This window comes from Stenella coeruleoalba (genome assembly GCF_951394435.1).
Source record: "Stenella coeruleoalba genome assembly, chromosome: 20".
In the NCBI taxonomy this organism is placed as follows: domain Eukaryota; kingdom Metazoa; phylum Chordata; class Mammalia; order Artiodactyla; family Delphinidae; genus Stenella; species Stenella coeruleoalba.
The window spans coordinates 52,768,562-52,837,926 of record NC_137166.1 but is presented as its reverse complement, the minus strand read 5'-3'; the positions used below and the strand labels follow the sequence as shown (position 1 = coordinate 52,837,926).

The window sequence follows — 69,365 nt, the reverse complement described above, 5'->3', positions numbered from 1 at the left end:
GTACACAAAGTCAGTCAGCCTGCACATAGCTAAGACCCAATAAAAGGGAGCTATCATTGTTTTCTTTCCAACCTCTGCAATGGGTAATAGGTAGTTCATCGAGACCTGAGCAGGTCAGTACAGTAGCCACTAACCATACATGGCTATTTAAATTAAAACTGCCTAAAGTCAGAAATGTAATTCTTCATCTAGAGGGGTGGGATAGGGAGGGTGGGAGGGAGACGCAAGAGGGAATGGCTATGGGGATATATGTATACGTATAGCCGATTCACTTTGTTATATAGTAGAAACTAACACACCATTGTAAAGTAACTAAACTCCAATAACGATGTTAAAAAAATTTTTTTTAAATTTTTAATTAAAAAAATAAATGTAATTCCTCAGTTGCACTCGCCACATATCAAAAGCTCTCTAGACACGTGTGGCTGGTGGCTACCGCGTTGCATAGCACAAACGGAGCACTTCCATCACGGCGGAAAGTTCAACTGAACGGCGCTGTGCTGGACAACCTCTAGAGTTAACTGACTTCTCGCTGGAGAAGATGCTTCACAAATAGTCCAGAACTCGGGGTCTCTTCTGCTGTTCTGCTCACCTTGCAGGGGAGGCAGTGGGCATGAGCAGTTAAGAGCCCAGAGCTGGAACTGGGCGTCTGGGTTGTTAAATGGACTTGCTGTGTGACCTCCTGTGAGTCACTGCCCTCTCTGAGCCTCCCATTCCTCACCTGAAATGAGGGAGCTGGCTGAAGTGACACTGATGCCCCTTGTAGCTTTTGGCCTCCTGTGATTCACGGGCCTGTGTGTCACCTGGAGACATGAAAAGGGCAGGAAGTATGTGAAGTGACCACACATGGGCTAGTTGCTGGGACACACGACGCTGCTCTGGCCGTGGATGAGGGCTCAAGCACAGAGCGTCCCTCTGGGTCTGCATCTTCCTCTTCCCTCTCTGTGTTTTCTTTCCCTCGTTTGTGTGCATCTCTTGTTCCTACTCTTTCCTTCGATCTATCTTATCTCTCTGCCTCCCTCTTTCAGGGTCAGCATTCTGGCTTTTCTCATTATGCCACTCTAGGTATGCACGTCCCTGTTTATTTATTTTCCTCTCTCTCGCTTACAATCATCGGTCTCCGACACTATCCCCGCGACCCCCACGGCCCCTGGGGATGTGGCACCCTCTTTCCCCATCTGCGAAGACTTCTTGGAACAGGGACCTGGGGAACCTCCATGAAATCCACCTCTAAAAAGGGTGTTTCGGGCACTGGGAGAAGCCTGTATTCCCGGGCCCCTCCCAGAGCAGGAATCTGGGGCCCAGGTTGGGTGCCAGCCTCACCCAGGGTGTAATTAGGGAGAGGGAAAGGGAGGAGGTAAATCCCTGGGGGGAGGGTGGGGAAAACGGCTCTTCGGGGTTAAAAGGGAGGGCCTGAAAGGGGTCCCTGGGCAGAGGATTACCGGCGGCCCACACGGCAGGACTGAGGCACTTCCCCTCCACGACTCCCAGGTGAGCGGCATGCACCTCACCTTGGTTGGGGTGGGTCGCGAGAGCACAGGTGGGGACCCTCGGGTAGCGGGCAGGAGACTTGTTCCAGCCTTAGTTTCCTTATCTACGGGACGCACTTCGGAGCCTCGAATCCCCAGCCCACCTGTGAAGGTAGGCGAACCCCGAAGCGCTGAGAGGCTGGCAGCCGGGACAGCCCCGGCCAGGAGAGCGCTCCCCTCGGGCGTAGGGAGAGCAGGACGCCAGAGCGGCGTCATTAGGGTATTTGCGCCCATTACGCCTGTTCAGGTCCCGATCGCCCGTCTGCCCAGCCCTGCGTTTGTCGGCCGCAAGTTAAACGGGTCCCCGCGGGCTGGGGTGGCCCAGGACGGGCGGACGGGCGTGGCAGGCGGGGGTGTCTGACCCGGCAAGTGTTTTGAACCGTCCCCCGCCCACCCGCACCCCCCCAGCCTAGGTCCTGGCCATGAGACCCTCACACCTCCACCTCTCCGCCGCCTCCGGCCCTTGGGGCCTCGAGAACCTTCTGCTGCCGCTACTGATGGCGCAACTCTGGGGTGAGGCTGGGGACAGGGCTCGGCGGGAGGTGCCGGACACCGGGGGCGATGGCAGAGTGGGCTCTTATCACCAAGCCCCGCACACTTCTCCTCCCCTTGGGACCCCAGCACTCACCCACAGATCCGGAGAAGTCCCGCCCCAAGTCAGACCCGCCCCTCTTCTAGCTCCGCCCTAGGTATCCCGCCCCCTTCACTCTTCCGAGATCCGTACTCCCCCTTTCTCCTCGCCGCGTCCTTTCCCCGCCCCTTCTTACTTCGCCCGATTTTACCCCAAGTCTTGCCTTAAGAGCCCTCTGCCCTCACCCCTTCTTCCGGCGAGTTGCGTTATTCCCACCACTACTTTCACCCACCAGGACCTGCTTTCTATCCCCGCCCCTTTCCGCCCCGCCCACCTTAGCCCCGCCCCTTCTGCCCCGCCTTGTTGCATTCCTGACCTCTTCAAGCTCGCTGCAGCGTCCCTGCTCCTCCAGACCCAACCTGTTAGGTCGCCTTACTCCATTCTTAACCCCGCCTCCTTGCCCTTTCACGCCGTTCTTCTCCGCCCACTTCCATTCAGTTCCTTCAGGATCCCCAATTTCCACGTACACTCTCGGGTTCAGGCTGTGCCCCCCCCGAAGCCCCGTCCCATGGCCCCACTCGGATCCCGCACCCAGTGCTTGCCCTGCTGTCCTGCCTGCTCTGATCTCCACCTCCTTTCTTTCTCCAGTCGCGGAGGCTCTGCAGCTCCCCGGAAACGACACGCACTCGCTCTCCGTGGCCTCCAGCGCCCCTTGCCCTTATAGGTCGCAGCCCTGGCAGGTGTCCCTCTTCAATGGCTTCTGGTTCCACTGCGCCGGCGTCTTGGTGGACAGGAGTTGGGTGCTCACGGCTGCGCACTGCGGGAAAAATAAGTAGGGAGAGCTGCTTAGGGACGCTACGGAGGGGCTGTGGAGGCAGGTCCCGGGGAGGGGGCGGGAAGGGCTGGGGTACTTGAGGGTATGGAACTAACAGCTCGATGTGGGGTCGGCCCTGGAGGGCTTCCTGTAGGAGGAGAGGTGGGCTTGTGCTGTGGCCACGAGGGGGCAGTGTGGTCTTTCTCAGAGTTTCTGGGCCCATCCAGAGCCACTGACCAGCTGATTCTGCTAGGGTTCCATTTAGGTGTAGATAGTTGTTTGCAGCAGACAGAAGCCAGGATCTGGTGTGGTTAGGACTTCAGAACTAAAAGAAATTGTTCATCTCATGAGTCCCCACTGAGGGAGGAAGAAAAGGGTAGGTTTACCAAGGTAGACTCTCTGCCCTCAATTCCTGCAGAACTCAGGGACCCAAACACCTGATCGTGTTTCCCCATGTCCCCCCAGATCAGGTCTCCAGCTCCCTTCTCCCCTACCCACTCCTCCCTCAGACCCAGGAGTCCCAGCCCCCAGGCCCCTCCCCTGCCAGGACCCAAGTGTCTATCCCCACCCCACTGCCTGTACCCTCCTTCCCAGGGACTCAGCCTTCAGTCTCAGTCCCCGAGAAGGCTTTGCATCCATGAGACTCTTCCCTCCCCAGGCCTCTGTGGGCTCGAGTTGGGGATGACCACCTGCTGCTTCCCCAGGGAGAGCAGATCCGCAGGACCTCTCTTCCTATTATCCACCCCAAGTACAAGAGCTCGGGCCCCATCCTGCCCAGGCGAACAGATGAGCATGACCTCATGCTGCTGCATCTGGCCATACCCGTTGTGCTGGGGCCTCGAATCCAACCTCTACGCCTGCCCTATCGCTGTGCCCAGCCCGGAGACCAGTGCCAGGTCGCCGGCTGGGGCACCACGGCCTCCCGAAGAGGCAAGAGCTGGGGGCCCTGGGGCCTGTATCTTGGGGAAGAAGGACGAGGGGCCTGGACTCCTGGGCCTGAGGGAGGGCCATTTGGGGGCCTGAAGCCTGTGTTGGGAACAGTCTGGGTATCTGGGCTCCTGGATCCTGGAGGATTGGGGGCCGGACCCCAGGATTACCTGATGTTTTCTCCCATCAGTGAAGTACAAGCGCCTGAGTTGCTCCCGTGTCTCTATCCTGAGCCCTGAGGAGTGTGACGTCTTCTATCCTGGCGTGGTCACCAACAACATGATATGTGCAGGACTCAGCAAGGGTCAGGACCCCTGCCTGGTAGGAACTGGCCAGAGAGGGTCTCTGACTCATGGGAGCAGCATAGGGAGGTTATGGGAAAACAGACATCCCCAACCCCATAGCCACTCCCAGCCCAATTTCATCCCCACGTCCAGCACTATCCCATTCCTACGCCAACATCAACCCCATGTCCAACTCTACCTCCTTGGGTCCACCTTCTCATGCCCAACCCTGTCCCCAAGTCTACTCTCAAGCCAATCCCTAGCCCTAACCCCCTTCCCACCCCATCCTCAACCACATTCCCATCCTCAAGCCATGCCTAAGCCCCTACCTCAGCCCTATCTCTAGATCCAGCTCCATCCCTCACCTACCAAGAACTACAGTCCCAGCTCCATCGACTCTCCATTCTCATCCCCCACCCAATGCCCCCAAACCCCAAGTCCAACTCCATCACAACCCCACCCCACCCCCAACCCCAACCCAGCTCCAACCCTACCCAACACCTCCCTTCCCCATCACTACCCCAGCCCCCAAGTGGCAGCCTTTCCACTGGTGTATTTATTTGATCTCTCCTTCCTCCCACCCCCAGAGTGACTCAGGTGGCCCTCTGGTCTGTGATGAGACCCTTCAGGGCATCCTTTCATGGGGAGTTTACCCCTGCGGCTCTGCTCAGCGTCCAGCTGTCTACACTGAGATCTGCAAATACCGCAACTGGATAGAGAAAACCATCGGCTCCAAGTGACCCAAAGGCCCTGCAACTGCTTCGCTATCTGCCCTCTTCCTCCTTCCTCCCCTCCTTCCCCCGCAGACAGCTGGACTCTCCCCCTGCCCCACTCAAACTTCTGTCACCCATCCACACCTATTAACATCTCTCGTCTTCCCTCATGCCTCCTGCCCACTGCTGTTCTCTGCCCGCGTTGAAGCCAAGATGCAGAACGTGGTGGCAAAGTTTTGTTCATGAGAAACGAGGAAGCCGGTGGTCACTAGTCTCTGAGAGAAGTTATCAATCACCCAACCTGGCTTCCTCCACCACTCCCTGATGTGTGACCTTGGGCAAGCCAAGCGTCTTCTCTGAGCCTCAGTTTCCTCACCTGGAAAATGGGAACAATGAAGTGTTTACCTCATAAACGTGTTATGAAGAGACTATAACGTGTGTAGATTGTTATGGTCATTGTCATGCAAAGTACTAACACGGTGGGTAGTGAGTTCTGATTAAATGGCAACAGGTCCTGGTGGGAATGTGTGGATTTTGTGTCCTGGGGAGAAAAGCACAGGGGTACCCTACCATCCCAACCCCCCATACCATCCCCATCCCCATCCCTCAGGGCTGATGGGAGAATTACATTCCTCACCCTCCTGTCAAGTTCCATGAAGCACCTCTTAACCACTTCCTTCTTCCCTCCCACTGTTTCCCATGTCTGGGTCTACCCAACACCTGTTCCTCCTGTCCCAGGAGGAACTGGGCTGTCTCTGAGTCATCTGGTACCTTCTGTGCCTTCCTGGGGCCACTGGAACTCAAGGGACCTCACCCTGCATCCGTCTCAGCCTCTAAGACCAGAGGACCTCACCCCACTTCAGTTGCTAAGTTTATGCAAAGAAGCCCTCGGAAATTTAGAGGAAATTTTTTGCTTTCTTTGTTAGATCCGTCCCCATCCCCTCACCTACTACCGGCTCCAATTCCAGCTCTACCACGTCTCCATTCTCATTCCCTGATCCAACACCCAGACACCCTAAGTCCAGCTCCATCCCCACCCCCATCCCAAATTGGCTTTGAAATTTTGTCCTGAAAATTGATCCAACACCCAGACACCCTAAGTCCAGCTCCATCCCCACCCCCATCCCAAATTGGCTTTGAAATTTTGTCCTGAAAATTGGGAGGAGGGCTTCTTGTCCTGTCCCTGAAACTGTCCCTGTGTAAATATTCCCATGCTGGGGGCTATTATACACAAAATCCAGGCAAAGCTAACAGAAGTTTCAGTGTCTCCACTTAGCCCAGACTTTGGAGTGGTAACGTAAGCAGAACACATGCACAGTAGAAATTTTCCATCCAGCACAGGTTGTTTTGTCCACTTGCACACCCCTCCCCCCCTTTTTTTTTGGCGAGGCTTGTGGGATTTTAGTTCCCCGACCAGGGATCAAACCCGGGCCCTTGGCAGTGAGAGCACGGAGCCCTAACTACTTCCCTGTTTCCCCTTTCAAACACCAATTTATTTATTTTAAAATATACTATTTCAGTTTCATTTTATTTATTTTATTTTTAAATATTTAAATATTTCTTTCTTTATTTATGGCTGCGTTGGGTCTTCATTGCTGTGTGTGGGCTTTTTTCAGTTGCTGTGAGCAGGGGGTACTCTTCGTTGCGCAGCCTTCCCATTCCAGTGGCTTCTCTTGTTGCGGAGCACGGGCTCTAGGCGCGTGGGCTTTAGTAGTTGTGGCTCGTGGGCTCAGTGGTTGTGGCACGTAGGCTTTAGAGTGCAGGCTCAGTAGTTGTGGCACACGGGCGTAGTTGCTCTGTGGCATGTGGGATCTTCCCAGACCAAGGCTCAAACCCATGTCCCCTGCACTGGCAGGTGGATTCTTAACCATTGGGCCACCAGGGAAGCCCACACCAATTTATTGAGCACCTGTTGTATGGCAGGCCCGGTGCTGGGCGCTGGGAACACAGTGGTGACCACAAGGTCCCTGCCCCACAGAGCCCACAGGAGATCGGGGCACAGGGTTTGAGCAGAGACTACACAGCTCTCTTCCGCTGACTGTCCCCCCACTCCTATTAGCACACCCAGGAAACATCAGTCAGGCTTATCAGCTGAGTTCATTACGCAAGAATCAGAAGCGAAGTAGGTAGGAACTCAAAAACTCGATTCATTTTTAAAGGTAATTCACCCATTCCTTTAGTCACATCATAAATGTTTACTGAGCCATGTCCTATGCCAGGTCTTAGAGATGAATCAGAGTGAGCCCTACCTTCAGGAAGCTGCTAGTCAGGTCAGGAAGCCTTGCGTTCTTGTCATTTGGGTCTCCATTTAAAGGTCACTTCTTCAAGGAGGCCTTCCAGGATTGCCCTGGCTAAAGGGGTCTCCCCCTGTACTCCTCCTCCCTGGCCACTAATCCATTGCTCTGTTTATTTCTTTTGCAGCACTTGTTATAGCAAAAATGATCTCATTTATCTGTTTACTCCATAATGGTCTGTCCCCTACTTCCCCTCACCCAGTCAATGTGGGCAGGGACTCTGATTAATTCACTGTGGTTTTCTAAGCACCTGGTCTGATGCTTGACACACAGAAGGCATTTAACACATTGTTGAATTAACAAATAACACAAATTGATCAGTGCTCTAACAGAAGGAGGCATAGGGTGCCCCAAGAGGGCCTAAGGACTCCTCCTGAAGGAATCGGGGAAGGCTTCTCAGGTGAGGGGATATATGCATGGGGTTTTAAAGGATCAGTAGGAGTTCACCAGGAAGCAAATATATTTCTGTAACTCACTGTGTGACTTGAGCAAAAAACTTGAATGCTCTCTTTACCACAGTTATCCCCACTATGAAATAGAGATTGGTTAGACCCTTGTGAGAATTAAATGAGAAAGCATACATGAAATGTTTAGCCAACTGCCTGGCACAGAGTAAACAGTCAATAAAGTTAGCAATCAAAATGTTCTATAGGGCTTCCCTGGTGGCGCAGTGGTGGAGAGTCCGCCTGCCGATGCAGGGGACGCGGGGTCGTGCCCCGGTCCAGGAGGATCCCACATGCCGCGGAGCGGCTAGGCCCGTGAGCCATGGCCGCTGAGCCTGCGCGTCCGGAGCCTGTTGCTCCGCAAGGGGAGAGGCCAAAACAGTGAGAGGCCCGCGTACCGCAAAAAAAAAAAAAAAAAAAAAGTTCTATAAAGCGGTTAGTATGACACTTAGCACATAGTGCGTGTTCAGTCCCTGGCCTCGAGGACTTCTCAGTCTGCAGAGGGTATAAGGCAACTGCAGCCATGGATAAAATGTATTATGACGGTGGCAGCGCAGGGCTCTATAGGTGAGGGACAAACATATTTATTGAATGCCTACCACAGTTGTAAGCGCTTCATATGTGTTAACTCACATAATCCTCCCACAACCCCAGTTATTATTGCTACTTAAGAGATGGAGCAACTGAGAGAGGTCCAGTGACTTGCCCAAGGTCACACACTTAATAATTACCAGCACTGAGGTTTGGACCCACATGGTCCAGCTCCACAGTCCATGCTCCAAACCACTAAATCATGGTGAGTTGTACACATTCAAGGGGAGCCCAGACCCAGCCTGATAACCAGGCTTACAGCAACAGAAAGTGGAAGAAGCCTGGAAGTGCCCAGGCTGGAAAAGGTGGACTCTGCCTGGAGAAATCAGAGAAGGCTTCCTGGAGGAAGGGGCATTTAGGTTGGATCTTGAAGAATGAGTTGGAGTTCACTGGAAAAAGAAAGATGTGGAGAAAGACATTCACTCATTCAATTAACATCTCCTGAGACCCCCCCCCCCACCATGATCCCAGCCCTGAACAGGATGATGTGAGGGACACAGAGATGAGTCAGATCTGGGCTTGGCCCTCCAAGGGCTGCCCATCTGGTGAGAAGGAGGGATGGGGGGAGAGGCAGGAAAGATGAGGTGATGGGAAGGACAGTGGAGGGGAGGAGATGGGTGGAAAAAAACAAGACCATGTTCTCAGGACTTAGCCAAGATATGGTGGCATTAAGAGAATGGGAAAAGTGCTTAGTTCCACCTAGGTTGGGCACCTGGATCCTTGGAGTGGTGAGGATGTGAAAAAGGAAGTAGGTTATCACAAGAATGAGTTAACCCAGCTGGAACCATGCCAGGAGAGGCCTCTGTCCTCGCGGAAAGGGGCCCAAACCCCCAGTGCAGGGAGGGTTCTGTGGGTGTGTACACATGTGCAGCTCTCTTTGTAGTCTCTGCCACTCCAGACAGTGTTTCTGTCTCTCTTTCCTTACCTCCTGCTGCATCCTTCAATGTCTTCGTCCCTCTGTTTTGTTTTGTTTTTCTTTCTCCCTCTTTCCCTGCCTCCCCCCATCCTGCCTTCTTGCTTGTCTTTTTGCTCTGAGTCCTGACTCTTTCTCCCACTCCTTGCCTGATTTCTGGGAGGTCCTTCTATGTAAACCTCCAGCCTGCCCAGTGCCCTGGTCCCAGCCCACTGCAGCTACATTCAAGATAAACTTGCTTCCACCCCAGGACTCCACTTGAGGGATCTTCCTCCTTTCCCTCTTCCTCCTCCAGGCCACAGAATATCCTGTATGTAGATGCTGTAACCAGAAGTCAGGGTTACTCTGGGCTCCTCCCTCTGGTGAACGCCAGAAGGACTATACAACCCAGAGCCCCTCCCCCATTTAGCAGGATCCCTGAGCCCCTCCCCCACTTAGCGGGATTCCCTGATGCTGCAGGCCACCAGCTCATCCTGACAAGTGGTCTCTCTCTGTGCTGTCTTCCTTCCCAAGGCCCCCGGGGAGGAGGCTTCCCCCTCCCCCTGGAGTATTTCCCAGCCCAGATTAATCACCGGGGCGGCCCCAGGGAGGAGGAATATAGTTTGATTTACCGTAAAGAAGCACGGACTTGGAGAGCAGGCTCGAGGACCAAAGCACCCTGGAGGTCATGAGGCTGGGATTCATCTGTGCTCTGCTTTCTCTCCTGGAAGGTGAGGTTCCTGCCGTCCTGCCATCATGCTGCGCCTCCATGGCCCCCCGGCGCCCCTCTATCGTGCTCTTTGCCGCCCAGGCGCCCACTCCTGCCCTCTAGGCATCCCAGCATCTGTCCCCAGCCCGCCCAACCTGGCTCTTCACCAACCCTTCTGCCTCCCACCCCCACCCCAGGGCAAAGCTGGGCAGACACCCGAGCCATCGGGGGCAAGGAATGCCGCCCCAACTCGCAGCCCTGGCAGGTCGGGCTCTTCTTCCTCACCCGACTCTTCTGCGGGGCGACCCTCATCAGTGACCGCTGGTTGCTGACAGCTGCCCACTGCCGCAAGCCGTGAGTGACCTGCGCGGGCCACCCTGGTGGGGGGCTGGAGGTCAGGAAAGGGAGAGAGCGCAAGGAGCCTCGTAGAGGAGGGAGGGAGCTGTGGGCAGGAAGAGCCGAGCCTCCATTTCTGTTCCCCAAAGTTCAACTCTTCAGAATGACAAAATGCCCACTCTCCAAATTCTGGCGTCCAGAAGAATCTGTTGCTAAGAGTGTAAGATTTGCAACGTAGACTCTTAGAAGCCTAGACTCTGACCCAGAAAAATCCAGAGTTGTAGAATCCTAAAATCTTGGATCCAGGAGCTGTTACATTAGCTTCACTAAATTGTAGAATCCTAGATTCAGAGACTGGTCGACTCTGAGAAGCCTGGAGCAGCGCTGTCCAATGGAAATATAGCCCCAATCACAGAGGAAAGTTTTAAGTTTTCTAGTAGACACATTAAAAAAGGTAAAAAAGAAATGAGTGCAATTAATTTTAATAATAGATTTAACTTGCCATCTCAAAATATTATTTCAACATGTAATTATCAATTTTTAAATATTTATGAATGACATAGTTTAGTCTTTTTTCTTTTTATACTAAGCCTTCGAAATCAGACATGTATTTTACAAGTACGGCATAGCTCAATTTGGACTAGCCACATTTCAAGTGCTCAATAGTTGTGCTGGATAGCGCAACCCTAGAATCTTAGATTCAAACTGTTCTAGCTAGGTTCACTGAGCACAGAAGCTCACAGTCTTAGCATCTCTGAATTACAGTACCCTAGAATACTGTGATCCGTAGAATTCTAGAATCTTGAACCAAGAGAATTCTAGAAGCTTATATTCATACACGTCTAGAATCTGGTGGATTTAGTATCCCAGCATGCTCTCATTCAAGATTTCTAAAATCCCCAAAGTTTTAACCAAGAGAATTCAAGAGTTTCAAACTATTCGAATCCTAATCCTTACATTTCTAAAATCAAAGATTTCTAGCATTCTAGAATGATGAAATTCTTGCCTTATTATCTCAGAATATTAGAATTCTAGGTTCTTTGTTTCCTCGATTTCATTCAGATAATTTAAAAATCCTAGACATTTACTTATTTCATTGTGGCTGAGCCAGGTCTCAGTTGAGGTATGCGGGATCTTCGTTGCACCATGAGGGATCTTTTTTTTTTTTTAGTTGCAGCATGCAAACTCTTAGCTGTGGCATGCACGTGGGATCTAGTTCCCTGACCAGGGATTAAACCTGGGACCCCTGCACTGTGAGCGTGGAGTCTTAGCCACTGGACCATCAGGGAAGTCCCCCACATCCTAGACTTTTTGATCCAGAGAAATCAAAAACATCAGAATCTCGAATTCATAAGATTCTAGAACTTGAGCCTCCTAGAATTCTAAAATCGTGGATTTCTAAGGTGTTAGAATCTTAGAATTCTAGAATCTTAGATTCTGGGCATTCTAACAGAATTCTAGAATCTACCTGATGCAGAAATCCTTTTTATATTCTCTGGGGAAAGGAGCCATCCCTCCTGTTTGAAGTTCTTCCCTCTAGGAACGAAGCACAGAGGCTATACAGGATGCTGTGTGAGAATTTCCCATCATGCATCACTCTAGGCTGGAGCCTCTTTTAGCTCAGGCCTGGACATCAGGCTAGGAAAACAATGTTCAGATTTCAGCCCCAAAGACAAAGAAAGGGAGAAGCAGAAATATGGAGGTACAAGAGATTCAGGAACAGGGACAAGTTGGGGCTGGGAGGTGGGGTTGGGACTGGTCTCCCAGACACAGAACCAAGGCAACAAGGTGACAGAGAGGGGAAAGGTAGAAATAACACCTCATACTCCTCAAACCCTGAGTTCTCAGTCATTAGTCTCACCCCTAATGTCAGAGTCAGAGTCTGGGGGATGGACATATAGACCCCTTGAGGGTCCCCAGCTATCCAGGGCATGAACCCAGAGCAGAACAAGTGGAGTTGGACTGGGACTGCAGTGAGAGGGCTTGAGGCCAGACCTCAGGAAGCATTGAGAGATGAGGGATTTGGCAGACAGGAAAAGCCTGAGCCTACAGATGACCCCAACTTGGGGATTTTCCATATCCCACCCCTTCCATACACACACACCGAAACACAGAGAGCCACTCCCTACGGAAACCACCAGATCTGTGAGGGCGGGGGGGGGGGGGGGTCTGTGTTTGGGTGGTAGGTGGAGCCTTCACCTGTCTCCATGGTTCCAGGGGACTCAGGTTACCACTAAGGCTCCAGGTGGGGCAGAGAGGAAGGTGGTTTACTTGACATGGGGCTAGGAAGAGGTGTGAGCTTTTGGGGAGAGGTACAAAGTTAGAGGCAGACAAAGAGATGGAGTAGGAAGCAGGGGCCCAGAGAGGGTGTGTGGCTTGTGGAGAGTCACATAGCATCCTGGTGGACAGAAGAAAGAGGACAGGGGCTGAGAAGGCACCTCACCTTATCCCACCTTGACCTCTGGGACCTGTCCAACAGGTTTCTGTGGGTCCGACTCGGGGAGCACCACCTCTGGAAATGGGAGGGTACAGAGCAGCTGTTCTGGGCCACAGACTTCTTCCCTCATCCTGGGTTCAACAAGGACCTCAGTGCCCACGACCACAATGATGACATCATGCTGATTCGTCTGCCCAGGAAGGCATTACTGGGACCTGCCGTGCAGCCCCTCAAACTCAGCCGGACCTGCGTCTCCCCAGGCACCCAGTGCCTAATCTCAGGCTGGGGGGCCACATCCAGTCCTAAGGGTACAGCCTTGTCCACCACACACACCCTATGTTTCATGCCAGGGCTCTGAATCCCCTCTCTTTTTCTGTCTCTGCTTTTTCATCTCTATGTTCTATCTATCCATATATTTCATCAGATCTAAATGCTATAAATTACAAGATGCATCATTATTCTACTACCCGCTAAAAACGAGAAAAGGAAAAAAGGTCCCATCTATCCTTGTATGACATCGTTTACGGGAAGGCACATCCTGATTTCAGAGATGTTCAAATGTGAAAATATATGCATCTTAGAATTGACATAAGGTCCACGCCACTCAGGATCACAAATCAGCAAATCCGTCAGTCAAATTTGGCCTCCCACAGCAGTACTGGTTTTCAAAATGTCTTGAAAAAAAAAAAACCCTCAGTTTGCTGCTGCCAACATTTAAAACCTGAGAGAGTTTACATCAAAGCCAAGTTTCTGGATTCGCTTAAAAAATTCAAGACTGGCAATGCTGGGTTCATATTTCTAAAATAATGACCATGGTTGGGCAGAACCAGTGGAGGCTGCCCCCTTCAAACAAGATACAGGTTCTGTGGTCCACTGCAGTTCCCCCCAAGGGCTGCTGTTTCCCTACAAGGCCCCCTCCCCCCACTTTCCCTCTATTTCTATCTAGTCTCTCTACATCTGTATCTCTGTCTCTGTCAGTGACCATCTCCCTATAAATGTCTCCTCTCCTTTCTCTCGCTGCTTTCTCCCTGGATATCTCTGGGTCTGTTTCTCCCTATTTCTTCACTTCCTCCTCTGAGAATCTCTTTCCCCTTAAGAGGTCTCTATCTCCTGCCAAGGTCCCTCTTTTTCTCTGGGCGAGTTATATCCGTCTCTCTCCTTGTCTCTTGACTCTCTGCGTCTCTCTCTCTCTCTCTGGCCCTCTCCCCATCGTGTCCATCTGTTTCTCTTCCATGCTGTGGTTCTGTCGCTTTGTCACTTTCTCTTGTTTTTGTCTTGGGAGTCTTACGCTGTGGCCCCGTGGGTCCCTCTTAGGGAAGGGGGGGGGGAGGTGCTGAGTGTGATGGAAACAGCTGTTGATCCTTTATGCACCTCCTTCCCCAACAGTGCAGTACCCACTCACCCTGCAGTGTGCGACCATTAGCATCCTGGAGCCCAAGCTCTGCCAACGGGCATATCCAGGCCACATCTTGTACCGCATGCTCTGTGCCGGCCTTTGGGAGGGCGGCCGGGGCCCCTGCCAGGTGAGACCTCCTCTGGGAAGGAGAGGGATGGGTATCCTGCGGGGATTCCAGGGTCCTGGGGGAGAAGGGAGTTGGGGCCCCAGACTTCCTGAATCAGAGCAAGGAAGGAGCTGGGAAACCTGGGTCGTGGGAGGGGGTGGGACCAGGGCCAGGATTCCTGGATCTAAAGGAGGAGGGGACTGGGGGTTGGACTCTATGTCCTGGGGAAGGAGCTGTCCACAATGCTAGGTCTTAGGGGGAGGTGGGGGCTATGAGCCTTTACTCCTGGGTCTGAGGGAGGAGGGACTGGAGACCTGGACTCCTGAGTGTTGTAGGAGGAGGGAAGTGGGAGCTTCCTGAGAGGGAGAAAGCGCCTTGTGTCATGTCCTGAGTAGACTGGCCTAACAGTTTCTCTGCTCTTCTTCTGCGCACAGGGTGACTCTGGGGGCCCCCTGGTTTGCAATGGGGCCCTGGCGGGTGTGGTGTCTGGGGGCTCGGAGCCCTGCTCCAGACCCCAGCGCCCTGCTGTCTATACTAGTGTGTGCCGCTACCTGGACTGGATTCGAAAAACCATGGAGGACAACTGAGACCGCGCATCTTAGAGGAAAGGAGGGTGGACGCAGGGTAGGAGGGTTTGCAAGACTCCAGCCTCAACGGTCTCCGCCTTTGGCTTCGGCTGGTCTGGAGACGCCTTCTGGGTATTCAAGTTCCCAGCTTCCGGATATTCAGACCCCGGCCCCCGCGAACTATAGAGCCGCGCCCCCTTGAGAGGAGAGACACCTTCGCCCCTCTTGGCCCCGTATCTATGACGTCACCAGAACTGCCACAGCCCCCATGGAATGCCATCACCTTCGGCTCTACCGCAGTAAAGACATCCACTGAATAGCTCCTCCCTTCCGAGCTTTGGCCAATGAGATTTCCCCTCTGGACGCTACCCCCTGTGGCCACGCCTCCTTCGTCATAGATCCAGCCTTGTGACTTCACGGGAGGGTAGCTTCCCCCACGTGGAACTCAGGCAGTGTGTCTCTGCCCAGCTCTGGCCCGTTCTAGGCGTGTCCAGGGTTTGAATCCTGGCGGGGGCCTGACCGGGCGAAGTTGGGAGAGATTCTCTGTCCCCTCCGATCCAAGGGACAGAGAATTTTACGTTAAACGTGAGGAGGCGTGCCTTCCTACCGCCTGTTTTGTGAGCTAAAGGATGGGGAACGGCTGGGCGGCGGAGGGCAGAGAGGGAACCACCACCGCGTTGCAATTCCCCATAAGCCCCGAGTAGGTCCTGCCTAAGTCTGTCTCCATCAGCCCTATTGCAGCAAGGCTCCTGGGTTCTGCTTGGGCTGGTCCCATCGCCCCCAGGGGAAACCAGGTCACAGCGCCTCCCAAACCTGCCTTTCCGGAATCTGCCAATCCGCCCTCAGAAGTCAGGACCAAGAAGACTGGCTTGTCTTCCATTCCAGGTTACTGACAGCCCCCTTCTCCCACAAAAACCCAGGCTCCAAATTACTCCTTCCAAAAAGACTTAAGAATACAGCTGCCAGCCCCTCCTCCCTCAGACCTCAAATCCGGGCCTCCATCCCCCTCCTCCCTCAGACCCAGCAGTCCCGGGCCCCAGCCCCCTCCCCGCTCAGAGCCAGGAGTCCAGGACCCCAGTCCCATCCTCCCTCAGCTCCAGGAGTCAGGGGCCCTCACCCCCTCTTTGCTCTGACCAGGATATCTGGGCCCCCCAGCCATTTCTGTTTCGCTCCCAGCCCTCAAGAGTTAGCGATTCCATAGTGGCTGTTATCAATTTACAAGCATGGGCGCCAAGGGGGAAGAGGGGAGGGTGGTGGGATGAACTGGAAGATTGGGATTGACATATATATGCTAATCTGTATAAAACAGATAACCAATGAGACCCTGCTGTAGAAATGAACACAATATTGTAAAACAACTATACCCCAATTAAAAAAGAAAAAGTTAGAGATTCCAGCCCCTCCTCCCTCAAGAGTCTCCGCTCAGCCCCTGAGCCTCTCCTCGCTCATAACCAGGGATCCAGTTCCCTGCTGCTCCACCGGCCCCCGAGTGGGAGGAGCTGGGTTAGGGGGCTGGTGGTCCCAGTTAAGAGGCTCCAGAGTCTGTACAGGCAGGCAGAGCTGAAGTTCAGGGTGCTCTTCCTCCAGATCCGAATCAGTAGGTAACCCCGCCCCCCGAGTTCTGTAAGGTGAGAGGCCAGAGTTCTCAGACACAGGCATCAGGGCCCTGAGGTCTCTCCTCCAGGGCCCAGGACCTCAGCCTCAGATCCCTTCCTCCTTCGAGGCCCAGGAATCCGCACCCCAGCCCCTGCTCTCCAAGACTGAGGAGTCCCAGCTCCCAGTTCCCTTTCCCTTCAGACCCGGGCGTCTGGGATCCTAACTCCCTCCTTCCTCGGAATGTAGGAATCCAGCCCCTGAGCTCCCAGCCCCTCACATTCAGGAATCTGGGGCCCCATTCCATCCTTCAGAGCCAGGGATCTGGGTCCCCAGCCCCTTCCTCCAGCGGGACCCAGAAGCACTACTCCAGAAGCTCTGCTTCCTCTGCAATCCCAAGACCCCTGGGGTCTCAGCCCTGTCCTGTCTGTCTCCCGGACCCCACCATGGGACATCCCACAGCTGCTGCAGAGTCTGGATCTAGATGTTCCCGCTCTTGCCGTTGGAATCCCGGGCAGGTGGGGGGCGGAGGGGGGGCCCGGAAGTCATCCGTGGAGCACCTGAGCCTGTGGGAATTCCATGGTGGTGGCTAAGAGGGTGCATGTGGTGGCGTGTGGGGAGATGGGAAGCACGCAATTACGTGTGGGAGCTTCTGCGGCATGGCTGGAGGCACGGGGCACGCGGCAGCAGGTAGGAATGTGTTGAGTTCTGCTGGTATCGCGTGAGTGCACTGAGCCGGCAGGATACAGGAGTATACGGGGCCTGTGGACACATGCTCAGCTGTGTGACTCTGTGTGTGATGACGCATGGGCTTCCGTGAGTGTACCTATGCATCTGTGGAGCAGCAAGTGCAAGCTGGGAGGCAAACACCGGAGGGGGGGTGTGTGTGTGTACCTGTTTGAAACCACAGTGGTTTTCCTGGCCCCTGCACTGACCCAGTGGGTGGTGATCCAACCCTCTCTCTCCTGCTGCAGGACACTTGAGAGCACAGGAGACCGAGGTGCTGGAGGGCCAGGAGCGCAGGCCCCGTTACCAGCCCTGGCAGACGGCCTTTCTCCAGGGTGTCCAGCTAATATGTGGGGATGTTCTCATAGATGACCACTGTATCCTCACAGCAGCCCACTGTAAAAAGCTGTGAGTGGATTCCGGGGGCAGAGGTGGGCTGGAGCCTGGGGCAAAAGGGCGCTGGGGCTTTGCCTCAGGAGGCAAGAGCTGGGGACTGGGTCTCCAAGAATGGAGGTCTGAGAGAAGAGGGGAACTGGACTCCTGGGTCTTAGAGAGGAGGGGGCTGGGAGCGCTTATCCCTGCCTGGCTCCCGAACTACCCCCATCATTACAGGAAATACACAGTCCGCCTGGGAGATCACGGTCTGCAGAATAAGGATGGGTCAGAACAAGAAACGGCTGTGGCTCAGTCCATCCCACACCCCTGCTACAACAGCAGCAACAAGGACCACAACCATGATCTGATGCTCATTTGACCGTGTGAACGGGCATCCCTGGGGCCCAAAGTGAAGCCCATCAACCTGGCAGATCACGGCCCTCAAGTTGGCCAGAAGTGCACCATCTCAAGCTGGAGCTCTGTCACCAGCCCCCAAGGTAGTGGGAGGGAGAGGAGAAGCTGGTTGGCCCAGTGGACCCCAAGCCATTGGCAAAGCTTTGCCTGTAGAGTAGATAAAGAAAGGGAAGTGATTGTGATGTTGAAGTTCACGAGTGGTCCATGTTAGAAACCTTAAAGACCAGAATATTAACAGGAGTGGTGGGAGAAAGGAAACAAATGAACAGGTTGCTAACAGGGCTCAAAAGAGTGGATGGATGAATGAATGAGTGGATGGATGAATGCATCCCTCCCTTAAGGTGGAGAGTTATGAGACCTTTTATGGGTACAGGATTTTACGTAGTCTTCACAACAGACCTAGGATACGTGGGCTCCTCGGTGGCCCAGGAAAACAGGCTCCCTCTTCTCCCTCCTGAACCCAAGATTCCTCGCCCCAGATCCCCTCACACCCAGGAGTCCAGGCCTTTCCTCCTCCAGGACTCACAGTCTAGGTCCCCAGCTCCCTCCTCGCTCTGGACCCACAGGTCTGGACCTCCATGGAGGTCCTCCCTCTGGGGCTTCAGGGCTCAGGTAGACCCTTGCTCTGCTTCACAGTGAAAAAACCGGGGCTCAGCTCCGAGAGGTGATGTGGTTCGTCAGGAAAGCAAAGTCAAGATTCAGGTCCCTGCCTGTCTGACTCCTAAGAAGACAATGGGATGCTGTGGAAACCTAGCTGCTCACGAATCAGGCAGGTCATTTCAAACCATGGCTCTGCCCCTTTTCTCTGGGCAAGTCCCTTCCCACCTCTTGTCCTCACTTTCCTCCTCTACAAAACTGGGATAATTATCCAAGAGACTTTTAAGCTCCATGAGGGCTCAGGTTATATCTATTCGCTTCACTGTGTGTTCCTAGTGCCCAGGGTGGTGACTGGTGTACGGTATGTGTTCAATAAACATTTGTTGAAAGCATGCATGGATGAAAGAATGAAAGCATTCCTCCTTCAAAGAGCTGTTGTGAGGGTTAAATGAGATTGTGGGCCTATACCTTCTGGCACATAGAGGCACCAGATAGAATTTTTTCCCTCTCAAGTCTATTCTTCAAAGGTTAATAAGAAAGATTAACAATTCAGCACTTATTTTGTGAGCATCTGATAGGCCCCCAGGTACTGTAGTGTACAAAGCCATGTGGAGTTGCATGCTAGGTGGGGAAATAGACAATAAACAAATACATGTAAAATGAAATATTAGGTACAGTCAAGTGCTATAATGGAATATCATGGGGGGAAGAGAATAGGGAGTGATGGAGATGTGGTGTTTTGGGGTTTTTTTAAGATTTTTTTTTTGATATGGACCATTTTTTGGAAAGTCTTTATTGAAGTTGTTACTTTATGTTTTGGTTTTTTTTGGCCCTGAGGCATGTGGGATCTTAGCTCCCCGACCAGGGATCAAACCCACACCCTCTGCATTGGAAGAAGTCTTAACTACCGGACTGCCAGGGAAGTCCCGAGATGTGCTGTGTTCATTAGAATAGTCAGGGAAGGCTTCTAGGAAGAGGTGATATTTGGAAGAAGTAGGATTTAGCTGAGATTGAAGACCTGGTGGTCTGGGAATGGAAAGATTAGAAAGGGTCAGAGGTGTCCCAAGGGGACACCGTAATTTGAAAATAACTCAGGGCAAGAAACGAAAGGTAGGGTCCAAAGGTCCTGCTTTAGGTGGAGAAAAAGAAACAGCAGGGGCCATGGCTTTGTTTCATGTGGTGAGAAGTGATGTGCCCTGTGAAATGTGTCAGAAAACCTTGTGCAGCTGTGGATACACAGAAGGGAGGTTAGCTACAGACAGGGATGGAGGGGAAAGGGTTGCTGTCTCTGGGAACTTGCAACCTCTGCCCCCTCAGAGAATTTTCCTGACACCCTCAACTGCACAGAAGTAGAAATTATTCCTCAGAAGCAGTGTGAAGATGCCTACCCTGGGCAAGTCACAGATAGTATGGTCTGTGCAAATGAAAGCAGTGGGGCTGATACATGCCAGGTGAGTGACTTCTGAAACCCTCTTCTTCCCTCATTCGCCCTGTAGAGACTGGAGGCTTGGCAGTGGGGTGATCCCCAAGAGTCAGCACCCCTAACTCTACAGAGGGGGAAGCAGGTTCAGAGAAGGCACACTCTCCCTGCAGGTGACACAGCACAGGAATCAGAATAATTGAATTGTCCTTGTTGTTTTCTTGGGAACGCTTGTCTGCAGGGTGGGGTGCAGGGACAAGGTGGGGATTAAAGGGAGTGAGAGGATAAGTCCGTGAAGGAAAGAGTCTGCGTCTAGAGGGTGCGCAAGCTCCCTGCCCTATTTCTCAGTGTCAGTGCCTGGAATCTGTGCTGACTTTACCGATGATCAGGTAGTCAGCTGTTTTTCTTCGAGTCCTGACTGGGTTCCCTAGCATGATTGCTTTCTCCTATGATTGGTTCCTTGGGGAGCAGTGCTGTCTTCCCAGCTGGCCACGGAACGGCGCCACTGACTTCAATGCTCCCTCAGTGAGCTCCCCAACCCCAAGGTGACACATCTTGAGATTTGCCGTAGATATAACACTCTCTTTCCTATTGGCTGCAACTTCAGTCCTCACGGCTCCCCTTGGATTTGTCCCCTTCATGGAAGCCCCGCCCCCTTTGCTTATGATTGGTCCCTTAGAGTCAGGGACAGCTGCTGCAGCACAGCAAGATACCAGTTCTCAGGTGTGATCATGAGCTGGAAGATGAGTCATCTGGCAAAGGATCAGGACATAAGTCTGTGTGCAAAGGAAGTATGAAGCTGGGTGTCTGGGTGGGACCAAACCCAAAGGGCACGAGAGGACTGGGGATTTGGGGCTCTCGTCAACGTGGGGGCATGCATCATTAATAACAAGGCTATGGGGTTCCGAGTTCATTTTTAACCAAAAGAGATTCTGAGCATATGTGACAGTGTCCCAGGGAAACGTCCTTCTCAGATTGTGGGTTTGTACAATGGTTAGACTATGGGCAATCCTCAGCATTCGAATTCTGACCCTTCTGCCTCCTGAGCCGTTGATTTTGCACGAGGGTTCTACCTTCTTTTAAACTTCCCTTTTTTCATCTGTAAAATGGGGAAGACAGTCCTCGCTTGGTCCCATGAGACGCATAGACAGGTGGTTTGCAGAGCATCCGACACATCACATGGTAGATGCGTAAGGAATGGAAGCTGCCTCGTTCCTGGTAGGATGAGGTAAGGCAGCCCATATTATTTCATTCTTTCACTTGCCTTGAGAAGTAGATTTTGCTTTCCTCCACTTTAGAGAGGGGCAAAGTGAGGCTGGGAAAAATTAAATCACTTACCTGAGATCACGAGGAGGGCACCTAGGGTTGGTGAAACCTGGGTTTGTTTGACTTGTGAAGTCAAGTTCTTCCTATCACGCCCTGTGGCTGAATGGCTCAGGGAACAAGGAATGACGGGGCTGTTGACTGATCTGTGGATGACAGCGCTTTGCCAACCAGTATTTATTTAAGTACCTCCTACACTCCCTGGTTTGGGCTGGGTGCTTATAAAAACACCTTTGAACACCAGACACATTCCCTCTGCTTGTGAAGACCAGTGTTTAGCAATAAAGTCAGATTAAATAGTCAAGAACACGGAAGGACAGGGACTTCCCTGGTGGTGCAATGGTTAAGACTCCACACTCCCAATGCAGGGGGCCCAGGCTTGATCCCTGGCCCGGGAACTAGATCCCACATGCACGGCACAACTAAGGAGCCTGCCTGCTGCAACTAAGACCCAACACGACCAAAAATCCCCACAACAACAGAAAGACAGACTTCCCTGGTGGCACAGTGGATAAGAATCCGCCTGCCAACGCAGGGGACATGGGTTCTATCCCTGGTCCGGGAAGATCCCACATGCTGCAGAGTAACTAAGCCTGTACGCCAAAACTACTGAGCCCACGCTCCTAGAGTCCGTGCTCCACAACAAAGAGAAGCCACTGCAACGAGAAGCCTGAGCACCGCAATAAAGAGTAGCCCCTTCTCGCCACAACTAGAGAAAGTCTGTGCGCAGCAACAAAAACCCAACGCGGCCAAAATAAATAAAAAATTAAATCTTAGGGCTTCCCTGGTGGCGCAGCGGTTGAGAATCTGCCTGCCAATGCAGGGGACACGGGTTCGAGCCCTGGTCTGGGAAGATCCCACATGCCGCGGAGCAACTAGGCCCGTGCGCCACAACTACTGAGCCTGCACGTCTGGAGCTTGTGCTCCGCAACAAGAGAGGCCGCGATAGGGAGAGGTCTGTGCACTGCGATGAAGAGTGGCCCCCCACTTGCCTCAACTAGAGAAAGCCCTCGCACAGAAAGGAAGACCCAACACAATAAGTAAATTAATTAATTAATTAATTAATTTTAAAAAATTAAATCTTAAAAAAAAAAAGACATATATGCCAAGCACACCAGAAGAGACATTCTGATGATTGAGGAGTGGACAGCAGGGCTCCAGAGTAGTGTCTGCTTTCCTCTTCTTAACAGTATGCCGAGGAGGCAGAGGGCTGAAGAGAGAATCCAGGAATGAAGATTTGGACAACAGATAACAGATTGGAAGTCTCGCCAAAGTTCCTCTCTTTGGGAAGCCAGGAGGGAAAGATACAGCTTGCTGGCTCATGGCGCTGTGAGGTCGAGTGGCCTAGCATCTGCCCCTCCTTGATTTGGGAGCCCAAGTCGAGAGGATTGACACACCTCATGCCCGGGGTCCCACAGTGGAATTAGTGGGGTCGGGGATCCGAATTCTGGGGTCTGATTTGGGATTTGATGAGAGTAAGTGTCTCAGAAGTTTTGGGGACTTCACTTGAGTTTAGTCAGTGTGGGATCCACTGTATGGTGTTAAGTGGTGAACTTTATTTTAGTGTGTGAAAGGAAGTATGGAGTCGGGTGGGGTATGGAGTTGGAAAGGTGAAGGTGGGGTGAGGGAAAGAGTTTGGCATGGAAATGGGATGGGATTTCATGCAGAAATTGGGCTGTAGATGAGAGTAGGGCCGGGACTGGAGTCAGAGTGTTGGGATTGGTGTGACTGGTGCATGTGGTCAGGTTTGGGACAGAGGCTATGGTGACATTCAGTGTTTGGGTCAAGGTTGAGTTTGGGTTAGGGTTAGGGATCCAGGGTTTGAGTCACGAGTCAGGGTTAAGGTTGATTGAGGGGTGGAATCTAGCCTGAGTTGATATTTGGAGGCAGGAACTTGGTAGGAACTAGATTCCAAGTTGACATAAAAGTTTAGAATTGGTCAAGGATATAGCAGAATTGAGGGTTAGGATTGGGTACGACTTAAGGTTTCGGGTTAAGACTCATGCTTGCATCAATATCGGTGTTGAGCCTTAGTATATGCGTCTTCTACCGTCAGATACCAAGCTTGGTCAGAATTCAAAGTGAAACCTATGTGTTACCTTTTTACATTTCTATAATTTGACTGTATCCTTTACCAGCGTTAGTGGTGGATGAGAAGATAGACTACCATCTTTCAATATGCTTATTTATTCTGTTTCCCATACAACATTGTTCAGTTTTGGAATATGTGTCATGTGATATTCAGGCTTATAATAAAATAATTGTATTATTAAAAAAAAAGATTGGTGTTGAGAATTGTGTCAAAGTAAGGATTGGAGTTAGAATTATGCATCAAGTCCCTGGATTCTCTCTTCAGCCCCTGCCTCCTCAGCATTCTGTTAAAAAAGAGTGAGGTCTTGTTCACTCTCTCATAGGCGCTTGGTCATATCCAGCCGTGTCTTCTCAATGAATGGTACCACCGTCCACCAAGCAAGAGACCTTGAAGCCTTAACACCTGTCTCCTTCACCACAACTTCCATTCAACCCATCACCAAACCCTGTTGATTATCCTAAATGCCATCTTGAATCCATCCACTATTACCATCTCCACCTCCCCAATGGCTTTATCCAAGTCATCATCTCTCATCTGAACAATAACAATAGTTTCCTCATGTCTCCACATCCCCTTAAAATCCCCTTCGTATAGCAGCTAGAAAACACAAATCTCGTTATGTCACTCCATCTCTCTGCTTGACCATCTGCGGTGTTTTTGCTTGGTCCACCGGCCACTTCTCTCCCCAGTCCCAGGAAGGCTTCTACCACTCCAGAGTTAACATCCAGAAGGGGCACCATCTTGAAGAAGAAGAAAAGAGAATTCTTCTGGCGTCTCTTTTTGGAAATAAGAAAGTCTTTCCGAGAGTGCCCCAGTGGTCTTCCCCTCATTCCTCATTGGACAGAACTGCATCACACGTTCATTTCTAAACCAATCGCTGGCAGGCAGAAATGGCTCTTCTGCTTGGTGCAGTGAAGGTTACAATCACGATGAGGATAAAAGATTATCCAAACAAAATTGGGGCTCTGAAAGAAAGACAGAAGGAATGAATGTTTGAGTAGGCAGCAATAATGTCTATTATGGGCCAAACTATGGGACAAAAATAGAGTTGGGGTAGGGGTCAGGACTGAGGTAAGATTTGGGCTCAGGGCTGAGGAACAAATCACATTTTGGGGGTCTGATGTAGAAGTTGGGGTCAATTCCACTTTTAGGAACTTGCCTTCAGGTATAATGGTTCCCATCTCACTCAAGGTAAACACCAAAGTCCTACACTGATCTTTAAGGTCCTATGTCATCCTGGTCCTATTATCTCCCCGACCTCATGACCTGTCCTTGTCCCCCTGCTCATTCAGCTCCAGTCAAAAGGGCTCCCCTGCTAGAACATTCTACGCATGCCCCTTGCCTAACTTACCTGCCCATTTGCTCTGCCTAGGACTCACTACCTCCAAGGAGCTACATGGATCAATCCACCATCTCCTTTGAGATTTTGTTCAAATGTCACGTTCATGTGGAATCTTCCTAATATTATAACCCCAGGGGTCCCTGTGAGTGGAGGAAACCAATAACTCCCTATCCCTCTTCCCTGCTCTTTTTTAAAATTTTATTTAAATCTTTTTATAAATTTTATTTATAAATTTTATTTATTTTTTATTTAAATTTTATTTATTTTTAAAATTTTATTTTATTTATTTTAAATATTTATTTTATTTGAAGGTGCACTGTGACTCAGACAGTCCCCACGATATTCTTCCTTGTTCCCAGGTTCTCCACGTGACGTTTCTGCTTTTTTCCTTTTCAATGTACATTTCTCTCGGTCTTGTATTTTTTTTTTTTTTTTTGGCGGTACGCAGGCCTCTCACTGTTGTGGCCTCTCCCGTTGCGGAGCACAGGCTCCGGACGCGCAGGCTCAGCAGCCATGGCTCACGGGCCCAGCCGCTCCGCGGCATGTGGGATCTTCCCGGACCGGGGCACGAACCCGCGTCCCCTGCATCGGCAGGCGGACTCTGAACCACTGCGCCACCAGGGAAGCCCCTCGGTGTTGTATTTTTAATGCAGAGCTTTTGCTTTGAAAAAGCACAAACTGCAACAAAGCAAGGCGATACTGCCTCAAATATTAGACGTGAAAAATAATCACGGGTGACCGCTTGGTTGACCTTGAAAATATACTGAGAATAGAGCTCTACTTCCTGTTCATTATTAGTTGCAAGGTGACTCTGAAATAAATACAGGTCTGTTGCTTTCTCATACAGTCTGGTGGCATAACAAAGATGTTTTTTGACCTTCTGATGCATAATAGTAAGTTGCAGGCACATAGGAATTATAAAATATATTTATTAAATGATTGTTAAATGGCTGAATGGTGGCATTGATTTAAATACCCTCTTCCCTGCTTTTATTTTTCTCTGTAGTACTTACCAACATCTAACAAACTATTTATTTTATATATTTACTTTTGTATTCACAGTCTCCACCCACTAGAACAAGAGGCTGTATGAAGAAATTTTTTTTTTTAGATGAAGAAATTTTTGTTTACTTTGCTGACCACAGTGTCCCCAGGAACCAGAATAACTGCCGGCACAGAGTATAAGCTTAGTAAATATTGCTTGAGTGAACACAATCAGCGAGGATGAATGTACAAGGAAGCTCAACCCAGCATTATTATAATTAAAACTATCCCAAAATACTCCAATTTGAAACAGACTACATAAGTCAGGGTACAACTATAGTATGGGATGTTATGCAACCATTAAGAAGGAAGGAGACCCATTTAAACACACTAAGAGGAGGGACTTCCCTGGTGGCTACTCTGAGCTTCCAATGTAGGGGGCCCGGGTTTGATCCCTGGTCAGGGAACTAGATCCCACACGCATGCCACAACTAAAAGTTCACATGCCACAACTAAGGAGCCTGCCTGCCGCAACTAAGACCCAGCACAACCAAATAAATACATATTTCCAAAATTTTTTTAAATAGATAAATATACTAGGAGGAAAAATTTTTCAAGGTAATTTATAAAGAAAAAGGTTATATTAGACAATGTTTAGTACAGACCTTTTTGTTATAAATACGTAATATGTATAGAAATCTCTGTATCACAGGAGAACAGAGACTATATTGATAAACGTAAGCATTTATCAGGGTGGAGTTAGAGAAAGCGTTTTCTTTTTCATTCATACCCTATATTACGTTCAAAAGACATGACTGGGTTCCAGCCTGAACAAATTATCACAAGCTCGTCAGAATTACGGTATGGGCTCTAGGTCATCCCTGAGAGGGGATTGGGGCAAGAAAGTGGCCCCAAAGGAGGACCCAAGTCACAGCGCATTTCCTGAGCTCAGCCACTCCTTGAATCTGCCCCTCGAAGCCAGAGCACCTGCGGCTCCCGCCTCCGTAGTGGCCACCGGGGATGCTGGGCCCAGAGGGTGCTGCGGGAGGGTGGAAGAAGTAGAGTGCTGCCAAGTGAATTAGCTGCCTCGGGGCTTCGAGATAACCAGATGCACAGGAAGAGTGTCTCAGAGCCTTTCCCACCTGCATCCCGGGGCGCTGAGGGCGGGGGCGGGGGCGGGGGCTGGACGTGATATAAGGCTGCCGCCCTCGGCAGGTCTGGAGACACTTGACTCCCAACCGAGTCTGCGCCCCACGTCAGATCAGGCCCTCCGGAGGTGAGAAGGGGCCTCATTGGGGGGGGGGGGGCGATGAGGCTGGCTGGACAGCTGACTCCTGTTCCTGAGGGGAGGGGGCAGTGGGAAGCCTGGACGCCCGCACCCGGCTCTGCCAGATGAGGGGCTGGAGGTCTGCAATTTCTGGTCTCTTAGGGGAAAAGGAACTAGGGATACAGACTTATGGATGGCGAGAGATGGGAGACCAGATTCCTGGGTCCCAAGGGGAAAGACTCCTGGGTCTGAAGGAGGAGGGGGCTGGGGGCCAGGACTCCTGCTTCCTGAACTCTGTCCTTCTCCCCAGCAAAAGAGACCCCTCCTCTACCTGGCAGCCCCTGAGAGACTCAGAGAAGCCACCATGGCAGGATTCCTTCTTCCAGCCCTGCTGACCCTACTGCTGTCCTTAGCCCTGGGATCTGCTGCACAGGAAGGTGAGGGCCGGTCTGGGAGGGCTGCCCTAACCCTTGGACCTCCCATCATCCCCAGTGACCCTCTTCAAGGGCCCCTCTCTCCAAGGGGTCCCTGAGTCAGGACCTCCCTCTGCTCCAGCAGCTTTCTCCCTCAGAAGACAAGACTCTTCTGCCACTTTTCTTCCTGCTTCCTTCTGACTCCTGGGGTCTCTGTGTCCCCCGGGCCCTGTCTTCTGCACTCAGGGTCTCTCCTATGAGCTTCTGTCGTCAGCCCCAGACAGACAAGATGCTCCTCCTGGGTTTCTGAGTGGGCTGCCTCTGTCTCTCTCCATCTCCATCTCCTGCTTTCTCTGCACTGTTCTCCATTTCTGCCTCTGCATTTCTCCCTGTCTCTCTGTCTGTCTCCATCTCTGTCTCCAAATCCCTCCGCTGCTGACTCAGCCTTCCTCTGAGGCTTACTACCCATGTTTTTCTCCATGTCTCTCTCCAGCCCAGGTTAAGAAGAGCGAGAAGATTATTGATGGGATGCCGTGTCTAACAGGCGCCCAGCCCTGGCAGGTGGCCCTGCTCAGAGGCAATCAGCTCTACTGTGGAGGCGTGCTGGTCAACGAGCACTGGGTGCTTACTGCTGCCCACTGCCTGATGAAGTACGTGGGCACGGGTGCTCTGAGCACTTCCAGCTCTCCCTCTGGGTCCCTGCCCACCCCCCAGTCTCTGTTCCACCGACCCCCGTCTCTGCCCTCCCCCCTCTCTGGGTCTCTGTCTTTCCCCCCCACCCCCGCCCAGGATCTCTGTTTTTCTCTCTCTGGGTCTCTGTCCCACTCTCTCACTCCCAGTGACGCTATGAATGTTGCTCCGTTCTCCCAGTTCGTACAACGTGCATATGGGCAGTGAAGACCTGAGCAGAGGCCAGAAGATCAGGGCCACAATGTCATTCCGCCACCCTGACTACTCCACGCAGAGCCAGGCTAATGACATCATGCTGGTGAAGCTAAGGACGCCGGCCAAGCTGTCATCCACCGTGAAGAAGGTCAACCTGCCTTCCCGCTGTGAACCCCCTGGGACCACGTGTACCGTTTCTGGCTGGGGCACCACCACCAGCCCTACTGGTGAGGCTCCCTCAGTGACCCAGGAGCCCCAGATCCTGAACCCCTCCTCCCTCAGACCCCGGAGACCAGGAATCAGGTCCTTTTTCAACATCCTAATGTTGAGCACCCCAGCCCCCTCCTCCTTCAAGGTCTAGGATCCTGGACCCCCATCCTCTCCCCATCAGGACCCACGGGTCCACAGTCCCAGGCCTCTGACTAACAAGCCCCCCCACCCTCATCTTGCAGCGACCTTTCCAGAGAAACTCATGTGCACAGACGTCGACATCATCTCCTCTGAAGACTGCAGGAAGGTTTACAGGGACTTGCTGGGAGATTCCATGCTGTGTGCTGGGATCCCCAACTCCAGCACCAATGCCTGCAACGTGAGCCCTCCTTCCTCCCCCGCCCTGGGTCCCTGGCTGCTTCATCTCAGCACAGAGCCCCATCTCCCCCCTCTATCCAGAATCTTTGCACCTGACCTTGGCGCTGAGCATTCCATCATCACCCCCCGCCCCACCCTAGCCCAGCTTTCCTAGCTTTCTCTATCCCATTCTCTGCTCAGGTCAGTAGTGGCAGCCCAGTGGGGGCTGGTATGGCCCTGAGGATGAGGCAGAAAGATGAATGGGAGGGGCTGGGGATGGGCAACATGCGGCCAGGATCAGGGGAAGGCGAGTGAAGCCTTGGCTTCAAACCCAAACCTTAAAGGGGAGGGTGTGCCCAGAAAACTCAGTAATCAAGATAAATCACATTCTTATGCAATATTTTTTTAAAAAAATCTATGCAAAAGTCCACGATGAACAAAATGTCAGAATTTTCAATAAAGAGGCATCAGTCTTACTGAATTTCCCACTTACCTCAGGCTTCAGTAAGTCTCAGCACAGCCCTGTACCGACCCTTTATCTAAAATTGGGATACTGTGTTTATCATGGACTTTTTCATATTAAATTCAATTTTAAGGTATTGCAGGAAAATACTGTTTATTGCAATTACCGAAGTTAATGTCTCACTCACCTCACTTGGGTCCTGGTCCCGGGCAAAGAACTGTCTCTCCCCTCCTCTTTGTAACCCCCTCCCTGTCTCTGAACAGTATCTTCCCACATCTCCCTTTACACCTAATTTCATTTCATCCTTTCCATCAGTGTTGCCACCCACCCCCGCCCCCATTGGCTGTCTGCTTCTGTCACTCTTTTTTTTTTTTTTTTTTTTTGGTGGTACGCGGGCCTCTCACCGTTGTGGCCTCTCCCGTTGCGGAGCACAGGCTCCGGACGCGCAGGCTCAGCGGCCACGGCTCACGGGCCCAGCCGCTCTGCGGCTTGTGGGATCTTCCCAGACCGGGTCATGAACCCGTGTCCCCTGCATCGGCAGGCGGACTCCCAACCGCTGCGCCACCAGGGAAGCCTGTCTCTCTTTTTATCTGCCTACCTCTCTGCCGCTCTCTCCAGCCCCTACACAAGTGTTTCTCTGTCCTCCCTCTACTGCTCCACCGTTCTTTTCTCCATCCTTTGCTTAACTCTCTTCCTCTTCTCTGTGATTCCCTTTCTTTGCCTCTCTCCCCGTACCTCCACTCCTTTTGCTCTCACCTGCACCCTCAGCTGTCAGGGGTGGTGGGAGGGTAAGTGTTAGGGATGGGGTGATGGGCCAGGAATGTGTGTCCTAGAGAATGGGACATCCTTCTCTTCCGCTAGTGAGGGCCGGCTTCACGAATGCGCAAGTTGAACAGTGACACGCGCTCCCACACTCAGGAGAGTCCCACCCTCGGTTTAAAGCACTCCTGTTGCTGTCTTGAAATTCTTAATACCTTCTGAGCGAGGGAGCCCACACTATCATTTTGCACGGGGCCTTATGAATTGTGTCATCGGTTAGGACCCCGATTTCCAAGACCAGCCTGTCCCTCTTTCATGCCCATGTATCCATTCCCTGGAGATACTGCCCCTCCTCCCATGGGCTTGGCGCTGAGTCCTCAAAGATGGGGAAGAAATGGGGCTCTGACCCCCGGAAGCCCTGCCCCTTCCCTGGGATTGGTCCCATTGGCCGGGGCTCAAGCCAATGTCTTCAGAGAACGTGCTTTGTCTTCTCCATGGTGGCCCTAATTCCTGCTCTACTATTGGTCCCCAGAGACTATGAGTCTCTCCCCATTGGCCGGGGTGGAAGTCCAGGGTCTGGCAAGACAAAGACTGACAACCGTGGGGGTGTATGAGACAGAAGTGGGGGCGGGACTTCACGCTGAAGCTGAAGCTAATTTGCTTTGTCCCCTCCAGGGTGACTCAGGGGGACCACTGATGTGCAAAGGTACTTTGCAAGGCCTGGTGTCCTGGGGAGCTTTCCCTTGCGGCCAACCCAACAACCCAGCTGTCTATACCCAAGTCTGCAAGTACATCGATTGGATAAACACCACCATCAGCACGTATTGCTAATCTCTCCGTCCTCCCATCTCTCCATCCCTACACCCTGAACAGGAAATTCACAGAAATAAGGACGTCGATGATCTACAGTCATACTTGACTTTACTTTTCCTCAAAGACATATCAGAACCTCCACAATATGCCATGTGTGTAAGTCAATCAAATCAGCAAGGACTTAAAACCAAAACACGAGACACCAAAACCTCAGAGCTGGTAAAGAAGTAGTGAGACCAGCACCTTCGGCCACTGAAACTGTAAATTCATACAATTTTTATGGAAGTTGATTGGGCAACGTGAATCAGGACCCTTGTTCTCCACCTTTGACCCAGCAATTCTAGTTCTAGGAAGATACTACTAAAAAAAAAAAAAAAAAAAAATCCAAAATGTGGAGCAAGGTTTGAACTTATCACAACATTATTTATCATAGCAAAACAGTGGAAACACTGAATATGTCCGGAATCAGTGGAGTGTTTAAGTAAACAATAGGCTAGCTTGAGACAGGGATATTATGCAGCTGCTAAGGATAATTACGCAGAATTGTTAGTGCTATGCAAGGATGTTTATGCTATGTGATGTTAAATGAGAAAAGGAAGATACGGAAATATATGTGTATGTGATCATTGCTATGTAAAATGAAAATATTCACAAAATAAAACCTGAGATCATGTGTACCAAACTGCATACGGTGGTAGTCATGGGAAGGTAGCCTGCTTCCTTGCATTTACTTTTCTGCGGGTATGCACTTTTATAACCTGAAAAACAACTGTGGAAAAGCTCTGGAGCTCTAAGGTGGAGGAGAGGAGACCCTTAGAGAGGAGAGAAAAATGTATCTGGTTCTTGGTCCCTTGCCTTGCCTCCCTGCTCAGCGGCATATTTTTTCCCCATTTTCTGGGTCTCCGTCTTCCTCATCGGTAAAATGGAGAAGCGAAAGAGGAAAAGGGAAGGTAAAGAGAGTAAAAGGGAGGGAGGAGAGAATATGTCTACTTCTTCAGGGTGGAAAGGGGCGTGAAAGTGTTTCTGGGCATTTCACGGGTGACAGACTAGGAGAGAGGGAGAAGGTGTGGGGGAAGCATAGGGCTGGCAGGAAGACAGGACACCTGCGTCCCACGGGGGCCCGCCAAAAGTGAGCCCCCAGCCTCCTGGATGCCAGGGGAGGCTGGGGGCTGGGAACCCAGGTAGGTGGTCTCCCGTCCTCAAGAAGGCAGGGAAGGGGCCTCAGAAAGGGTGGAGGTAGGAGTCCCAGTGACTCAGCCTGGCCATGCCCCTACTCCTGCCATCCAAGTCTCGTGGGCAGCCATACCTCAGAAGCTGCTGACAGAGGGAGCCTCTCCGCTGCCCAGGACTCACCTCTCCTACCTGTCTTTCCAGGTTCTCCCCCAGAATCCTCGCCTGGTCGACATTCTCCTCTTGTTGAAGCTCCGCCGTCTTCCCCTCTCTCCTAGCCTCCTATTCTCCCACGCGTCTCCGTATTGCAGGAATCCTGGAGCCACCGTGGAATCCCTTAACTTCCTCTGGTGTTCCTGTGCACAGGAGGCTGAGCCCCCGCCTCCCTCAGACCCAGCAGTCCAGGCCCCCAGCCCCTCCCGCCTCCGGATCTGTGTCAAGTTTAAGGAACGTCAAGAGTATTCGGCCACCACCCTCATGAAACTCCATCAACTTCCCCTCTCTCCAGCAAGCCACCCCAAATCCATATTCAACCTAAAAGTTTAAAAAGGAACAAAACATGGGGCTTCCCTGGTGGCGCAGTGGTTGAGAGTCCGCCTGCCGATGCAGGGGACGCGGGTTCGTGCCCCGGTCCGGGAGGATCCCACATGCCGCGGAGCGGCTGGGCCCGTGAGCCATGGCCGCTGAGCCTGTGCTCGGCAGCGGGAGAGGCCACAGCAGTGAGAGGCCCGCATACTGAAAACAAACAAACAAACAAAAAAAAACTTCATTTTTCTTTGGGTGGCTGATAAAGTGTAATAGTTAAAGACACTGACTCTAGAAACTGCGCTCTTCGGGTGCCAATCCCAGTTCTGACAGCTGCCAGCTATTCACCTTTGAGCACATCACCTCCCCACCCTTGTTCCTTCAACCTTGAAATGAGAGAAGTAGCACCTATTTCCCAGGGTTGTTATGAAGATTGTATCAGTTTACTATTCAGAAAGTGCTAGAACATTGTCTGACACAGAATAAGCCTGCAATGAGTGTTGGGCTTTTTTTGTTTGTCTGTTTGTTTTTGGCTGTACCACACGGCACGTGGGATCTTAGTTGCCCAACCAGGGATCGAACCCGCGTCCCCTGCATTGGAAGCGTGGAGTCAACCACTGCACCGCCGGGGAAGCCCCTGAGTGTTGGTTTTTATTGTTCGTGGCTTCTGGCTCTCTTCCCTGCTTGCACTTTCGTAAAGTTTTCTTGTAAAACATTTTCTTTATTGAAGACTTTTGCAGAGCATGTCACTTGGGAGAAAAACATCTCATAAATAAGCCTGCGCGGCGTGTGGGGATGGCAGAACCATGAAGGCCACTGGCAAATGCCTAGAGCTGGGGACCGCATTCTCTCCCTTAGAGGTTCTTCCACGCCCCACTGCCTACCACCTCCCTCCTTTCCCACAGGGCTCCCAGTAACTCCTCCCAAATCCACCCATCCCGTATTATAGTAAGGTGGGACCAGACGGGGCCCCAAGAGACGCGCCATGTCCACCGCCATGTTGGAAGCTGAGTTCCGATTCCGGCTCCACCGTTTCCTGGGTGTTTGAGGTTGAGCAATGAAATTCCTTTCTCTGAGCCTCAGTTTTCTTTTGTGTAAAACAGCCGTGGGAGGAATGAAGTCATTTAGTCATTTGGTCAACATTTGCTCAGGTTTCCTCTGGGCCGAGTCCTGTGCTGGTGCTTGGGACGTAGAGGTGAGCGAGAACCAGCGCCTACGCTCAAGGAGCTCATGGTCCAGTGGGGGAGGTGGGTGTGGATCCAGGCGGTCACCCTCCAGCGTGACATGAAGGAGGCACCTGCTGTGGGATCTTAGTTGAGAGTGACTAACCCATCTGCAGAGGGTTGGAAGTTGGGTGGTGTTCAGGGAAGTCTTCCTGAAGGAGGTAATGTTTAAACAAAGACTTGAAGGACAAGTTGTTACCAGGAGAAGCTGGGAAGAGCATTCTGGGAGGCGGGAATAGCCTAGGCGAAGGCCTAGAGGTTAGAAGACATGGAATGGTTCAGGAAAGCTTCAAGTAATCTCCACGGCTGGAGCACAAGAACACAAGTGGGTAGAGCTGCACTGAGAATGTGGCAGCCGCTCGCCTTGGTGGCTCCTGACTCGTGAACTGCGGCAGCTGCAACTGAGCTGTGCTGTAATTGTAAAAGACACATCGGATTCCAAGCATTTATCATGCAAAACAATAAGAAAGCAAACCACCTCTTTAAAACTGTATTTTGGGGACTTCCCTGGTGGTCCAGTGGTAAAGAGTCCACCTTGCAATACAGGGGATGTGGGTTCGATCCTCGGTCAGGGAGCTAGTATCCCACATGCCTCGGGGCAACTGAGCCCATGGGCCACAACTCCTGAGCTCGCGCGCCTCAACAAGAGGCCCTGTGCTGCAAATTACAGACCCCACGCGCTCTGGAACCCGCGCACCACAACTACAGAGCCTACGCGACCTGGAGCCCGGGCGCCACAACTAGAGAGAAGCCCGCGCACCACAACGGAGAGCCCGCGCGCCGCAACGAAAGAGCCTGCGTGCCTCAGTGAAGATCCCGTGTGCTGCAACCAAGACCCGACGCAGCCAAAATACATTAAATAAATAAATAATAAATCTTTAAAAATAAAATTGTATTTTGATTTCACATTGGAATACTATTGTTTTGCATGTATTGGGCTGAATGAGATGTTAAAATGAACTCTTGTTTTTTGGGTTTTTTTTTTTACTTTTAAAAAAAATTGTGGCTACTAGAAAATTTCAAAGTGCATGTGGGGACTTCCCTGGTGGCGGGGTAGTTAAGAATCCGCCTGCCAATGCAGGGGACATGGGTTCCAGCCCTGGTCTGGGAAGATCCCACATGCTGCGGGGCAACAAAACCCGTGCGCCACAACTACTGAGCCCGTGTGCCACAACTACCGAAGCCCGAGAGCCTAGAGCCCGTGCTCCACAAGAGAAGCCACCGCAATGAGAAGCCCGTGCACCGCAACGAAGAGTAGCCCCCCCTCGCCGCAACTAGAGAAAGCCCGCACGCAGCAGTGAAGACGCAATGCAGCCAAAAATAAATAAATTTATTTTTTTAAAAATGCATGTGTACCTGGCATTATATTTCTTTTGGCCAGTACTGCTGTGGGTGCTGGGGGACCCAGGCCAGGGCTGTGAGCCAGACAGAGGCAACGTCAGCTCTGACACGGGAAGATGCCTCTGAGGTCAAGTGAAGGACACAGAGAAGGGGAAGAGTTTGAGGTAATGGTCCAGGTGGGAGAGAAGCAGGTCTGAGCTGGGACCGGGGACATAGGGATGGAGAGAAGGGACCACACGGAGAGAGGGGGCAGTGGGATAGGACTTGGGGATCAATGGGCCATGAGCGGTCCAACCTGGTACCTGGGAGGATGGTGAGTCCTGAGAACAAGATGCTGGGTTCAGTGGGGAGATGAGTGAGAAGGGCCTGGGGGAAACTGGGGGGCGAGGGGAGCAGCCCCAGAGAATATATCAAATGCCAAATTGGTTTTCATCCCAGGAGTGACGGGGAGAAGCAAAGGTGTTAGCAATTAGATTTAATGAAGGAATTAAATGCTACCCACAGTGCCAGGCCCAAGCTGGTGCTGAGGTCGACGTTATTCATATCAGTTGCACTTATTGCTCAATGACTTTCCCCAAAGCTTCCCTTTTCCATCTTGCCCGTCCCTGTGATTATCACACCCATTTCCCTACAGGCGGCCGCACGTACACCCATTCCTCCAGCTCATGCCAGTCTGCCATTTCCCTACAGGCACCAGACCCTTTAACTACCTCTCTCCTCCTGACTAAAACGCCCAAGTTTAAAGACACCTCTTCAAATCTTCCTGGATCCCCCCCATAGCTTCCTGGACCCCCGTTTCTCATCACACGCTTCCTGCATTCCCGTTTATTTCTGTGTCTCTCTGTACACGTTAAATCTCACCAACAAGGCCTGAAATCCTCCCGGGTCCCGCTAGCTTCCCCGCTGCCCTCTCCCACGCCACCCCTTCTGCAGGAGCTAACTCCCCTCTGTGCGCACACATGCTTCTCTTGGAAACGCAGGTGGAACCTAGGAGAGGTAAGGAGAGATTTAGAGAGTGTTAACGGAGACTTGGAAAATCAAGGGGAAAGACAGAGATACAGAGAAAAATATAGAGAAAGAGGCAGAGGGGTGGAGAGACACAAACAGAGACAGACACGGAGGCACCCTCCGCCATGGCCAGGGAGAGAGCTGGACACCGAGAGACTTGGAGAAGGGGGGCCAGGCGGGTCAAGAGTCCTGATATCCGGGCAGAGGTGGGTGGACACTCAAAGGACAGCAACAGGACTGTCCGATAGAGATAAAGGGAAGCTATTGATGCAGCTGGCCGTCCACCTGCCCGGAAGAGAGCTTGAGAAATGGAGCTGACGGGAGCATGGCACTGGGTGCTGGGGACAGACAAAGCCCGATTGTTCGAAGGCCCTTTCCCCACAGCGCCTGGGTCCACACCACAGCCTGGGGCAGGGGCGGGTACCAGCTTGGTGACACACGCTTTCTTGCTGGCTGGTTCTGCTGTGTCTCGCGAGGACACTGAGGTTCTCCAGCACCCACAGAGGGACTTACAGGCAGGTGCGTGAGTCACCCCAACCCCACTGAACCCGTGGGGCCTGGTTCCCAGTGCCCAAGGGTGCTGAACCCAAGAGTGACAGCCTGCAGGCCCCAGAACACGTGAGAGGTGGGAGTCCAGGAGGACAGGGGGTTCTGTGTGTTTGCCTGGGACGCAGGCATTTGGGTCCTCAGATCCTTTCTTTCTTTCTTTCTTTTTAAATTAATGAATTTATTTTTATTTATTTATGTTTTGGCTGCACTGGGTCTCTGTTACTGCCTGCGGGGTTTCTCTAGTTGCGGCGAGCGGGGGTTACTCTTCGTTGCGGTGCGCGGGCTTCTGACTGCGGTGGCTTCTCCTGTTGAGGAGCACGGGCTCTAGGCACGCGGGCTTCAGTAGTTGCAGCGCGCAGGCTCAGTAGTTGTGGCGCACGGGCTTAGTTGCTCCACGGCGTGTGGGATCTTCCCGGGCCAGGGATCGAACCCGTGTCCCCTGCATTGGCAGGCGGATTCTTAACCACTGCGCCACCACGGAAGCCCCTCAGATCCTTTCTTGCTCAAGGACCTAGAAGTCTAGGAACTGAGGAGAACAAGCTTCTGCCTTTCCTTCCTTTAGATCCAGGTGTGCAGACTCCCAGCTCCTTTCTCCTTGAAGGTCCGGAATACTCAGCCCCCAGCCCCCTCCTCCCTCAGACCTGGGAACCCGGGCCCCCAGTGCACTCAGGGACCTGCACTGCCCTCCCTGGAAGCCGGGGTCGGGGAGCCATCAGGCGGGGAGCTGTGGGAGGGTGGGAGGAATATGCGTGGGAGGCCTGGGTGAGGAGGAAAAGGGCGGGTCCCCCTCCTGCCTCGGGAACCCGGGGAGGCAGAGATTAAAAGGACACACCAGGAGCATCTGAGGACAGGACCAGTGTCTTCCGGGAGGGCCAGGGAGCTCAGGGTGTCTGTCTGCCAGGCCCTGGGCGCCACAGCCCCTACATCCTCTGCTTTCTGCCCTCCGTCTCTGACTCTCGAGGCGTCCTCTGTGTTTTCAGCATCACTTCTCTCTCCGCGGTTCCCTGCATTTCTGACTCTCTGTCTGTCTCCCTTTCTGTCTGCCTGTGACACGTACTGTCCCTGCCCCCAACCCAAGAGTCGACCCCCAGGCAGCCGGCCCCCAGCAGGTAAGATCACACCTCCCACCAGAACCTACAGCTGTGGGGTTGAGCAACAGGTAAGCACTGAGCCAAAGGGAGGAGGAGAAATCCCACAGAGGGAAGAACGTCAGGGGCCCTCCCTCCTCCTGTTACTAAGCAGGCAGACTGAAGCCGAGGACAGAAAAATCATGTGAGGTGCGCGTGAGCAGCGGGTTCTGGGTCCTCCCTGGCACCCGCCTCCGGGGGACCCTCAGATGGAAGACATGGGTCAGGGAGACAAGAAATCAAGAGGCTAAATGGGGAAGACAGAAGTCAAGGCTCAAGAGAGCAGGGCAGGCCGGGGAGGAAGGGGAAGAGGAGGCGGGTGGAGAGGGAGGAGACTGGGCGAAGTCTGAGGCCGGGACTCATGGAGCACTTGGCTTCCCTTCTCAGGAATGGCCATGAAGACGCTGATTGTAACACTGATTCTGGTCGCTGCAGGTAGGCCAAAAAGGGAGGGGCAGGGGGCTCTTTGGGCATGGGGTGGGGGTAGTTGATGGGGAAGAGATTGGAACTGGGATGGGGATACACATGAGGATGGAGGGGGGTGGGTTTCAAATGAGGAAGACACAGGCGTTAAATTAGGGACGAGGGATGCAGATGGGGAAGGGGTGGGAGGTGGCCGTGAAGATGGGGAAGGGTTTGAGGATGAGCTTGGCTTGGGAGATGGGGTTAGAGACGGGGAAATTGCCTGGAGGTGGGGTTAAAGGTAAGAACGCTTAGGGATGGCTTTGGGGATGGGGATGGGGATTGAGATGAAGAAGGGGTGGGTTTGAGGAAGAGTTTGAGGATGGGGTTGGTTTGGGGCAGGGGATGGAGAAGATCTTGATGATCAAGACAGCAATGGGGTTCACCTTGGGGGGAGGTACCTGATGTCTCCAGACCTTCTCTCTGACTCAGACCCTCCCTCCCTCAGCCCAGACAGAGGAACAGAATAAGGTGCTGCATGGTGGACCCTGTGAGCAGACGTCTCACCCCTACCAAGCTGCCCTTTACGCCTCAGGCCACTTGCTCTGTGGGGGGGTCCTCATTCACCCACTGTGGGTCCTCACCGCTGCCCACTGCAAAAAACCGTGAGTCTCCACGCTGTGAATGAGGAGTGGTTGCAATTAGACCCTGCGGGCGTCTTGCAGACTTCACACATCCCCCTGTCCCATCATGAGGCCATCTGATAACCAGGTTCAACTGGCCAGTATTTAATTGATTATTAAATACACTGCGGGGATATCGCAGTGAAGAAAACAAGAAAACTGCTGCTTTGATGAACTGACCTTCTACAGGGCCCTGTAGGGAGCGATGGAGTTAATTCTAAGCGCTGGGGGGAGCCACGTAGAATTTTAATCAGGGAAGCAGCATGATCTGATTTCCATTTTTAAAAAAACTCTGGAAAGTGAACTGGGCGGGGGATGAAGGGATGCACGTGGAGGCTGTCGCCATTGTCCTGAGATGGACCAGGATGGTGGCCCCGAGGATGGAGCGGAGTTGAAAACCCGGGGAGGGGTCCTGAGGCTGAGTCGGCAGGACTTGGTGGTGTGGAATGGGAGAGAAAGAGAACGAGCAGGGCTTGTCCGGGGAGGGGACTAGAACAACTGGCTGTTTGGATGTGTCTTTCTCTGAGTCGGGGGAGAAGGAAAGAGGAGCAGTTTGGATATGGGTGGGGGAGCATCAGACATTTTGTTTTAGCCAAGGTGAGTCTCAGGTACCTGGCTGGTGTTCAGGAAGGATGCCAGGCTGACTGCTGGCGCTCAGGGGAGAGGTCAGAGATGGAGGTAAACATTAAGGCTTGAAATACCACAAACAGGTGGTTATCTAAGGCTACGGGATGGGATGAGATCATCCAAAAAGTGGGCATAGATAGAGGACTGTAAAGGACCCAGGGCTAATCCTCAGGGCACTAATAACCACTAGTTTGATGAACAAGAACCACCATTTTTTTCCACGCTAACTATGGGCCACGTACCCAGGTAGGCAGTTTCTATACCTTTCCTGGAATCCCCCACAATAAGGGACTCTTGGCTTCTGAGGAAACTGAAGCTCAGAGAAGGAGCAAGTGTCACATCCCAGTGGGAGCTGGGAGAGACCCCAACAGGGGTCTCACCTTGCAGGGTCATGGACACAAGGACCCCCCCCCCAGGGTGGTCTCCCCCAAGCGCTGGTAAACCTGGCATCACTCCCACCATCCTCATTCATTCATTCAGCGCACATTGGCCAACAGCACCCACTAAGGGCCAGATCTGAGCTGGGCAGTGGGAATTCAGCAAAGACTCAGATGGGGAGATACCCAGAGTCTCTGCCCTCGGGGACGCAGGAGCAGAAAGGTGCAGGAAGACAGTTCTAGAATCCTCGACAAACCATACCATTACAAATGACTCTAAGTCCAATGAAGGCGAATAAACAGGGATGGTTCCATGAGAGAAAAGAACAGAGGTACCTACTTTCGATGGAAGAAGGCGTCCGGAAGGACTTTCTGATGAGATGAAATTCAAACTGAGGCATGGAAAATGAGAAAGGGGGCAGAGCAGCCAGGGCAGAGGAAACGCAAGGACCAAAGAAGTGGGAACACTGTGAAGAGTTCTAAGAAAAGAAAGTTACTGGTTCACTGAGGGTCAGAGGAGAGTGGGATAAGGCACTTGGGCTTTATTCTGAGGGTAATGGGGAGCTATGGAAAGTTTCTGAGCGAGGGAGTAATGCTTTGATCCACTTCACAAACATTTATTGAACACCTATCCTACGCCAGACACTGGTCTAGGCACCGAGGAGGATGTATCTGCCTAAAGCAAAAATCCCACCTTGATATTCTAGAGCTGTGTCATCTAATGCAGTAGCCATTAGCGACACATGGCCAATTCAATTCACATTCATAAAAATGAAACGAATTTCCAAATCCACTAGCCACACTTCAAGGGCTCAGTAGCCGCCCGTGGTCAGTGGTCACTGTTTCAAACAGTGCAGATAGAGAATATTTCCATCCTTACAGAAACTTCGATCGAATAGCACGGCTGTGGCAGAGGGAGACAGTAAAACAAGTACATATTTAACAATACGTATATAGTGTGTCAGATGGTGATGTTAGGTTCTCTGGTGGAAAGGAAACCAGGAGAGGGAGCTAAGACTTGCCTGTTGGGGTGGATACTTGCATTTTAATTGGGTCTTCAGGGAAGGCCTCACTGAGAAGGTGACATTTGAAGGAGGTGAGGGAGTGAGGCATGCAGATATCTGGGGGAAAGAGTTGCTGGCAGAGAGAACAGCCAGTGCAAAGGCCCTGGGGTGAGAGGATGACTATTGTGTTCAAGGAAAGGCAGGGAAGCCGGTGTGGCTGGAACAGAAGGAGAAGGGGGAGACTGGGAGATAACTGACAAGTGATGGGGACAGATTGTGCAGAACCTTGTAGGCCACAGTGAGAACTTTGGCCTTTATTCTGAGCAAGATGGGAGTCACAGGAGGGTTCTGAGCACAGGAGGGACAAAGCTGGCTTATATTGTTAAAATAGTTCTGGCTGCTTTGTGGAGGACAGACTATGGAGGGGCAAAGGTAGAAGCCAGGAGTCCAGTGAGACTGTAGTCCAGGTAAGAGATTATGGTGACTCAGACCAAGATGGCAGCAGTGGGAGAGGTGAGAAGTGGTCAGATTCTGGATATGCTTTGGAGAGACAAAAGGATTTCTGGACAGCTGGGAGGTGAGTCAAGAAATAAAGAGTCAAGGATAGCCTCCGGGTTATTCTGGAAGGATGGAGCTGTCATTTACTGAGCTGGAAAGACTGTGAGGGGAGAAGACCGGATGGTTCATGGTGTACCAGGCTACCCCACCTCCCACCATAGCCCCCTCTGGAGTCTCAGCTGCAGCCCAAGGGCCCCAGGTGAGACCCAGCCCTTCTCTTTCCCAGGAATCTTCAGGTCTACCTGGGGAAGCACAACCTTCAGCAAAGGGAGAGTTTCCAGGAGGAGAGCTCTGTTGTCCGGACTGTGGTCCACCCTGGCTACAACGCCGCCATCCATGACCAGGACATCATGCTGTTGCGCCTGTCACGTCCAGCCAAATTCTCTGCACACATACAGCCCCTGTCCCTGGAAAGTGACTGCGCAGCCAACCACACCAGCTGCCACATCCTAGGCTGGGGCAAGACGGCAGATGGTCAGTAGGGGGAGAATGATGCAGTTGACCCATCATCAATGGGTGATGGGTCATGGGGAGGCGGGTTAACGGTGAGAATCAATGGGGTAGTGTATGAGTGGGTGAAAGTTCAATGGGGAGGGGGGGCAAATATGGGAGTTGGGCCAATGAGTGAACAGCCAATGGAGAAAGTAGACCAACAGGTGAATGGTATGGGGATGTGGGCCATAAGATGAAGGGTCAATGAGGAGGGAGGGTCGCTGTGGAGACACTAATCAGGAAGGGGGCCAGTTGTCAAAAGGGACCAACCAGGATGCACTGATGATGAAAAAAGGATAAATGGAGGAGGAACTAATGGAAGAAGCAGGGGAGCCAGCTGAAAGATGTGAACTGAGAAAGCCAACAGTGTAGAGAAAGCTAATGGCGGAAGGGTCAATTGAGAAGAGTCAGTGGTCAAGAGGGGTCACTAGAAGAAGGACTAGAGGAGAAACAATAGATCAGCAGGAACCAGTGAGGGTAGGCCAGTGAGGGAAGGGCCATAAAGGAAAGGAGAACCAATGGGGGAGGATGAGGCCATTTAGGAAAGAAGCAGTGAGGGAGTAGACCTTTGGATGAAGGGCCAATAGAAGGGAGAACCAATGGGGAAAGAAGGGACCAGTTAGGAAAGGCCAAAAGTCAAGTGATGACCAATCAGGATGAGCCAATGGGCAAGAAGGGTCCAATGAAGGAGGATGGGCTATAACAGAGGAGGGACTAATAGAGGAAGAGGGTCTAGAGGTCAGCTGAACTACTGAAGAAGGTGGGACCAATGGAAACGAGACAAGTGAAGGCAGGAACTAAGAGAAGGAAAAACCAATAGGAAATGAGAACTGGTAGAGGAGGGGTAATTAGTGAGGAAGACAGGCCAATGTGAGGGAAGACTGATGGAAAGAGGGACCAATCAGGAGTCAGGCAATGGAAGTGGGTTTTGAGAGTGAGCGACAAATAGGAAAAAGGGAACCATTGGGAAATAGGGTCCAATAGGGGAGGGAGGATTTATAGGTGTTGGAGGATCGATGGGAAGGGTGGGTTGTGAAGTGATCCTGGCCCATCTCTCTTTGCAGGTGATTTCCCTAACATCATCCAGTGTGCATACCTCCACCTGGTGCCCCGTGAGGAGTGTGAGCGTGCCTACCCTGGCGAGATCACCCAAAACATGGTGTGTGCCGGGGATGAGAAGCTCGGGAAGGACTCCTGCCAGGTGAGGACGCCAGGACCCATCAGTTACATAGCCAAGGACAGAGATGGGCAGGAAGAGACAGATACACAGGCCAAACTAGAGCTTTACAGAGACAGGCTGGGTGAAAATCAGAGGCATGATAAGGGAGAGAGACTCAATTTGATACACAGAAACACAATCGGGGACAGGCAGAGATAAAAAGTCAGTCAGCAGAGACAGGAAATGCAGAGACAAAGATGGAGATGAAGAGATCAGGAACCACAGAGACACAGTAGGGAGACAGATGGTGCCAGGAGGCTGTCCCTGCTCCAACAGAATCCCCACAAGTTCTGCTTGGAAATAACCACACTGTGCAGAAGGGGGACCATAGCCGGGGAGAGACGGGGCTCCATCCCGACTCCCAAATACTTGGAACTTGGGTTTCTGCCACCATCGTCCATTGGATTTCTCCTTTTGGTGCCAAAACTGAGCCCTGTGCGTTGAAGGATCTGCAGAGACCAGCCAAGTGGGAGAAAGAGACAAAGAGAGAGAAAAGTGGTACACAGTGAGTTGGATGCAAAGAAAGGGCAGGCAGATGAGCCCCATTTCTGAGACCATCTGTCCTCTCTTTAGGGATCTCTGTGTTTCTGAGTCTCCCTCAGTCTCTTCTATTTCCCTATCTGTGACTTTGTGTCTGTCTGTCTCTCTCTCTCCGTATGTGTGTCTTTCTCTCCATCTCTGAATGTCTTTCCCCCTCTCTACATGTCTCTGTGTCTCCTTCTGTCCGGCTTTCCTTCTCTGCGAGCCTGTATCTGACTCTGTCCCTCTTTAACCACAGGGTGATTCTGGGGGTCCGTTGGTGTGTGGCGACCGTCTCCGAGGCCTTGTGTCATGGGGTAACGTCCCCTGCGGATCCAAGGAGAAGCCAGGCGTCTACACCGACGTCTGCAGATATGGCCACTGGATCCGAAAAACCATTCAGGCCAACTGATCCTGATAGGTGACCTGCACTTCTTGACCTTCCCCCACCTGCCCAGACCCGACCCTTAATGCTTAATACAAGTGATGACACCACAGCACGAGTCCTCCCTGATTTTGCTCCAGTCCCATCCTTGCATCACGAAGAGTGACGGGAACACCAGCTAAGGTCTCAAGCCTGCCACTAAGAGATACAGGAAAATCCCTTGCAAGCACCTCTCCCTCCCCAATTATTCCACGGGCTCGACTTCTTCCTACAGAGAAGGGGTCCCCAGTCTGGCCGAACCTGAGTTGGGCTCCCAGCTCCCCCACTTGCTTAGCCGTGCAACCGTGGGAGTGCCTTCCTTCAGTGCATAGATTTTCTCATCTCTAAAATAAGGATAATAATCGTATATCCCTCATAAGGCGGTGGCTACGTTGTTGGGGAGATTCAAGGCTGTAAACACGTGAAACACATACCGCGGTGCCTGGCACACCCGTGTGAACAATAAAGAGTGAATTTTATTATTAGTGGTACTTTTTGCTTTTATCCCACCTCTGCCTCTCTGAAGCCCAGATATCCTTAGTTCCCTTTTACAGCCCAACTTGCTTTTTCTCCTCCCTGGGAAGACATCCTTGTCTCCTCCACCTAGCTAGCCCTGAGGGGTGGCTTTCTCCACTAAACTCCCTCTGTAGCAGCAAAAGCAGGGCGATGAGAGGGCTGGGAGGCCACTGTGTGTGGGTAAGAGTGATGGGAGGTAAAGAGAGCAGGGTCCACATCCCAAAAGACCACAGACTCCAGGTTGAGAGGCTAGGGCTTCTCCTGAGAGCAGTGGGGAGCCATGGAAGGGATGAGAGCAGAAGCAGCTCTGGGGCCATGTGCGGATGGACCAGAAAGAAGAAACCAGAGGCCAGGGGGGAGTAGAAGTGATGGTGCAGGGAGAGAAGATGAGGGCTGAGCAGGGGCTGGGGCTGGGACAGCTGGAAGGGGGGCTGAATATAAATTCGCCGTGTGGAGAAGTCTGGGTGGGTGGCATACTCAAGATGCTAATGACCGGTAGAAAAGTCTGGGAGTGTGAGAACATCTGCTGTGATCCAGAGATGGCAAATCATCCAGGTTGGTGGGGGCTGGGGTTTGAGGCCAGAGAAATAGGTGACGTGGCTGGGAAAGTAGGTCACTGGAACATGGCGTTGGGCCCTGAGTACAAGGCAGAAGCACTTGACCTTGATCCTGAGGGCCTTGAGAAAAAGAAGGACAGGGTCAGATGTGGGTATTTGAAAGATCTCACTGCAGTCCATTTGAGGAGAGGGGGATGGGCAGGGAGGTGTAGAGACTGGAGGCTCTCCCCAAAAGGAGGGGGGCAGACAGGCAGAACTGGGTGAGGACCCAGGCTTCTACATGCTTTCTGGGGTTCTTCCACCCACGTGCACCGCGCGTGATCCCACACTGATGCAGGCACGCCTATCCCCAAGCCCCAGGTCTGTCCCTGTCCTCAGAGAGGCCTTCCTCTCTTGACCCCCACTGCACCATCTCCAAGAAAGACAAAACGCCATCTAAGCCAGGCATCCTCCCAGGAAGACGAATGGGACAGTAAGTGGCTCCCCAGAGAAAGGGAAAAGAGGGTCCAACATGGGAGCTGAAGTTTCGAGCAGAGAAATATTTAGGAACAGAGGGAGAATCAGACACAACGGTCCATTTGCTTCACAAACATTTATCGCAACCTTATTTTTGCCCAGCATAGAGTAGAACGAAGCTGGAAATCGTTACACAGAGCGGCCACACCATAGGAGATATTCAAAGTCAGTCATGTGTCATTTTATGATAGAAGAGCTATGCGGTCCAAAGACAGAGGCAGTATATGAAAAGAACAGTGTCTCTCGAGTCTAAAGGTCTTTAGATTTGAGAAAAAGCACACTTAGATGCTTCAAGAACCAAAGAAAGGTGAAATTTTATGAAGGTGAAATTTACCAAAGGTGAAATTTTTGCGATGGGAGGGAGTAATTGACTTTTTATGAGTACATGAAAATATTAAGTCACGTGATGGCCCGGGCCCACCTTGACCAACCCCTTTTAGAAGTTATGAAGAATAAACAGGGGCATGAAATTCACTGGGATCACCAGGAAGAAGCCAATCAATGAACATCCAGACCCAAATCAACTTCCGTTAACTGAGAGGAAATCATCTTCCTTAATGGATACTAACAATAATAACAGAGAGGTAACATGGTTTGCCCAAAGTCTCGAAGACAGTAGGTGGTCAAGTCAGAATTGAATGCCGGGGGGCTGGCGCCAGAGTTTGGGGTCCTAACTGCTCTGCTAACATCTTCTTCCAATTCTGATAATGTTTTCAAAATGAGCATGGAAATGTTTGAAGGCCCGGCCCTTAACATGCATATTGTTGGAAGCAGAATCTCTGCACGTTTGGTGTTGAAGGTGTTTGTATGTCTACTAGAATTTTATCTACTGTGGGGAGAGTCTTCTGACTTCAACTTGGAATGGGTCATTGCCCTGTGATTTTTAAGTTAGGGTCATCCCAACTTTATATTCAGTGTTGAGATACTTGAAAGAATGCAATGTTGATCATATTTTTTAAAATATTTATATATTTTAAAATATTTATATATATATTTATATTTTAAAAATATTTATATACACTTATTTATTTGGCTGTGCCAGGTCTTAGTTGCAGCACGCAGGATCTTAGTTACGGCATGCAGGATCTTAGTTACAGCATGCAGGCTTTTGATTGCAGCATGTGGGATCTAGTTCACTGACCAGGGATCGAACCTGGGCCCCCTGCATTGGGAGTGCAGAGTCTTAACCACTGGACCACCAGCGAAGTCCCAGTTGATCATACTTATAAGTAAAATATACATAGATGTATAAATTTATTTACATGCTCTGGAAGGTTTGCCTAAAAACTGAAGGACTTCCAGAAGAGATGGAGTGTGTTGGTTTTAGAAATGTAGTTTTTAAATGCTTGAAGATATTTAATTAACTAGTTTGTAAATGGGACCCAACATTATTATAAAGACTTACCTCATTTGCTGTGCAAAAGTTTTTAAGTTTGATTAGGTCCCATTTGTTTATTTTTGTTTTTATTTCTCTTGCCTTGGGAGACTGACCTAAGAAAACATTGGGGGCTTCCCCGGTGGCTCAGTGGCTAAGAATCCGCCTGCCAGTGCAGGGGACACGGGTTTGAGCCCTGGTCTGGGAAGATCCCACACGCCGCGGAGCAACTAAGCCCATGTGCCACAACTACTGAGCCTGTGCTCTAGAGCCCGCGAGCCACAACTACTGAGCCCGCGTGCCACAACTACTGAAACCCGCGTGCCTAGAGCCCGTGCTCCGCAGCAAGAGAAGCCACCGCAATGAGAAGCCCGCGCACCGCAATGAAGAGTAGCCTCCGCTCGCCAAAACCAGAGAATGCCTGCGCGCAGCAACGAAGACTCAGTGCAGCCAAAAATAAATAATAAAGAAAATAAATAAATTACAAAAAAAGACTCAGCCATATCCTTATAAAAAGAAAAAAGAAAACATTGGTACGATTTGCTGTACAGCAGAAATTAACACAACTTTGTAAATCAACTATACTTCAATTAAAAAAATTAAAACGCAAAACGAAAACAAAAACCAACAACAAAACCCTTCCTGTAATCAAAACACATATTTGGAATAAAAAGGTTTGTAAGCTAAACTTAAAAGACTGTAGGCTTAAAAGAAGTAGGCTGCCGGATTTGTCACCTTCATGCATGAAATATTCATTGCAATCGCCAAAACAAACCCCAGAATTTTATGTTTTTAAGTTTTTTTCCCTATACACTGAAACGAGTCTCAGGGCTCTAAAACCTCCCATTCAACAGGCGCCGGCTTACAGAAGTGAACAAGACAGCTTTGCTTTTGCCCTCAAGGAATGGAGCTCTGCAAAGGCAGCATCTCCAGGCATGTTTGTCTATTTCTCTTCACAGACAGATCTGAGGCTGCAACACTGTAGATGCTCAGTAAATAGGTGTCAAAGGAGCCTTTGGCTCTTACATCCTGGCGGAGACAGAGACTTGGAGACACAGAGATGGATGCGTATGGGGGCAGACAGAAAGAAGAGCTGGAATGCATAAGAGGTCAGAAGAGGCAGCCCTGGGTGGCCCAGGAACCGGGGAGGGAGGAGACACCTTTTGGGTTCCCTACCCAGTGCCCCATTTCCCAAGAGGCCGGGAGCCACCCACCCCCTAGCCTGGCCTCTTGGTCTCTTTCCCCATTGACAGGTGGCCCTGCCCAAATCTCACCCACGCCTGGCTGTGTCAGACAGGCTGTGTAAGGCACCTGCCGGGGGGCCTAGACTGGATCCCCGCCCCTTTCTGCCCGGTGGCCCTGGTCACAGGGTGAGGGGCAGAGAAGGGGTTGAGGGGGTGTCCATCAGCAAAGTGGCCAGAGTCTTCCTGGCCCAAACGGGGGGTGAGGGAGATAGAGGAACAGAAAGACACAAAGATACACATACTCAGAGCCAGTGACAAAGGGCGGGGGGGGGGGGAGGAGAAGGAGAAGAAAGAAGAAGAAGAGGAAAGCGAAGAAGATGATGCAGGGATAGAAACAGAGAATAGGGAGACAGAGAAGGGTAGTGTCACAGAGAAAAGAGAGATAACAGAAAAGAAAAGATACAGGGGCTTCCCTGGTGGCGCAGGGGTTGAGAGTCTGCCTGCCAATGCAGGGGACGCGGGTTCGGATGCAGGGGACGCGGGTTCGTGTCCCGGTCCGGGAAGATCCCACATGCCGCGGAGCGGCTGGGCCCGTGAGCCATGGCCGCTGAGCCTGCGCGTCCGGAGCCTGTGCTCCGCAACGGAAGAGGCCACAGCAGTGAGGGCCCGCGTACCGCAAAAAAAAAAAAAAGAAAGAAAGAAAAAAGAAAAGATACAGAGAGAGACCCAGGGATGTAGAGAAAGAGAGATGAACTGAGAATCACAGCAACACATAAAGGGGCCTGAGGAAACTTTTGGGGTGATAGCTCATTATCTTGACTGGGGTGATGGTTGGAAGTGTGTGGGTCAGAACTCATCACACTGTACACATTAAATATGGTAGATTCATTGTGCCTCAGTTTTTCCACAATAAAGCTGTAAAAAAAAAAATACAGCAGAAAGAGACACTGGGTGGGCGCCTTATACGGAGAGAGACTCAGAAAGATTCCGAGGGAAGCGGAACACAGAGAGAAGGAAAGATGAGAAGGCGGGCGGAGGGAGGTAGAATGAGTGAAGGCACGGGGAAGACAGAAAAACACTTGCGCCAAGGGCGCCCCAGAGCTGGTGAGACGCCAGACCTCCGGAGACCCCTCCGCATCCCGGGGCCAGGGAGGTAGGGAGTGGCCTTCGGGACTGGGTAGGGGGTGCTCTGGGGGTGGAGATGGGGGGAGGCCGGAGGAGTGGTTGCTAAGGCCCGGCAGGGCGCCTCACGCCCCAGGGATCAGTGGGTCGTTATAACCCAGGCCGGGTGCCGGGAGCGGAGGCGTAGGCGGCTGCAGGACAGCGGCGGCGGCGCTGGGAGCGGGTTCCCCCACCCGCTACCTGGGGGACGTGGCAGGTGAGGGCTGGGGAGGCGGGGCATAGGAAGGGAGAGATGTCTTTGCGTTGGCTCTGGTCTGGGATGCATCCCCCATCCTCTTTCCATCCTCTCTCGGAGACTGGAGGATGCTGGATGTTGATTCTTTTGAAGTCTATAAGCCCTGAGTCTCAACTCATCTCAGCGCTCTGGGTGGGCCATGTCCTCGTGGTCCGTCTCTGCTCTGAGAAACAGGGAAGGGAAGAAGGTGGGGGTGGGTAAGGGTTCCCAGAATCACCTGGGCCTCCCTACTCTCTTTTCCTCCCCGCCCCACCCCCGCCAGGTGCAATGACCTTGGCTACAGCTGGACCCCTGGGCGCGGATGGTCGGTGCACTGATCACAGCACTGATTCCGGGGGTGACAGGTACCCAGAATCCCAGTGTGTGCACGCAGGGTAACTGTGCGTCGTGGGGCTGTCGGTGACTCTCTGTGTGGCACTGGGGGAACACATGTGACTGGTTATGGCTCCAAGGCTGGGTGAATGTGAGTCTGTCTTTACTTGTGATTGTGTGTGGCTGTATGACTGCTACCGTGTGTGTGTGTGTGTGTGTGTGTGTGTGTGGTGCCTTTTCCCATACTGAGTGACCGTCGGTGACAGGTGTGACTACTCTTTGAGGCTGTAGATGGGATTGTGTGACCGGGTGTTTGTGCATTTAGGATGGTGTGTGTGTATCACTGACTGTGAGTGTTACCGTGTGTGGCTTTGTGTATGTGTGCCTGCTGGTTTCTGTCCCTGTGTGACAGGATTGTGTGTGACAAAAGTGCTTGGCACCGTGAAGATGTGTGGCTAGGTGCCTTCGGGTAGCCGTTTGTGATTGTGTGATTGTGGCTGGGTGCAGGATTTTGTGTGGCTCTCTTTGCAAACACGTGGCTGCTTGAGGGTCTATGTACGGGTGACTGTGTGTGACTGTGTGGCTGTAGGGGCTGTACGTGCGATGGTGCAGCGCTGTGCGTGTGTGTGGAGCGCCCATCCCTCCTGTGACAGACTGAGCGTGCAGAAGAGGCTGTCACCACGAGACAGTGGCTGTGTGAAGGTGGATGACGCTAGGTCACTTGCCCTGTGTCATGCTTGGTCCACTGAGTCTAACCTTGTCACATGCCACCACGCTGTGTGCGGAAGTGAGTGGCAGTCTCTACCCGTCTGCACACGAGGCATATATACACAGGTCACTAAAACACTGTGTGTGAGCGAGTGAGATCACGTAAGGCTGCCCCCGAATGTGTGTACCTGGGAAGCGTGTGTACCGCGAGGCAGAGCTGCGTGTGTAACTGTCCCTATGGGGACGACGCACGCCTCCCTGTGTAACTGTGCGTGTGCACGTCTGTGACAGCCGTTGTGTGCCTGTTTCTTGGACTGTGTGCATAAATGAAGACAGCAGCAAGGGTTTCACTTGTCGGGGTCCTCAGCAAGGATATAAACAAGTGAACGCGTGAACAGACGATGGGGGAACCGGTGATGGGGTAGGATATCTATGCCCCTATCTGCAGGTTTGTGTGAGGGAGAAGGGCAGGATAATTCAGGAGGCACATTTGTGTTCGAGAATTCGTAAAATAGCTCTGCTCTCCACCCCCCACCCCACGGGAGCCCCACCCCAGTCTCAGCACTTTTCCTGGTTCTGCTCCTCCAACTCTGGCCCAGCCCACAAGCTCTGACTCTGCCGCTTTTCCCCATCCATACCCCAAGTCCAGACTCTCTATCTACAGTCAGGGATCCTTGAGCTGTGCCCCTCCCCCAAGAAAGGCCCAGCCTCTTTGGCTCTCCTCCTTTGGGCCAGGATCCACCTCCTGCCCTGACCACAGCTCCTAGAACCCGGCCCCTGCCTCTTCTCCCAAAGCCAGGGCTCTTTATAGGATCGACTCCTCCGCAGGACGCTGGCCTTGGCCCTGCCCAAGTCGATTTCGAGCCCCTCCCACATCTCAGGCTCTGCCGACTCCAGCCCAGACCCCATTCGCTAAGGCTTGACGCCCCCCACCCTCACTTCTTAAAACCAGGTCCCGCCCCTACAGCCCTGCCCGCCCGCCCCCGCCCCCGCCCCGCCCCGCAACAAAAGCGCCCCTCGGGGGTCAGAATTCCTCGGGCTGGTCTCGCCTCTGGATTATAAGCCCCGCCCCCGAGTCCGAGCCCCGCTCCCGAGCTCTGTTTCCGGCAACCCCCCCACCCCTATTTTCTGCCCCCAGAGCCTGTTCTCACAAATGATGTTGCTTCCTGCGACGACTCCTCTGCCGTCGGGCCCTCCGGGAGCACCCAGGACCTCGGACCTGGGGCCGGGGAGGACACCCGGGCGTCTGACGGCACCAGCAGCCGCCTCGTGAATGGGACCGACTGCGAGAGGCCCAGCCAGCCGTGGCAGGGTGCGCTGTTGCTGGGACCCAACAAGCTGTACTGCGGGGCCGTGTTGGTGGACTCGCAGTGTCTGCTCACGGCTGCCCACTGCCGAAAGCAGTGAGTGGGGGCTCCGAGAGGAGGGCTGAGGGGGGAAGGTTGGATGGGGGATGGGGCAGGGCGGTGGGGGGATGGGGCATGGCGGTGGGGGGGATGGGACGGGGATGAGGAAGCAGGGGGAGGTAGAGCTGGGGAGGAGAGCTGGGGTGGGGATGGGGTTAGATTGGGGAGGAGGTTGTGGTACTGGCTGGGAGTTAGGGGTGAATTGGATTCGGGGCTAGGATTGCAAATGCTGGATGGTTAGGAATAGAGATGTGATTTGGTTTGGCTTTGGAACTGGAGGTGGGATGGGAGGTGGGATGGGACAGGATGAGGATGGAGCTGGATTAGAGAGAGGAATGGGATTGGAGAGGGCTGAATTTGAAGTTGGGAATGCATATGTTGATGATTTGGAGGTGGGTAGAAGATTGGGGCTGGGGTTAGGGTGGGGTTTGGAGGTCGATCAATGAGTTGGATTTGGGTTTGGTCATATGCTGATGGTTTGGGATGAAGATAGAATTAGGTTTGGCTCTAGAATTAGTGGTCGGTGGAGATTGGGATGGAGCGGAGATAAAAATGGAATGGGGATAGGGTGGGGCTTCAGAATAGATGTAGGATGGAAGATGGGGTTTGGATTAGGGTTATGGGTGGGGTTGGAGATGGTTGGCTTTGAGGCTGGGCATGGTTAGTTAGAGCTGGGGTTGAGACTGCATATGTGGGTGGTTTCTGTGTGGGGAGAGGATTAGGGTTAGCGCTGGGGAGGGGATGGAGATGGGTTTGGAGTTGTGACTGGGATGGGGATAGGCATGGGGTTGAAGAGAAAGATGGTGCCGGGGATGGATTTGTGGATGGGGTGAGATTGGGGTTGTGAGCAGGTTTGGCATTGGGGTTGACATTGGATATGGGGGTAAGGACCAGAGTCGGTCGAGATTGGCACCATCTTCCTCAGAGTTTTCAGAATCCGTCTTGGCCACCATTCCCTGTCACCCATCTATGAATCCAGGCAGCAGCTGTTTCAGGGGATCAAATCCATCCCCCACCCTGGCTCTTCCCACCCCGGCCACTCCAATGACCTGACGCTCATCAAACTGAACAAAAGAATCTGTGAGGCTCAACACGTCAGGCCATCAACGCCTCCCATTGTCCATCCGCTGGGACCAGCTGCTTGGCGTCTGGCTGGGAAACGACCAGCAGTCCCCAGGGGGAGTGTCCAGGTCTCTTCCGCTGCCCACCTGTGTCTGCCTTCTCCCCCTCTCTGTCTCTGAGCACTCTGCCCCTTCCCATCGTCCTCCAGCACTCACTGTGGCCCTTCCCCAAAGTCCTCCAGTGCTTGGACATCACCGTGCTAAGTGAGGACAGGTGCAAGACGGCCTATCCAAATCAGATAGATGACACCATGTTCTGTGCTGGTGACCAGGCCGGCAGAGACTCCTGCAAGGTAAGGCTAGAGACTTCTCCATTCATTCAGCAGACACACACTGAGACCAACCATGTCACCTGGAGCCTTGCTATGTGCTGGGGACCCTGCGATGATCAGATCGGTGCTCACAGAGCTCATTCTGGAGCAGTGCTGTCCAGTAAAAATATAATGTGAGCCTTACGAGTAATTTTATTTGTTTTTTGTGGGGTTCCCCCCCCCCCACTGTGGGGCATGTGGGATCTTAGTTCCATGACCAGGGATCGAACCTGTGCCCCCTGCTCTGGAAGCGCGGAGTCCTAACCACCGGACCGCCAGGGAAGTCCTTACATGTAATTTTAAACATTCCAGTAGCTACATGTAAAAAAAGTAAAAAACAGCTGAAATCGACTATTGTAATAATATACCCTATTTAATCCCATGTATCCCAAGTACCATCATTTCAAAAGGTAATTAATATAAAAGAATTATGAATGGAGTGTTTTACGTTCTTTTATTCTCATAGTAAGTCTTTGAAAGCCAGTGTGTATTTTTTTGGTTGTTTTTGTTTTATTTGTTTTTTCTTCTTTTTCTATTTTTTCCTTGTGTGTTTGTTTTTGGTTTGTTCGTGCCAATGAGTATTTTCACACTGACAGCATATCTCAGTCTGGACTAGCCATGTTTCAGTGCTCAAGGGCCCCACGTAGCTAATGGCCACTGGTCTCAAGGGAGAGATCAAGGCTGTGTTGTATAGAAGGGCAGGATGTGCCCTGAATAGAGATGTCACATCTAAGGGCCACCCTTCATACAATATACATCGCAGTTTTGTCTTAGTTATTTGGGCACATTTCAGGCAGATGCAGTCTGAAGTGTCTCATTCCCATAAAATCTGTGGTGTGAAAGCTTTCTGGCAAATGCGAGTAAAATGTCTTAAGGAAGGAAAACAGAAACCCATGGTCGGTATTTTTAAACGAAAATATTTAATAGAGAGGATGGATCACAAAGGTGTTGGAATAGCAAAAAGGTTAAAAAAAAATCCTATGGTCAGGAAACTGCATAAACAGGGTAATTTCAGAGAGTGGTAAGGGCTGTGCAGGAAATAAAACGTAGTTTTATGAAAGCAAGTGATGGGGGGCAGTATCTGGAAGGGTGATTGGGACGGCCTCAAAGAGGTGGCATCGGAGCAGAGATTGAATGACACAAAGGAGCAGCCTTGCAAAGGTTAAGGGCAAGAAAAGCATGTGCAAAGGCCCTGAGGCAGGGAGGAGTTCGGCTGATTCAAAGAATAAAAAAAGAGCCAGCGTGTTCGGGGGACAGGGGTCGAGGCTGGACAGATGAGTGGGACCCAATGTCCAGCAAATATTTCTTCATCCCCAGTACGGACCTTCTTTGTATTCTCACGGGAGCTTTATTTGTTGAGGATGACAGAAATTAAACTGTTACAGCTCAGGACGCTTCCCTGTATTCAGGTCCCGGAAGGGTCTAGAGGAATGTAAATTAACAAGCTCTCTGCTGGCAGGATGTATGTTTCAGTAATCTTGGTGTTTAGTAAGCTGTGGGCTCAGACAGCACTCCAGTCCCATTCTGATGGCTGGGAAAATCTCCCCACCCACCCCACTCACCCCCGCAAATCTCACAAATGTGACAGTTGCAGCAACTCCCCAGATCTCCCAATTTAATCTGTGTCCCCACTTAACATTGGAAGCACCCACATCCGGAGAGAGGGATGGGTGGAGGGGTTTTTATCGGAAGAAGGCAAATCTGACTTGGATGTCAGCATTTTAAACCACTAGCCTTTCTGTAGCCAAGGGTAGCACCTTGCTTTTCTTTCCCTAGACCTCCAGTGGCTTTTTCATACCAGAGTGTGGTCTGGGTGTGGCCGCTAAAAGCAAGAAATAATAACAATACTACTAATACTATAACACTAATAGCAGTTAGCTAATTGCCACTCTTTTTTTTTAATTTTATTTATTTAAAAATTTTTTTTTTAATTTTTGCTGTGTTGGGTATTCATTTCTGTGCGAGGGCTTTCTCTAGTTGCGGCAAGCGGGGGCCACTCTTCACCGCGGTGCGCGGGCCTCTCACTATCGCGGGCTCTCTTGTTGCGGAGCACAGGCTCCAGAGGTGCAGGCTCAGTAGCTGTGGCTCACGGGCCCAGCCGCTCCGCAGCATGTGGGATCTTCCCAGACCGGGGCTCGAACCCGTGCCCCCTGCATCGGCAGGCGGATTCTCAACCACTGCACCACCAGGGAAGCCCCCAGACACTCTTTTAAGTGTTTCCGATGCATCCGCTCAATTTACTCATTTAACCTTTATTATTAACTCTATTTTACAGACGAGTAGCCAAGGCTCAGAGCAGTTAACTACCTTCCGAGCAAAAGAAACTGCAGGGATGTGGAACGAGGGCGAACAAAACATGATGAGAGAAAGGTTGAAATTTAGCGATCGGGGCAGCTAAGCTTTTTTTGCCTGGGGAAGAGTGTCTGCATTATAATGGGGAAGGAAGCCAGGTTGTAGGTATTTTGCGTCAACATAAATAAGAAATGACAGTAAAGAGTGCTGAATATTATTACAGAAGGGTAATTACAGGGAGCTATGGGGAATTAAGCACAGGCAACCTAAATTAGTCCAAGGGAGTGATTCTCAACCCCAGGGTAATTCTGACGCCCCAGGGCATGCATGGCAATGCCTGGAGATGTTTTTCGTCATTGTGACCGCTGTCTGGTGGGGAGGGAGGGGTTTCCTAGCCTGGAGTGGGTAGGGGGATGCTGCTGAATGCCTTACAAAGCACAGGACACCCTCCCACAGCAAAGAATCATCTGGTCCCAACGCCGGCGGCGCCCAGGTTGAGAACCCCTCACCCAGGGGCTGAGAACTGCCTCTCTGCAAAAGTGAGGTATACGTGCAAGGCGGATGGGTGTCAAGGACGGGTGAAGGGTGAGGAAGGGAAAGGAAGGGGTGTCCAGTAGGAGAAACACAATATTCAAAGGTTGGAGGGGAGAGCGAGAGAGAGAGAGAAGGAAGCACAGAGACACACAATGAGGAAGACAGACGGAAAAGAGGTTGGGGGCTGGGTAGACAGGGACAGAGGGGGTTTCCAAAGGGTGAACGTGGGGTGAGATATTAATATTCTCTCTCTGTGTCTCTTTTTACATGTGTCTCCCTCACTGTCATTGTCTGTGTCTCTATTCTTGCTGCCCTGGTCCTTCTTCATCTCTGTGACTCCCTCCCTCACCTCCCCACATCACCACCTCTCTGTGCCCCTCTCTCTCCTCCACAGGGTGATTCCGGAGGCCCCGTGGTCTGCAGTGGTTCCCTCCAGGTCCTTGTGTCCTGGGGAGACTTTCCCTGCGCCCAGCCCAGCAGACCCGGCGTCTGCACCAACCTCTGCCGGTTCTCCAAGTGGATCCAGGACACTTATCCAGTCTAATGCATAAGTCGTCCTAGGACCCGGCTTTCTGGCCTCCCTCGCCCCCTGAAGGGACCCCAACACTCCTTCCAGACACCACCTCCTTCCCCAAAATGTTGAGGTGGTTCATCTCTCCAGTGCCCCACCCCCAGTCTCCTGGAATCGAGGTCCCCCTTCCCGGACAGTGGATGGACAGGTCCTTCTGGTCGGATCCTGAAGACAGTTCCCATAATGACCGGGGCGAGAGTTGCACTGCACCTCTGTCTCCCCAGTGCTTCCTTCCTCAGGTCCAGAGTCCACCTTCTCTGCAGCTGTGACCCAAATCTGGTCCCAGAAATAAAACGTCTGAGAAGTGGGCTCCGTGTGTGGTCTCTTCCTTGAACGGCCGGGCAGCCAGGGACAAGTCCCTCACCCCTCGGCACCGCTGTGTTCACTCTATTAGGTTATTTCACTTGCAGCAAACAGATTCACTCGATCTGCTTTTCATTTTATTCATAAATATTGATTGACTGCCAGGAATGTGTCCAGATGCCGGGGATATTGCAACGGGCAAAACAGAGGAAAATTCCTGCTGCGTGAAGCTCCCCCTGTAGTAGGGGAAGACAGACAATAAAAAAATAGACAGGGCCTCCCTGGTGGCGCAGTGGTTGAGAGTCCGCCTGCTGATGCAGGGGACGCGGGTTCGTGCCCCGGTCCGGGAAGATCCCACATGCCGCGGAGCGGCTGGGCCCGTGAGCCATGGCCGCTGAGCCTGCGCGTCCGGAGCCTGTGCTCCGCGGCGGGAGAGGCCACAGCAGTGAGAGGCCCGCGTACCGCAAAAAAAGAAAAAAAAAGACAAATACATTATATACTATAATAAGTATGTGATATGAATAAAAGGAGAACAGGGCATGAGGAAAGAGGAGGAACGTTGGGGGGTTGTATATTTACCCTGGAAGGTCCGAAGGGTGCGGGCGAGCAGTAGCTACTCCGACCCCCACCCTCACCCCAAGATGACCACATCCTAATCCCTGGAACCTGTGAATATGTGACTTTATATGGCAAAGGGACTTTGCAGCTGTGATTAAATTAAGGATCTTGAGAGGCAGAGACCAGTAGAATCCAAAGTGTCCTTATAAGAAGGAGGCAGGATAGGGGGTCAAAATGAGAGAGAGATTGGATGATGCTATACTGATGACTTTGAAGATGAAGGAAGGGGCCACGAGCCCAGGCATGTAGGTGGCCTCTAGGTAATGAAAAGGGCACAGAAATGGATTCTCCCCTAGAGCCCCCAGAAGGAATTCAGCCCTGCCCGTCAATGCCTTGATTTTCGCCCAGTGAGACAACATTTTGGGCGTCTGACCTCCAGAACAATACGACAGTAAATTTGTGTTGTAAGCCACTACATTTGTGATAATTTGTTACAGCAGCAACAGGAGACTAACATGAAGGGCCTCTCAGAGGAGGTGTCATTTGAGCTGAGACGTCTGGGATGAAAGGGGACTAGCCCCGTGAATGGTGTCCCAGATAGGAGGACAAAAGTGCAAAGGCTCTGAGATGGGGACAGGCTGGGCATTTCTCCGGACGCAAAGAAGACCAACATACCCGGAAGCTGGTTGGTTTGTTTTCCTAAAAGGTTGGGAAGCCACCAGAGGTTTTAAAGCCAGATGGTGACGTGAGCTAAGAAGATCATTCCGGCTGTTGGTGGAGAACAAAATGGAGCTGCTTCTTGGCCAGAGTTGAAAAGGGAGGTGCGTTAACAACGGACTACCCATGACTTGCAGTTGGAAAATGTCAGGACAGAAGCAGCTGCCTCTGGGATCCTTCACTCTTCCTCCACGTGACCTTGCTTTCGCGGTCTCTCCTCATTTCCTGCAAGGGGCATCCTCTATTTTCCATCATCCCCCTGATAACTGGCTCCAGTGATTGGCTTGTCTTAGTTCCCGGTCGAGAGAGAGGAAAAACCTGATTGGATGCTCACGGGAGGTGCTGACTCTGGGTCCAGTCAGCTGTGGCCGAGGAGGTGGGGCCGCCTACTGTAGGTGGAACCTCCAGTCACCCTTCCAGCAGCAGCAGCGCGCAGTCAAGGAAAAGGGACGCATCCGGAGGCACGAGTTTCAGTCTTCAGGATCCAGATGTCAATATTTTATTTGTCTGGTTCGCCCAGATTTTCATCTATAGTTGTAAACATTTCCTTCTCACTGTTGCCAAGTCTATTATTTTGTAAATGTACTTCCGTTGGTTTACCCATTTTAACAGTGAATAAGCATTTGAAGAGTTTCTAGTTTCTTCAACAGTTTTAAACCATTTGACTTTTTCCTAATGTAACGTTTGCTAAAACTATGGTGAAAACAGTTTAGGAGAAGCAGCGTACTTAGATGCTCCGACCACCCCATTCTCATGCTTATCACTCCTGATGACAGAACCCAGAAGCCTCCTGGATCGGGTTTAGGCTCAAGGGTGAGCAGGACATCAGAAGGGAAGTGCGTGGGCCAGGAGGCAGACATCGTGGATTGTGAACTTGTCTGACTCAGCACAGAGCAAGCTGGGCTAAACTGAGACATCGTCATCATTCTCTGCACTGCATGCCACCTGAGACCATCTGTTGCTCGGGGTGGCACGTGACCTGAATAAAAATGTTCACCAGGTGGCCATGTGATCCAGTGCTAAGCAGTAAGACAGAAGCTGAAGTATGATAGATAACTTGGGTTGGAGCTACAGACAGGAGGACAGACTGGGAAGGAATGTCAAGATACATGGAAACAATAGTCAGTGTTCTAGTTCTGGGCCTGGATGTTGGGTTCACAGATATTTATTATTTGTGGAAATGAATGCATGAATAACTAAGTAAACTAAAAGAGGGTCATGCATGGATCAATGTTTTTAAAAAAAGAAGACGTAAGCTGAAACCTAGCAGCTGGGTTTTCCTGGGAGGCTTTTGTTTTGCCGATAAAAGGGAGAGCATTATGCTTGGCTCTTCCCTCTCTTCTCACTTGGCACGTAGGTGCCCGAGGTAGACCAGCCACTTTGAGGATAAAAGCCACAAATAAAGATTCGCTTGTGGGATTTCCCTGGCGGCGCAGTGGTTAAGAATCCGCCTGCCAATGCAGGGGACACGGGTTCGAGCCCTGGTCTGGGAAGATGCCACATGCCACGTAGCAACTAAGCCCGTGCGCCACAACTACTGAGCCTGCGCTCTAGAGCCAGTGAGCCAAAACTACTGAGTCCACGTGCCACAACTGCTGAAGCCCGTGCACCTAGAGCCCGTGCTCCACAACAAGATAAGCCACCGCAATGAGAAGCCCGCACACTGCAAGAAAGAGTAGCCCCTGCTCGCTGCAACTAGAGAAACCCACTCACAGCACCAAAGACCCAATGCAGCCAAAAATAAATAAATAAAATAAACAAACTTATTTTTAAAAAAAGATTCGATCGCAAGAAGCAAGAGGAAGCCTGCATTGTTGACGACTTACTTAAGTACCCGCTCCAGGCACGGACTTCCAATATCCGGGCTCAAAACAGAGAGAATAAAACCTAAAGGGTCTGGGCTACTGGAGCTGGTTTTCAGTATGCTGATACAGAGGAAATGGTGGGGGAAATAAAGTTTCTAGGAACTAAATGCTGAGCTAAGACACCGTGCACATTTTCCTCGGCAGGTTTGACGTTCTCTTCCTGGCTGAGGGTGTGTCATTTCCAATGAGGAGACTGGCTCCAGAACCAGGATGAGACAGATGTCAGTAACTAGTTTCCATTAAGGGTGGAGAGGATCAGTGTGTTTCCTGCATGGTGATGTAAGCGGTGAGAATAGGGCTGTGGTGGTGCAAGAAATAAGCTTCTTGCCCTACTAGACATTAAGACATACCACAAAACAAAATTATTTTTTAAAGTGAGGTATTAGTGCAAGAACAGACAAATGAATCAGTGACACACAGCAAGAGCTCAGAAAGAGGCCCATGGGAACTCAGCGTAATTTTAGATACTCTCTATATAAAATATGTTAAAGTAGCAACTCAGATTAATGGGGGAAGAAGGTACACTTAATAAATGGTGTTGAGAAAACTGGCTCACGGGACTTCCCTGGTGGTGCAGTGTTAAGACTCTGAGCTCCCAAGGCAGGGGTCAGGGTTCGATCCCTGGCCGGGGAACTAGCTCCCACATGCATGCCGCAAGTAAGAGTTCACATGCCACAACTAAGGAGCCAGTGAGCCACAACTAAGGAGCCCTTGAGCCACAATGAAGGAGCCCACGTGCCGCAACTAAGGAGCTGGTGAGCTGCAAAAGGAAGAAAGAAGGAAAGAGAGAAAGAAAACTGGCTCACTGTGAGGGGAAAACTAAATGCAGGTTCCTATCTGACACCACACATGAAAGTGGACTCTAGAAGTATTAAAGACCAATATGGGAAAGATACACTTATAAGGTCAATAGAAAAAAGAATCAAGGAGAATATCTTTGAATCTCTGTGACAGGGGACGACTTCTTAAGACTTCAAAAGCACAGGTCATAGGACAAAACATTGATTAGGTTCATTATGTCAAAACTAAGAATTTAGGTTTAAAGGAAGGTAAGACAGACCATTAATAGGCATTGTCAGAATGGGAGAAATTATTTGTAATATCAAAAATGGACAAGGGACCAACACCTGTAGTAGGCAAGAAGCACCTGTGAAATGATAAGAAAAAAGATGGACACCCTCTGGGGAAAATGGGTAAAGGATATGAATAGGCAATTTGTAGAAAAGCTATGCATATGAGGGGGACGTTCAAAACTCATTAGTTATCCGAGAAATGTGCATTGAAACAAGGAGAACTACTCTACACCCATTAGGGTGGAGAAAATTAGAAGAATGGATAGAGTCAAGTGTTGTTAGGGATGTACACATATAAGAATGTTCAGGTGCTACTTGGGTAAGGATGGCGCTTTCAATTCTGAGGAAGGGTCGGGCACTATCATCAAATTAAGTATACACACACCCGATGCGTCAGCCACCTCTCTCCTGGTTATACATCCCAAAGAGGTTCTTACACCCACAAGTGGACGCATACAAGGATATGACTTGCAGTGTTCTTTGCGGTGTCTGGGAGTTGGTAGCCACAGAGCGTCCATCCCGAGGGAGGTTGTTGGGTGAATGTGTGGACACCCTCCATGGAGTTCCTGCAGCGGGGCGGATGCATGAACGCAAACAGCGTGGATGGGTCTTAAAAACACGGTGCTTGTTTGAAAAGCAACTTGGAACAGAATGAGACGTGTAATCCAGGGCCGATGACATACATTAAAATTACACACACATAAAAACCACACTCTATATTTTGTAAGACTGAGGGGGGGCTGGGAAGAAGGAAGGGGGGATGAGAAGGAAGGAAGGAAGGGAAGAAGGAAGGATAAAAGAGGGACTCTGTACAAACCGGTGATGATAATGTTGGTAATGACGCGTAGATGATATTCAACCTCTGACCTAAGGTCTCCAGGGAGTAAACAATAGCCTTGTCAAATCGTCAAGCCACATCTTGCATGAACACTGTCCAGGGGCAGAGCCCCTTCTGCAAGGCTAGGGAAGCTGTGTGTGTGTTGTGTGTTTCTACTCCCCGTGGCCGCCTTCTGATATTATTGTATGTCCCTAACTTGTTATATCAGATTCCTTATCTAAGGCATGGCTGATTCTTGCTTGATCGACCCCCCCACCCACCCAACACACGCGCCGAATGCACAGAATTGGCTCAGGGTATCGGAGAGGCCAAGACTAAGGGCGACAAGTGTCATTGGGTGTGTCTCAGAAAGCTGGTGTGTCCTCCACCCGGTGTCCTGACTCTTGAGGTGTTTGATCTTGGCTAGAAACCGAGGTCAGGGAGTGGCCCCAATTTTGGTGGTGGGAGGATTCCACACACCAGATAAGCATCTAACTGTTGGCGACAGAGAGGCTGGCAGTGGGTTACCTTTTATTAGTAATAATAGTGATAATGACGAGGATGACAGCTACCATTTATTGAGCACTAGATACCTCACTGCATTCGCTGCATGCCTTGTCCATCCGGTTCTGACAGCAGCCTCTCAGGAGGGAGGCTCTCAGCAAGTCAGGAGGCTGAGGGGCGGTGAGGTTGGATGAATTTGGCTCAATTTCTGCAGCTGGTACCTGGCAGAGCCAGGATGTGAATCAAGGGAGTAAGAGTCCTAAGGTGATGCCTGAAACCTCAATGCGTTTGAGCCAACAAAAGCAGAGGGACATAGGGCCAAAGCAAGGGAGAAGTGTGATGATGGCAGGGGGGAGGGAGGAAACTGGAGGGGGGGGAGAGAAAGAGAGGAGGTGGGAGAGACTGAGAGCTTTAAAGAAAGAGAGGCTAGAAGAGATTTAAAGACAGATATACACAGAGTAAAGAGGAGAGAGAGAGAGAAGACAGCCCTTTGGCGAACCTTAAATAGAGACTAAAACAGAACTACAGAGAAAAGTCCTGAAGAAGGACTTAGGGAGATGGAGAGACGGTCTCAGTAAGATAGAGATAGATAGATAGATAGATAGATAGATAGATAGTGGATAGATAGACAGTAGATTGACAGACAGATGATGGTTAGTTAGAGGAAAGAGACAGAGACAGACACAAAGAGACAGAGACAGAGAAAGGAAGTATTCCTACAGTGAGAGTTTTAAGGATGGGGGCAATCCTGGACCCCGGATTTCCTTTGTCGACCCTGATCTAGCTCTCCCTGCACTTCCAGATGCCTACGTGCCCCCCGAACCCTGTGGCCTTGCCGCCAGACCTCCAGAGCCCCCACCTCTTTTCCCCCAGGCCCTGGGCTGAGTACCCCATGGGTAGTGTCCGTCCCGTCGGAAAGAGGTGACGGACGCTGCAGATCTGCATCTGCTTCCTGTTCTGTACCCATAGGAAAATCTCATAGGGCTACCATGAGCATTAAAGGAGAGAATGCACGTAAAGACAAGTGCAAAGAGCCTGGCACAGAAGGAGCTTGTAAAAACAGTCGTTTCTGTAATGATTATAAACATGATTACTGTTGTCCTGGAGTTCCCTAAGCTGCCCGCACAATTGCGAAGACAGTCGTTGATACTTAAGCCACGCCTATCAGCATACCCTGGGTGCTGTTCTAAGAGTAAATTTTTTTTATAACATCTTTATTGGAGTATAATTGCTTTACAATGGTGTGTTCGTTTCTGCTTTATAACAGAGTGAATCAGCTATACCTATACATAAATTCCTATATTTCCTCTTTCTTGTGTCTCCCTCCCACCCCTCTAGGCGGTCACAAAGCACCGAGCTGATCTCCCTGTGCTATGCGGCTGCTTCCCACTAGCTATCGGTTTTACATTTGGTAGTGTGTATATGTCCATGCCACTCTCTCACTTCGTCCCAGCTTCCCCTTCCCCTTCCCCGTGTCCTCAAGTCCATCCGGGCCCCTCCTCAGACCAACCGAATCAGGAGTTGCAAGTTAGCAACATCGCCTGGTGATTCATGTGGTGATCAAGTCTGAGAGGCGCCACCAAGCTTCCAGGAAGAAGGAATTTTAAACCCGAGGTATTAGAATCCACCATTTGCTCCACGGCGCCACCTTCAGGCCCATTGAAGAACTGACTTGGGAAAGCCGTGAACGTGGGAGGACAGTTGGCGTCCCACCACCCTGGGTGCCAGTTCCTGGGCTAACTTTGAGCAAGTTACCCGACCTGTCTGAGCCGTGGATGGATCAAACTTCTTACGTGTAACACCGAGATGACAGTTCCACCTCTTGCACAGTGCCTGCCCCAGAGTTGGTGCAGATAAAAGTGTTCTACCACTTGGAGGATGCATCCCTGTTTCCAAGACAGAGCCTAGACATAATTTAGGAGGCAGGCCACCGAATCCATAGTATTAGGGTTAAATTGTGTCCCCCCCCAAAACATAGGTCGAGGTCCTAATCCCCGGTACCTCAGAATGTGACCGTATTTGGAAATAGGGTCATTGCAGATGTAATTAGTTAAGATGAGTTCAAAGTGATGTAGGGTGGACCCTAACCCAATATAACTGTGAAGATGGTGTGAAGACAGACACACAGAGGAGAATGCCATGTGAAGACGGAGGCAGATGTTGGAGTGATGCAGCTGCAAGCCGGGGAGTGCCAAAGATCGCCGGCCACCGGCAGAAGCTGGAAGAAGCAAGGGAAGATTCTACCCAGAGTCTCAGAGGGAGAACAGCCTTGCAGACACCTCGACTTCGGACTTCTGGCCTTCAGAACTGATTTCTCTTATTTTAAGCCACCCAGTTTGCGGTACTTTATTACAGCAGCCCTAGAAAATGAATACACATGGGAAGGTTGATCGTCTAGGGAAGTTACATAAGGGCATTAGAAAATATATCAAGATCCCTTTTCTTGAGAGGAAGAAATCAAAGGTAGGTCTACTTTACAACAGAAGATACACAAATGGCCAATAAGAACATGAAAAGATCTCAACATCTTTAATCATGAGAGAAGTGCAACTTAAAACCACCATCAGACAGACGTTCATAGCAGCTTTATCTGTAGCAGTCCCAGACTGGAAGCAGCCCAGGTGTCCAGCAACAGGAGAAAGGATAAACAAACTGGATATGCCTCAGTCATTAAAAAGAACAAATTACTGCTACCTAAGTGAATCTCAAGGTGAAAAACCCTTACACATACAGTACATACCTACATCTCCATTTATATGATGAACAAGCAAAACTAACTTATGGTAGAAAGAAATCAGAATGCTGCTTGCCTCTTGGGTGGAGGCAGGGATTGTCTGGGAACTGGCATGAGGTGATGATAAATGTTCTACATACTGATAGGGGTTTGAGTCACACAGGTGTGTGCATTTGTCAAAGCTCCCTGAAAAGTACAGCTTAAGTTTTGTACATTTCCTTGTATATGAATTTTCCCTTAGAAAAGAAACATAAACAGAGTTTAACTTATAGTAAATGACATACATATATATTTGAGAGTTTAGGATGAAGTGTACAGATGTCTGTGACTTCCCATGAAACGTCTCGATAACAAGACAGGTGGATGGATGGATGGGTGGAAGGTCAACACGTGATAAAGCAGGTTTGGTGAATTGTGAATGGTGGAATCTAGGTAGCAGGTACATGGGTGTTTGCTATGAATTTCTTTTAACTTTGCTGTATGTTTGAGAATGTTCATAATAAAAGCATTAGGGGGAAAGTAGGACATGTGTCAGTTGCAATGGCTGAGTTCTTCACCATCTTTAGTGCCACCACCTTAGCCAAAGTCGCTAACCACTCTTTCCTAAGCATTCATTCATTCAACAAATCCTTACTGAGCACCTATGATGTGCCAAGCACTGTTCTAGGTTCCCAGACCATAGCATTGAACAAGTCAGAGAAAGTCTGTTTGGTGTAGCTTTTTTTTTTTTTTTCCTAGAGGAGGAGAAAGACGACAAACGTGTAGAAATATGTACTGTTTCAGTGAGGACATTAAATGCTATGAAGGTGAATAAAGCGGTGTAAGAGGACAGAGAGTAATTGAGAGGGGGGTTTACTTTCCATCAGCCGTACAAGAGAGGTAACTCAGATCACAGACCAGAAACGGTGAGGGAGGGAGTCACAGAGAGGATAGAGAAGGCTCCGGAATGCGTGGCTGACGCAGACACAGACGCACTGGACTGTTTTTTACAACCTCTCTGCTTCCCTGCACCGGTCTCTGCGTTTGCTTGTGCCCTGTTCTGCCCTTCGTCACAGCAAACAGAGGTGCTTTGCAGGGAAGGAGGTGCTTTTTTTTCTGCAGATCAGCAGCATGGATGTTAGGCTGAGTTGAGCTTGCCGTGGAGTCTGGTGATGGGGATGGACCTGCCGGATGGTAATGCGGGTTATGGTTAATTTCACCAAGTAGAGGCAGGTCACTCTCCGGAGCGGCTGCACCCCCCTCAGCCCAGCAGCAAAACCTGAGGATTCCTGCAGTTCACGTTGTCGCTGCTCAGCATTACTCAGCTTTCCGTGGCGATCGAATGGGTGTCAAATAATACCCCGCCACGTTAAACTCGCGCTTCTCAAATCGCTCATGATTTTGAGCCCTCTCCACCTGCTTGCTAGCTAAAAATGTAGCTTTTAACTTTCGCGAGACATGAAATATTCTAACGTGATCACTCTAAGAGCTGTAGTCATCCAGAACAAACATGTGAACAGAGTCTGCGTAATCATCATCTTCGCTAAAGGTTCACATTCTATAGGTGATAATAGGGAACCTGCAGAGGTTCAAGCAGATAGCTATCCAGGAGTTAAGTCACTGGAGATGAATGCACTTGGCTCAACTGGAGACTGTGTCCCACTGGGCAAAATTAGTGTTGTGTGGCCGTTGTGGTTTTCCTTCAAACCTTTATAACTGATTGGAATATATTTTTTAACTGTCTACCGTATCTTTCCCACAAAGGAGGACGCCCACATCAGAGCTCTGTATCCTTGGAGGCACCTGTGTCATCTTTTTCTTCCTAAATGTTCTCGTTAGGTCCCAAGATACCATGTGGCCTGAGGTTCTCTTTCATCGCAATTTAGGCTGAAGCTTCAAGTGCAATTTGAAGCTTATAGTGTTCTATTTCCTTGGGGGCAAAAGGAAATAGAACATTCAGCCCAGGCGAAATCCTGGAGACCTCTGGAAATAGGACAGAAGGAAGAGGTGGGTTGATTCTACTCTTGAATTCAAAGCTGATCTTGGTTCTGAAAGCTGTGGGTCTTCGTGTGTGTGTGTGTGTGTGCGTGTGAAAGAGGGCATGGGTGTGTATGGATGTGTGGGAGTGATTTTGTGTGCATGAGAGTGTGTTAACATTAATGTGTGAGTGAGCATGAGAGAGTACGTGTGAATGTGTGCATGTGTATAAGTGTGCTTGTCAGGGACTTCCCTGGCGGTTCAGTGGTTAAGACTTCGCCTTCCAATGCAGGGAGTGCGGGTTCGATCCCTGGTCGGGGAGCTAAGATCCCACATGCCTTGTGGCCAAAACACCAAAACATAAAACAGAAACGATATTGTCACAAATTCAATAAAGACTTTTAAAAAATGGTCCACATCAAAAATCTTTTTAAAAATGTGCATGTCAGTGTGAATACGAGTGAGCGTGGGAGTGAGTATGAATGCAGAAGATAGTGTGTGTTAGTGTGAATGTATATATGAGTTTGAGAGTGTGAGAGTGTGCATGTGTAAATGAGTGTGTGTCGGTGTGTGAATACAGGTGAGTGTGGGTAAGTGAATGCACATGGACGTGTGGGACTGTGGGAGTGAGTGTATGCAGGAGTGTGTGTGAGTATGAAAGTGTGTGTGTGAGACACTGTGTGAGAGTATGAGTGTGTGTGAGTGTGTGTTTTATGCAGGTCTGTGACTTTGTGTGTGGGTCTGTGTATGAATGTGAGATTTGCAAGAGCAAGCGTGAGAATGCGTGTGAGTCTGTGTGTGTCTGGGTGAGCTGTGAGAGTGCATGCTGTGTGAGTGGTGTGTACCCATGCATGACTGTGCATCTGTGTGTGAATGTGTGAGCATGTGTTCCGGAAGATCCAGCTTCAACACCATGGTCAGAGACTAAATTCCAGCCTGGACAGTGGCTTCCTGTTTATCATGTAGCTGACCTCTCCCCACCCTCTACATTTACTAGTGGAGGGCTTCCCTGGTGGTGCAGTGGTTAAGAATCCGCCTGCCAATATAGGGGACACAGGTTCGAGCCCTGATCCGGGAAGATGCCACATGCCACGGAGCAACTAAGCCCGTGCGCCACAACTACTGAGCCTGCGCTCTAGAGCCCGTGAGCCACAACTGCTGAAGCCTGCGTGCCTAGATCCCATGCTCTTCAACAAGGGAAACCACCACAATGAGAAGCCCCTGGACCACAACGAAGAGTAATCCCCACTCGCCACAACTAGACAAAGCCCGTGCGCAGCAACGAAGACCCAACACAGCAAAAAATAAATAGTCCATAAATATAAAAGAGAATAACTTATGCAACTAACTAAATGACATGTCACAAACTTTGTAACCAACTCAAGCAACAGGAGGTCTTTCTTAACATTTTATTTTTGTGGTAAAAACACATAACGTAAAATTTACCGTCTTATCCACTTTTAAGTGTACAGTTCAGTAGTGCTAAGTACATTCACACTGTTGTCCAACAGATCTCCAGAACTTTGACTTCTTGCAAAACCGAAACTCTGTACTCATTATACATTAACTCTCCATTCCTTCCCCCAAGTCCCTGGCAACCACCCTTCTATTTTGTCTCTAAGAATTTGACTCTTCTAGATACCGCATTTAAATAGTATCAAACAGTATTCATCTCTTTGTGACTGGTTTATTTCACTTCACATAATGTCCTCAAGCTTCATCCATGTTGTAGTATGTGTCAGACTACCCTTCCTTTTCAAAGCTGAATGATATTCCATTTTATGGATATACCACATTTTATTTATCCATTCAGCCATCCATTTCGGTTGTTTTTTTTCCCTTCTGACTTTATCGAGATATAATTGACACACGCAAGTCCCCTACATAAGAACATTCAAGTTGCGAGCTTTCAAAGATGTGAACGTGTGTTCACATGTCCAATCACACAAGTTAGTTCACGGGTCTGGCGTACATTGTCCCGTGCGTGCATCCTCTGCAGGTGGTTGTGCTTTTGTGCACTTTACTGTACAGTACTGTATAGAGTACAGTGTAGTTGCTTTATTTCAAGCCCAGGATGTCTGGAAGCAAGTGTGAAAGCAGCGGTGAAGTAGCGGGTACTAGTGTACTTT

General features: G+C 51.0%; 5 protein-coding genes across 5 annotated transcripts; all 5 read left to right on the top strand.

Moving 5' to 3' along the window:
- The first annotated feature begins 1,208 nt into the window (after positions 1–1,208).
- On the top strand, positions 1,209–5,356 carry KLK10 (kallikrein related peptidase 10). The gene is made up of 6 exons (XM_079908436.1): positions 1,209–1,491; positions 1,938–2,042; positions 2,749–2,932; positions 3,573–3,844; positions 4,032–4,162; positions 4,713–5,356. The coding sequence occupies exons 2-6, from the start codon at positions 1,952–1,954 to the stop codon at positions 4,863–4,865; spliced, it is 831 nt and encodes a 276-aa protein (XP_079764562.1). The 5' UTR covers positions 1,209–1,491; positions 1,938–1,951; the 3' UTR covers positions 4,866–5,356.
- A 4,016-nt stretch (positions 5,357–9,372) lies between these two features.
- LOC307178541 (kallikrein-9-like) lies at positions 9,373–14,629 on the top strand (the record flags this gene model as incomplete). Its single annotated transcript, XM_079906764.1, has 5 exons — positions 9,373–9,789; positions 9,965–10,121; positions 12,583–12,848; positions 13,927–14,063; positions 14,477–14,629. Exons 1-5 carry the CDS (start codon positions 9,747–9,749, stop codon positions 14,627–14,629), a joined length of 756 nt encoding a protein of 251 aa, XP_079762890.1. The 5' UTR covers positions 9,373–9,746.
- A 12,476-nt stretch (positions 14,630–27,105) lies between these two features.
- On the top strand, positions 27,106–31,297 carry LOC307178540 (kallikrein-7-like; the record flags this gene model as incomplete). The annotated part of the gene is made up of 5 exons (XM_079906763.1): positions 27,106–27,178; positions 27,648–27,804; positions 28,025–28,266; positions 28,492–28,628; positions 30,504–31,297. 5 exons carry the CDS (start codon positions 27,106–27,108, stop codon positions 30,657–30,659), a joined length of 765 nt encoding a protein of 254 aa, XP_079762889.1. The 3' UTR covers positions 30,660–31,297.
- Positions 31,298–37,973: 6,676 nt separating this feature from the next.
- LOC307178542 (kallikrein-6-like) lies at positions 37,974–43,877 on the top strand (the record flags this gene model as incomplete). The annotated part of the gene is made up of 5 exons (XM_079906765.1): positions 37,974–38,019; positions 38,495–38,651; positions 41,462–41,709; positions 42,792–42,928; positions 43,725–43,877. The coding sequence occupies 5 exons, from the start codon at positions 37,974–37,976 to the stop codon at positions 43,875–43,877; spliced, it is 741 nt and encodes a 246-aa protein (XP_079762891.1).
- A 1,151-nt stretch (positions 43,878–45,028) lies between these two features.
- On the top strand, positions 45,029–56,689 carry KLK5 (kallikrein related peptidase 5; the record flags this gene model as incomplete). Its single annotated transcript, XM_079906663.1, is given in 11 exon segments — positions 45,029–45,110; positions 45,323–45,434; positions 48,107–48,223; positions 49,321–49,415; positions 49,717–49,741; positions 49,743–49,798; positions 51,613–51,877; positions 52,806–52,981; positions 52,984–53,294; positions 56,533–56,670; positions 56,672–56,689. Coding segments are annotated over 11 exon segments (1,395 nt in total).
- Between the last annotated feature and the right edge of the window lie 12,676 nt (positions 56,690–69,365).

What these genes read in the sequence shown, in the direction of transcription:
- KLK10 (XM_079908436.1), top strand. Translation starts at nt 1,952, where the DNA reads ATGAGACCCTCACACCTCCACCTCTCCGCCGCCTCCGGCCCTTGGGGC. An exon ending in ACTGATGGCGCAACTCTGGG is followed by an intron (nt 2,043 to 2,748) that starts GTGAGGCTGGGG and finishes TTCTTTCTCCAG; the next exon opens with TCGCGGAGGCTCTGCAGCTC. An exon ending in GCGCACTGCGGGAAAAATAA is followed by an intron (nt 2,933 to 3,572) that starts GTAGGGAGAGCT and finishes TTCCCTCCCCAG; the next exon opens with GCCTCTGTGGGCTCGAGTTG.